The sequence below is a fragment of the Oncorhynchus keta genome, chromosome 5 (genome assembly GCF_023373465.1).
Source record: "Oncorhynchus keta strain PuntledgeMale-10-30-2019 chromosome 5, Oket_V2, whole genome shotgun sequence".
NCBI classification, from domain to species: Eukaryota; Metazoa; Chordata; class Actinopteri; order Salmoniformes; family Salmonidae; genus Oncorhynchus; species Oncorhynchus keta.
In genome coordinates, this window is record NC_068425.1 from 2655063 (window position 1) to 2727151 (window position 72089).

At 42.8% G+C, this 72089-nt stretch overlaps 5 protein-coding genes across 6 annotated transcripts in view; 2 read left to right on the top strand and 3 right to left on the bottom strand.

Annotated features, from left to right (window-relative positions):
* The window catches only part of LOC118384289 (protein yippee-like 3), an 11289-nt gene extending 5756 nt beyond the window's left edge, over positions 1–5533 (bottom strand). The window contains exon 1 of one of the 2 annotated variants that reach the window (XM_052518452.1): positions 5108–5533. The gene's annotated coding sequence lies outside the window, so the exon portion shown is untranslated. The remainder of the gene's footprint in view (positions 1–5107) is intronic. The other variant, XM_052518451.1, reaches the window with a different exon arrangement.
* Positions 5534–13381: 7848 nt separating this feature from the next.
* Positions 13382–31775, bottom strand: LOC118384278 (lysophospholipase D GDPD3-like). Its single transcript, XM_035770668.2, has 10 exons — positions 30888–31775; positions 30535–30577; positions 22656–22791; positions 22342–22387; positions 20633–20751; positions 18859–18948; positions 18525–18658; positions 18144–18203; positions 17977–18028; positions 13382–14105 (listed from the first exon to the last, which is right to left on the bottom strand). Exons 1-10 carry the CDS (start codon positions 31024–31026, stop codon positions 13977–13979), a joined length of 948 nt encoding a protein of 315 aa, XP_035626561.2. The 5' UTR covers positions 31027–31775; the 3' UTR covers positions 13382–13976.
* Positions 31776–32854: 1079 nt separating this feature from the next.
* On the bottom strand, positions 32855–48111 carry LOC118384271 (mitogen-activated protein kinase 1-like). The gene is made up of 9 exons (XM_035770658.2): positions 47740–48111; positions 46144–46326; positions 44603–44792; positions 43958–44074; positions 43744–43858; positions 42288–42419; positions 41359–41468; positions 36935–37063; positions 32855–36798 (listed from the first exon to the last, which is right to left on the bottom strand). The coding sequence occupies exons 1-8, from the start codon at positions 47940–47942 to the stop codon at positions 36944–36946; spliced, it is 1170 nt and encodes a 389-aa protein (XP_035626551.1). The 5' UTR covers positions 47943–48111; the 3' UTR covers positions 32855–36798; positions 36935–36943.
* A 12825-nt stretch (positions 48112–60936) lies between these two features.
* nudt9 (nudix (nucleoside diphosphate linked moiety X)-type motif 9) lies at positions 60937–67191 on the top strand. The gene is made up of 8 exons (XM_035770661.2): positions 60937–61500; positions 61699–61983; positions 62107–62196; positions 62623–62709; positions 64600–64711; positions 65501–65647; positions 65832–65916; positions 66161–67191. The coding sequence occupies exons 1-8, from the start codon at positions 61409–61411 to the stop codon at positions 66304–66306; spliced, it is 1044 nt and encodes a 347-aa protein (XP_035626554.1). The 5' UTR covers positions 60937–61408; the 3' UTR covers positions 66307–67191.
* Positions 67192–67401: 210 nt separating this feature from the next.
* The window catches only part of LOC118384269 (uncharacterized), a 12083-nt gene continuing 7395 nt past the window's right edge, over positions 67402–72089 (top strand). The window contains exon 1 of the mRNA XM_035770656.2: positions 67402–67720. Coding sequence (XP_035626549.2) covers positions 67603–67720 — 118 coding nt within the window. The 5' untranslated portion in view covers positions 67402–67602. The remainder of the gene's footprint in view (positions 67721–72089) is intronic.

The following is a 72089-nucleotide window of genomic DNA, read 5'->3' on the forward strand; positions in this document are numbered from 1 at the left end:
TTGTGATGGCCACTCCAATACCTTGACTTTGTTGTCCTTAAGCCATTTTGCCACAACTTTGGAAGTATGCTTGGGGTCATTGTCCATTTGGAAGACCCATTTGCAACCAAGCCTTAACTTCCTGACTGATGTCTGGAGATGTTGCTTCAATATAGCCACATCATTTTCTACCTCATGATGCCATCTATTTTGTGAAATGCACCAGTCCCTCTTGCAGCAAAGCATCCCCACAACATGATGCAGCCATCCCCGTGCTTCACGGTTGGGATGGTGTTATCCGGCTTGCAAGCCTCTCCCTTTTTCCTCCAAACATAACAATGGTCATTATGGCCAAACAGATCTATTTTGGTTTCATCAGGCCAGAGGACATTTCTCCAAAAAGTACAATATTTGTCCCCATGTGCAGTTGCAAACTGTAGTCTGGCATTTGTATGGTTGTTTTGGAGCTGTGGCTTCTTCCTTTCTGAGCAGCCGTTCAGGTTATGTCGATATAGGACTTGTTTTACTGTGGATATAGATACTTTTGTACCCGTTTCCTCCAGCATCATCATGAGGTCCTTTGCTGTTGTTCTGGGATTGATTTGCACTTTTCGGCTCCAAAGTACATTCATCTCTAGGAGACTGAAAGCATCTCCTTCCTGAGCGGTATGATGGCTGCGTGGTCCCATGGTGTTCATACTTGCGCACTATTGTTTGTACAGTTTTGTGGTACCTTCAGGTGTTTGGAAATTGCTCCCAATGAAGAACCAGACTTACAATTTTTTTTTCTGAAGTCTTGGCTGATTTCTTTTGATTTTCACATGACGTCAAGCAAAGAGGCACTGAGTTTGAAGGTAGGCCTTGAAATACATCCACAGGTAGACCTCCAATTGACTCAAATGATGTCAATTAGCCTATTAGAAGCTTCTAAAGCATGGCATAATTTTCTGGAATTTTCCAAGCTGTTTAAAAGGCACAGGCAACTTAGTGTATGTAAAGTTCTGACCCACTGGAATTGTGATACAGTGAATTATAAGTGAAATAATCTCTCTGTAAACAATTGTTGGAAAAATTACTGTCATGCACAAAGTAGATGTGAATACCAACTTTCCAAATCTATAGTTTGTTGACAAGAAATTTGTGAAGTGGTTAAAAACACGTTTTAATGACTCAAACCTAAGTGTTTGTAAACTTCCGACTTCAACTGTAAATCATATAGTAATAAAGGCATATATTTGAAAAAAAGTATGTGTCGATAAAAAAAAGGCATCCCACATCAATGTTATAATATCAAACATTACAATAAATGCAATATTTGAACATTTGAAATCAGTTTAATCGTCACTTGTGCCAGATACAATGTGTGTACCTATTACAGTGAATTGCTATCATAGTATGTATCTAGTATCTCTCATCGTAGAATAATAACATAAGAGTCATGATAATAGAACATTAGAGCAATAATACAAGGATAACCCCCGATAAAAAAAGTTTCAAGAAAGTTTCATACTTCTAAATGTCTTGAAAGATGAAACTACATGAGTTTTCTTCATAGCCTACTGTTGTATTACACCAAGACAAACCCAATTGGTCAGATCATCATTTTTCTCTGGATGATGCAAAGAACACATTGAACAGTCTTGCTTCGCATTGAAGACTGGAAGAAAAAGATTGCAGAGGGGTTCATTTACAGTTCAGAGGCAAATCATAATGTATACATGTAGCCCAAAAACCAAACATGTACCAAATTTCACAGTGGGTGTGAGACCTGGAGAGGCCTACAAGCCACAGTGTCTCGCACCCACTGTGAAATTTGGTGGAGGATCAGTGAAAATCTGGGGAGTGGCACAAAGTCACCCAAAATCATTGTGAAAGACCGGTGGAGAGCATGTCAAGACGCATGAAAGCTGTGATTGAAAGTCAGGGTTATTCCACCAAATATTGATTTTCTGTTAAAAAGTTTTTTTTTTAATTGTATTGTGTTGTTCAAAAATTAATATTAAGTTATTTTCTTAGTATTATTTGAGGTCTGACAACACTGCATGTTTTTTGTTATTTTGACCATTTTCTGCAAATAAACACTCTAAATTAGAATATTTTCATTTGGAATATGGGAGAAACGTTGTCAGTAGTTTATAGAATAAAACAAAAATGTTAATTTTACCCAAACACATTCCACTAAATATTAAAATCAGAGAAACTGATCATTTTGCAGTGGTCTCTTCACTTTTTCCAGAGCTGTATATATACACAGTATATATGTACACTACCGTTCAAAAGTTTGGGGTCACTTAGAAATGTCCATGTTTTCCTGGAAAACATACATGAAACTAGTTGCAAAATGAATAGGAAATATAGTCAAGACGTTGAAACGGTTATAAATAATTATTTTTAATCAAAATAATTAGTGTCCTTCAAACTTAGCTTTTGTCAAAGAATCCTCCATTTGCAGCCTGGCAGACCTTTGGCATTCTATTTGCCAATATGTTGAGGTAATCTGAAGAAATCTCACCCCAAGCTTCCTGAAGCACCTCCCACAAGTTGGATTGGCTTGATGGGCACTTCTTAAGTACCATACGGTCAAGCTGCTCCCACAACAGCTCAATAGGGTTGAGATCCAGTGACTGTGCTGGCCACTCAATTTTAGACAGAATACCAGCCGACTGCTTCTTCCCTAAATAGTTCTTACATAGTTTGGAGCTGTGCTTTGGGTCGTTGTCCTGTTGTAGGAGGAAATTGGCTCCAATTAAGTGCCGTCCACAGGGTAGGGCATGGCGTTGCAAAATGGAGTGATAGCCTTCCTTCTTGAAGATCCCATTTACCCTGTACAAATCTCCAACTTTACTACCACCAAAGCACCCCCAGACCATCACATTGCCTCCACCATGCTTGACAGATAGCATCAAGCACTCCTCCATTCATTTTTTCTGCATCTCACAAATGTTCTTCTTTGTAATCAGAACACCCCAAACTTCAATTAGTCTGTTAATAATACCCCCCCCAATCATCCTCTGTCCAGTGTCTGTGTTCTTTTGCCCATCTTAATCTTTTATTTTTATTAGCCAGTCTGAGATATGGCTTTTTCATTGCAACTCTACCTTGGCCAGCATCCCGGAGTCGCCTTTTCACTATTGACATTGAGAATGGTGTTTTGTGGGTACTATTTAATGAAGCTGCCAGTTGAGGACTTGTGAGGCATCTGTTTCTCAAACTAGACACTCTAATGCACTTGTTCTCTTGCTCAGTTGTGCACCAGGGCCTCCCACTCCTCTTTCTATTCTGGTTAGACCAGTTTGCACTGTTTTGTGAAGGGAGTAGTACACAGCGTTGTACGAGATCTTCAGTCTCTTGGCAATTTCTCACATGGAATAGCCGTCATTTCTCAGAACAAGAATAGACTGACGAGTTTCAGAAGAAAGGTCTATTTCTGGCCATTTTGAGCCTGTAATCGAACCCACAAATGCTGATGCACCAACTAGTCTAAAGGCCAGTTGTATTGCTTCTTTAAAATCAGAATAACAGGCGTCAGCTGTGCAAACATAATTGCAAAATGGTGTTGTAATGATCAATTAGTCTTTTAAAATGATAAACCTGGATTAGCTAACACAACGTGCCATTGGAACACAGGAGTGATTGGTTGCTGATAATGGGCCTGTGTACACCTATGTAGATATTCCATTCAAATCAGCCATTTCCAGTCCTTCTGTGGCTCAGTTGGTAGAGCATGGCGCTTGTAACGCCAGGGTAGTGGGTTCGATTCCCGGGACCACCCATACGTAGAATGTATGCACACATGACTGTAAGTCGCTTTGGATAAAAGCGTCAGCTAAATGGCATATATATATATATATATATATATTTAGAACATTAACAATGTCCTGCACTGTATTTCTGATGAATGTGATGCACATTTTCTGTCCTATAAAATAACAAGGACATTTCTAAGTGACCCCAAACTTTTGAACGGGAGTGTACGTTACGGTTCACTCTTCACTGTGGAATGTCCATGTTGATCCTCTTGGTTGTCTTGGTCCTCTTGGGCCTGACCCCTTCATCCAGTCAGGCCTGACCCCTTCATCCAGTACTTTCCTGTAATCTAATTTAATATGACTGAAGATGCAGAATTTTCTGCCAAGCCCCTTCTAATAGGGTATAACAGACTCTTTAGAACTTTGAACACATGCCCTCCTCGATGGACTACATGCCCTCTATCAAATCAAAACTGGAATTTTTCCTCAAAACAAAGGTTGTAAAAGTATGCTAGACATTTATAGAATAAGTCATACCTAAGTTTGATGATTTTGTGACAAACAGTGAATTAGTTATTGATTCATACAGTTTTTAATTACTTTAGGCGAATGTCCGAACGTGTGAATTTAAAACCAACTGTACATCGGTTGTCTAATTCGCAGCTCACTTTCTTGGTACAATACAGCAGGGTCCGTGCTATCCACGATCCTTGGAACGTCCCTACACCATTGAAGTTCACATTTAAAAAAAAGTTTTAAGTAAGGGTTAGGGGTTTTGGGTAAGGACGTCGCAAGGATAACGCTGACCATTGCACCAGACAGAACACAACATGCATTGACCTACTTTATTGTACCAGCTAAAACCGACTATGTATGGTCTGAGTCAGTAGCGCTCTATAGATGGATGGGGAAAATTTTACTTTTTAAAAAACTCAAGTCTTGGGTCATTTTAAAACGGTTAAATGACCATGTGAAAATGCATCATTGTAGCTAGAGCAATTTCAAAATAACGGGCAGTATGACTGTCACGGCATACACAACAACAAGCAAAATATCACTATGATCCTTGCTGGCCTGCTAACTTTAACCTTGCTGACTCGCTCCACATTCTGACAAAGCAACCAGCTAGCCAAGAATTCCCCAAAACGATTCACACAGTGAATTATTCACCGACAGTCTTCCTCTCTACCAAGCTATCAATTTTAGCCAGCTATCGTGAGAGATTAGCTAACATGCTGACATTAGTTTAGTAGCTATCAACTGAACCATATTCTGGGTTTTACAGGAGGCGTTTAATATGTTTACTGTAAACCCGCCATGTCAGGCTCAGCTAGCAACATGGAAGGAAATACAAGCGCAATAGAAAATAGCTCACTCACCTAACGTAGTTATCGGATGTTCAATGGAAGACCTAATTTTAAACGAATATGTGACCAGAAAACTACCGTTGGATAGGTCAACTGAGATGCATCGGTAAATTGCTCAATCGTCTAGGGGATAGCTTGTTTTGTCACTTCTTCAGCAAGAAACCATCGGACGGATCCAAACCAAACAAACAAAAATCGTCTTGCAGCTGTTCTCTCGGTCTCTCACACTTGACAACAGGAGCAAGTTTTTCTCTGAGATTAAACCGTTTCGTGTATTTTGTAGTTAAAATTTTAAAAGAACTGTAGCTACTCCGAGTAATTTTTTAAAGGATAGGATATTTTCGTGGTGCGAGGTTAAACTTCCAATATTATCCAGGGTTTGTTTACAACGCTGGTTAAGGAGGCGGTACCAACACGTCACCAGCTGCAAAACAAATCCCCGACGACCAATGAGAATCGTCAGATTGACTGGGGGAATGTAGGTCAGCCAATTAGGTTGAATTGTAAATTATTTTAGCCTTTATTTACCTAAGCAAGTCAGTTATGAACCAATTCTGATTTACAATGACGGCCTCTACCGGCCAAAACCCTCCATCTAACGCGGGGTCAATTGTACTGGACACCCGATCATGGCAGCCCGATTTTGAACCAGAGTCTGTAGTGACGCCTCGAGCGTCTGAGATGCAGTGCCTTAGACCGCTGAGCCACTCGGGAGTCCAAATAGACTCGTATCTACGAGGAGATTCGACTAATATCGCCCGGGCGCCAATGTAGCGTGTTCTGCACTCGCTGAACGTTTACTGCATTCGATTCCCGGGCATGTTTCTGAAGCCTGGATAATGTTGCCTTGTTGACAAAATATCCAAGCCGCGCAGATTTGTTTGATTTGAACAAGGCGCTCCTCCCTCACCGACTTCACCCAGTCACGTGACGAGCCACAGTGGACCGGTTTAACCTGGGCCAGTTTATTAGAACTCTGCCACAGTTATGGTTCTTTCAAGACAACTGGGAACACGAAAAAAAAGAACTGTTCAAATCATGACGTCAGTGATCTGAATGTCGGAAAGTCGGGGCTCTAGAAAGATGCCCGAATTTTCGAATTGGAATTCCGAGTTGGATGACCTTTCAAAATATTTTTTTTGAAACCTGGAGAAAAGCCCCCTAAGCAAGTTGGTCCTGGGGCTCTGTTTACAAACACAAACAGACCCCACAGAGCCTCAGGATAGCAACGTAATTAACCCCAACCAAATAATGAGAACATAAAAAGTTCATTTCTGGACACATAGGAAAGAATTTACCAAAAAACGGCACAAACTAGAGTGCTATTTGGCCCTAATGAGAGTGAACACAGTGGCAGAATAACTGACCACTGTGACTGAACCAAAATTAGGTCTTCCATTGAACATCCGATAACTACGTTAGGTGAGTGAGCTATTTTCTATTGCGCTTGTATTTTCCATCCATGTTGCTAGCTGAGCCTGACACTGTAAACATATTAAACGCCTCCTGTAAACCCAGAAACGCCTCCTGTAAACCCAGAATAAGAAAATCTTTAACTATGTACAGACTCAGAGAGCATAGCCTTGCTATTGAGAAAGGCTGTCGAAGGCAGACCTGACTCTCAAGAGAAGACAGGCTATGTGAAATGTATTGATAAAAAATAATCTTGTCCTAGAGAGATTGACACGGTTATCAAAACGTCACGGAGTATTTTTTAAATTTCCTATGTGAAAAATGTATAGTGGAAACCGATTGGAACCATTCCCTTGTTTCACTGCAAGGTTTTATGGGTATTATACCTCATATGGTGGTACTGTATATGCTGCGTTCATAAGCTATTTGGAACTAGGAAACTCTGAAATGTTCCATTTGCTGAATCGTTGAATGTGGCACGTGTATAATTACAACAAGCAGTTGTAGTTGTCCGAGTTTCATAGGTCCAACTAGCACATGAATGTGGCGTCATACCCTTTTTTTTTTTATAAGGGATTGCGTGGCGATTAGTTTAGCAACCGCGTGACAATGTGAATGTGATTGGTCAACAGTCTGCAAGTGGGGCATTAGACGTTTCACCATTCAAAGGCCACCGGGATTCCTGTCTCCTACTTTCTAAGTGTCTCTGCCGGATGTTCCGATTTTCAGTGGAAATGGAAAGAGAGCCTGTGACTCAACTTCCTCTTTTGGATATTAACAATGTAGAAGTCATCTGAATCCGTTTCATGTTGTTCTTGGTAACGCAAGAGAAAGATCATAGAGATCCTATTAAATTATTCTAATTCCTAATTCTATGATACTGTAGCTCAAGACGGTATACTAGCTAAAGTTTACTTGCTACATTACATAACATAATAACTAATAATTGTAGGACTATTAACTGTGGGCCTACTAATAAAGCCACTGTTAGATGGTCATACCATCATAAAGCCACCAACATAAATGAAAACAATAGAGCAAATGCAACTCAGGGGGAAATTATTGTTCTAAAAACAGAATCAAATCATTATACATGAACAACTAAATGAAACCTTGTTGGTATCAATATTTATTTATATAACTCATGTTGCCACTGCCATTATTTACTCTCCATAATAAAAATACATATTTATCCCACCATTTACACTACCGGTCAAAAGTTTTAGAACATCTACTCATTCAAGGGTTTTTCTTTATTTTTACTATTTTCTACACTGTAGAATAATAGTGAAGACAATACTATGAAATAACACATATGGAATCATGTAGTAATCAAAAAAAGTGTTTAAATAAATCCAAATATATTTTAAATGTGAGATTCTTCAAATAGCCACCCTTTGCCTTGACAGCTTTGCCTTGAAGAAGTTCACACATATGCTGAGCACTTGTAGGCTGTTTTTCCTTCCGACTCATCACAAAACATCTCAATTGGGTTGAGGTCAGGAGATTGTGGAGGCCAGGTCTTCTGATGCAGCACTCCATCACTCTCCTTCTTGGTAAAAAATAGCCCTTACACAGCCTGGAGGTGTGTTGGGTCATTGTCCTGTTGAAAAACAAACAATAGTCCCACTAAGACCAAACCAGATGGGATGGTGTACAGCTGCAGAATGCTGTGGTAGACATGCTGGTTAAGTATGCCTTGAATTCTAAATAAATCACAGACAGTGTCACCAGCAAAGCACCCCCACACCATAACACCTCCTCCTCCATGCTTTACAGTGGGAAATACACATGCGGAGATCATCCGTTCACCTACTCTGCATCTCACAAAGACACGGCTGTTGGAACCAAAAATCTCCAATTTGGACTCCAGACCAAAGGACAAATTTCCAATCTAATGTCCATTGCTTGTGTTTCTTGGCCCAAGCAAGTCTCTTCTTATTATTGGTGTCCTTCAGTAGTGGTTTCTTTGCAGCAATTCAACCACGAAGGCCTGATTCGCACAGTCTCCTCTGAACAGTTGATGTTGAAATGTGTCTGTTACCTCTCCTCTGCAGCAGAGATAATTCTGGGTCTTCCTTTCCTATAGCGGACCTCATGAGAGCCAGTTTCATCATAGCGCTTGATGGTTTTTGTGATTGCACTTGAAGAAACATTCAGAGCAAATGGTGGCTACTTTGAAGAATCACAAATATAAAATCATTTTTGATTTGTTTAACACTTTTTTGGTTACTACACAATGTGTTATTTTATAGTTTTGATGTCTTCACTATTATTCTACAATGGAGACATGAATTGACCATATAATATGTTAACTTGTCAACAAATGCACTTTAAATAAAGTTTTATTTGATTTAGTCCTTTTCTTTAACTTTATTTTTTGTTGAGATGGAGACGCGAATCCAACATATCAATGACTAATTTGTAGACAAACTGGAATTTAAGCCAGACTAAATCAGTGGCACAGATGGAATTATCCCAAGCAGAATATAAATCTTCCTCAAATGTTTATACTTGAAACACTATTCAATATCACAAAGTATTAGGAGGGTGGGGGGGGTAACGGTACATGAATGGTACGGCGACCTCGGTTTGGTCCGCACTGTGAACCTGAATGAATACATAACAAAAATGTTTTTAAATATAAAATCACTAGGCCTATAGGCTATGCCTACGATGCATATACCATTGCCTCTTGAGTAAATCTGAGGTGAAAAAACGTTGTAGGCTATTCCGTTAAAACAACTATAGCGTATGCACACGTTGTAATCGAAATTCTAATCTTAACTGGCGCATTTCAAACTATCATTTTGTGAGGCACAATCTGGAACTGGTTCTGTATGATGGCGAGTGGTGGAGTCGATAAACAAGAATTGGAGGATCCTCCATCATCATTTAAATCTCCAGTTTGGGAGCATTTTGGCTTCACTGGAGATGACAATGGTGATGGACAGAGAGCTGTGGATAAAACGTTAACAATATGTCGCCACTGCTCAATGAGAGTCAGCGGTAGAAAAAGTACCCAATAGTCATACTTGAGTAAAAGTAAAGATACCTTAAAATAATACAATTAAAATAATAAAATAAGATACCTTAAAGTAAAATACTACTTGAGTAAGAATCTAAAAGTATTTGGTTTGAAATATATTCAAGTATCAAGTCGACCGTGAATGCCTGATTCACTCAGTCTCCTCCGAACAGTTGATGTTGAGATGTGTCTGTTACTTGAACTCTGTGAGGCATTTATTTGAGCTGCAATTTCTGAGGCTGGAAACTCTAATGAACTTATCCTCTGCAGCAGAAGTAACTCTGGGTCTCCCATTCCTGTGGCGGTTCTCATGAGAGCCAGTTCCATAATAGCGCTTGATGGTTTTTGAGACTGCACTTGAAGAAACATTCAAAGTTCTTGAAATGTTCCATATTGACTGACCTTCAAACATTCAAACTTCAAATATATAAGAGGTTAAGGGTAGAGGAATGACGAGTTAAAAACAAACAAAATAAAACTATTGTAAAATAGTGTCCTTAAAATGTATATAGTATGTATAAGCAGCAAATACAGGCCGTTGTTGTTCACTTGTTTGCTCCAATTGGGGAAGGGGTGGTAGGGGTGGAGGGGAATAAACAGAATATATATTTATTTTTAAAGATGTGTGTATATATACATACACACACACACATATATATATATATATACATATAAATACACACACACACACACACACACACACACACACACACACACACACACACACATATATATATATATACATATACATATAAATACACACACACATATATATACATATAAATACACACACACACATATATATATATACATATAAATACACACACACACATATATATATATATATACATATAAATACACACACACACATATATATATATACATATAAATACACACACACACATATATATATACATACACACACACACACACATATATATACATATAAATACACACACACATATATATACATATAAATACACACACATATATATATACATATAAATACACACACACACACACATATATATACACACACACATATATAGATACATATAAATACACACACACACACACACATATATATATATATGTGTGTGTGTATTTATATGTATATACATATTTGCAAAAACAATATGTGGGGGATTGGAAGTGATGCAGACAATTACATTGATGGAAGCTACAATCTACAGTGCCTTGCGAAAGTATTCGGCCCTCTTGAACTTTGCGACCTTTTGCCACATTTCAGGCTTCAAACATAAAGATATAAAACTGTATTTTTTTGAAGAATCAACAACAAGTGGGACACAATCATGAAGTGGAACGACATTTATTGGATATTTCAAACTTTTTTAACAAATCAAAAACTGAAAAATTGGGCGTGCAAAATTATTCAGCCCCCTTAAGTTAATACTTTGTAGCGCCACCTTTTGCTGCGGTTACAGCTGTAAGTCGCTTGGGGTATGTCTCTATCAGTTTTGCACATCGAGAGACTGAAATTTCTTCCCATTCCTCCTTGCAAAACAGCTCGAGCTCAGTGAGGTTGGATGGAGAGCATTTGTGAACAGCAGTTTTCAGTTCTTTCCACAGATTCTCGATTGGATTCAGGTCTGGACTTTGACTTGACCATTCTAACACCTGGATATGTTTATTTTTGAACCATTCCATTGTAGATTTTGCTTTATGTTTTGGATCATTGTCTTGTTGGAAGACAAATCTCCGTCCCAGTCTCAGGTCTTTTGCAGACTCCATCAGGTTTTCTTCCAGATTGGTCCTGTATTTGGCTCCATCCATCTTCCCATCAATTCTAACCATCTTCCCTGTCCCTGCTGAAGAAAAGCAGGCCCAAACCATGATGCTGCCACCACCATGTTTGACAGTGGGGATGGTGTGTTCAGGGTGATGAGCTGTGTTGCTTTTACGCCAAACATAACGTTTTGCATTGTTGCCAAACAGTTCAATTTTGGTTTCATCTGACCAGAGCACCTTCTTCCACATGTTTGGTGTGTCTCCCAGGTGGATTGTGGCAAACTTTAAATTACACTTTTTATGGATATCTTTAAGAAATGGCTTTCTTCTTGCCACTCTTCCATAAAGGCCAGATTTGTGCAATATACGACTGATTGTTGTCCTATGGACAGAGTCTCCCACCTCAGCTGTAGATCTCTGCAGTTCATCCAGAGTGATCATGGGCCTCTTGGCTGCATCTCTGATCAGTCTTCTCCTTGTATGAGCTGAAAGTTTAGAGGGACGGCCAGGTCTTGGTAGATTTGCAGTGGTCTGATACTCCTTCCATTTTAATATTATCGCTTGCACAGTGCTCCTTGGGATGTTTAAAGCTTGGGAAATATTTTTGTATCCAAATCCAGCTTTAAACTTCTTCACAACAGTATCTCGGACCTGCCTGGTGTGTTCCTTGTTCTTCATGATGCTCTCTGCGCTTTTAACGGACCTCTGAGACTATCACAGTGCAGGTGCATTTATACGGAGACTTGATTACACACAGGTGGAATGTATTTATCATCATTAGTCATTTAGGTCAACATTGGATCATTCAGAGATCCTCACTGAACTTCTGGAGAGAGTTTGCTGCACTAAAAGTAAAGGGGCTGAATAATTTTGCACGCCCAATTTTTCAGTTTTTGATTTGTTAAAAAAGTTTGAAATATCCAATAAATGTCGTTCCACTTCATGATTGTGTCCCACTTGTTGTTGATTCTTCACAAAAAAATACAGTTTTATATCTTTATGTTTGAACCCTGAAATGTGGCAAAAGGTTGCAGAGTTCAAGGGGGCCGAATACTTTCGCAAGGCACTGTATCTGCAATATTAAAGCTGATCTACCCCCTAAAAAGACAAAAAAGATTATGGATTGTCATTTCTCTTTGCTTATTTGAGCTGTTCTTGCCATAATATGGACTTAGTATTTTACTAAATACTATCTTTTGTATACCCCATTACCTTATCACAACACAACTGATTGGCTCAAACTGATTGGCTCAAACGCATAAGGAAGGAAAGAAATTCCACAGATGAACTTTTAAGAAGGCACACCTGTTAATTGAAATGCATTCCAGGTGACTACCTCATGAAGCTGTTTGAGAGAATGCCAAGAGTGTGCAAAGCTGTCATCAAGGCAAAGGGTGGCTTTTTGAAGAATCTCATATATAAAAAAATATTTTGATTTGTTTAACACTTTTTTGGTTACTACATGATTCCATGTGTTATCTCATAGTTTTGATGTCTTCACTACTATTCTACAATGTAGAAAATGGTAAAAAAAAAATAAAGAAAAACCCTTGAATGATTAGGTGTTCTAAAACTTTGGACCGGTACTGTACAGCTTAAACTTTATTACATTATTAGAAAATTACATTAGCTAAAAGGTCTGACTTGTACTTAACATTCAAGTCTGATATTCTTATCTAGATTTAGATGAACCAGTCCAGTGCCCTGTGTTTCCAACTCTTACTCATTGTGGCCGCTGTGTGCGTCACAGAAGCCCTATTTCCCCCCGAATTCTAAAGGACAAGGTCTTCATAATCTTTTACCATGTCTCTAAAGAGTTGTGTTTGAATTGATCCACTTATTCCATTAATCCACTTATTCCATTAACCTATTTGTTATACTGCATGCAACCAGGTCAGGAAAGTGCAGCCTTTGTTTCCCACTGAGACCTGACTGGCTGGTCGATTATTGTTAAGAAATGTGAGCGGACTTTGATCATTTCCTGGTCCGAGAGAATGAGGAAGTGAAACAAGTAAATACATAAATACTGTGTGTGTGTATGTGTTTAGGAAGCCGTTATTTTCCAGTGGTATAAACAAATGGAGGCTGGTCTTGAGAACACTTAAAACTATACAAGTATTTATTTAAATCATCTTTTGTATTGATAAACATATCATTTGTATAGCCTGTCATAAAGACCCCCAAAATCAGTTCCATTATGTAAACGTCATAATACCATGGGAAACCGTCAAGGATATAGACTTAAAGAAATCCTTTTTCCCCCAACAACATCCAAACAGCCACTGATAGATCCATTAGGGTTTGGGAAGGTTGCAGAGAGAGGTGAACAGTGTCAATATATGACCACAATCCATTAACCAAAAGGCACTAAGTGTAAGTGACATCTTTTTGTGTAGATTGAATGAAGTTGCCTAAAGACATTGATCAGAGATTGGTTTTGTGTTTTTCCCTCTATTGGTCAAGGTTGGGATTTGGGAAAGGTACGCTGGTCTTGCTTTTCAGGCAACTTCCTTACAGAGCTTTCCTTTTGCTCATTGATGGAGACCAGAGTTGTGAAGGAAAATTGCGATTTAAGTGTGATTTTTTTTCAGTGATAAACAACGCACGAGTGGTGGTCTCTTGATAGGTAGCTCGAGCTATCAGTTAAGAACCCTGTTTGTGAATCAGTAGTGTGATTGGAGGTTTGGGCTGTCAGTCATGACTCCTGTGTCTGTGTAGGTAGTCAGTCAGGAGGGTGGGGTAGTCTGTCATGACGCCTGTGGCTCCTGCTTCGAACGCCGCCTCGATGTCCGGATCCTCATTGCAGACGAACAGGTGCACCTGAGGACAGAGAGGGCCAGACGTCAGTTATCCCACATACTACAGATTACTATAAAATACTACAGTACTTACTATAGAATTGTATAGTAAACTTGTGTTTACTGTAGAATACTGTACTACGCACTGTAGTATCCCTCGATCATGTGTAGTACCTTTACTTTATAATGTTGTAGTATAGTATAGAATACTATAGCGAATACTACAGTATTATCCGTAAAAATAAGCACTGTAGTAAATACCACAGTAATGTCCGCAAAAACACGACACTTTTTTAAAACTATAGTAAATACAATGTTTGTATTTAACCTTATTATTTTTAAAAGGAGTCAATGCTGAGACCAAAGTCCCTTTTCCAGATGAGCCCTGTATAAGCAACACAATACACAACTAAACACATTAAACTACACGTTCATATACAGGTTATTATACACAACAATACGCAAAAAGCTAAACAAAAAAACAGACGCATTCTTCAGTAAAAATGTTCCCTAACAAACAACCGCTTGAAATACCATAGCGGCACCAATTCCTCAACATTTTAAATGTATTGTAGATCATTCCACAAGTAAGGTGCAAGGTAATTAAAGGCTGATTTACCTAACTCTCTGGATACCAAAGGAGTCTCCTGGGTTTGATAACTTGTCATTTGAAATCTTAACAGTGATGTTAGGTAAGTCGGAAGTTTCTGGAGCAGGGCTTTGTAAACAAAAAGATCGTAATGACTACTGATGTATTCACATCAAAGCGAAATCTGGACCCCCACAAATCAGCCGGGCTAGACAATCTGGACCCTTCCTTTCTAAAATGATCTGCCGAAATTGTTGCAACCCCTATTTACTAGCCTGTTCAACCTCTCTTTCATGTCATCTGAGATTCCCAAAGATTGGAAAGCAGCTGCGGTCATCCCCCTCTTCAAAGGGGGGGGGACACTCTTGACCCAAACTGCGACAGCCCTATATCTATCCTACCCTGCCTTTCTAAGGTCTTCGAAAGCCAAGTTAACAAACAGATCACTGAACATTTCGAATCCCACCGTACCTTCTACGCTATGCAATCTGGTTTCAGAGCTGGTCATGGGTGCACTCAGCCACACTCAAGGTTCTAAACGATATCTTAACCGCCATCAATAAGAAACAATACTGTGCAGCCGTATTCATTGACCTGGCCAAGGTTTTCGACTCTGCCAATCACCACATCCTCATGGGTAGACTCAACAGCTTTGGTTTCTCAAATGATTGCCTCGCCTGGTTCACCAACTACTTCTCCGAGTTCAGTGTGTCAAATCTGAGGGCCTGTTGTCCGGGCCTCTGGCAGTCTCTATGGGGGTGCCACAGGGTTAAATTCTTGGGCCGACTCTCTTCTCTGTTATATATCAATGATGTCGCTCTTGCTGCTGGTTAGTCTCTGATCCATCTCTACGCAGACGACACCATTCTGTATACTTCTGGTGTTAACAACCCTCCAGACGAGCTTCAATGCCATACAACTCTCCTTCTGTGGCCTCCAACTGCTCTTAAATACAAGTAAAACTAAATGCATGCTCTTCGACCGATCGCTGCCTGAAACTGGAAACACTTATCTCCCTCACTAGCTTAAAGCACCAGCTGTCAGAGCAGCTCACAGATCACTGCACCTGTACATAGCCCATCTATAAATAGCCCAAACAACTACCTCTTCCCCTACTGTATTTATTTAGCTAATTTGCAACCCATTATTTCTACTTTGCACACTCATCTACTGTCAAATCTACCATTCCAGTGTTTTAATTGCTATATGGTATTTACTTTGCCACCATGGCCTATTTATTGCCTTTACCTCCCTTATCTCACCTCATTTGCTCACGTTGTATATAGACTTATTTTTCTACTGTATTATTGACTGTATGTTTTTTTATTCCATGTGTAACTCTGTGTTGTTGTATGTGTCGAACTGCTTTGCTTTATCTTGGCCAGGTCGCAGTTGTAAATGAGAACTTGTTCTCAACTAGCATACCTGGTTTAATAAAGGTGAAATAAAAATACATTTAATAAAAATACATTTAATTTAATGCATGTTTCAATATATTTTTATGTGCTAATCCAGTGAATATCATGAATGGGTTTGGGTTAAAAATGACACTATTGTTGCTATATTTTTGAGACTCCAGAATTTACGGATTTATTTTTGTTCAATAGAGAGGAATTACATACATATTTATGTACAGTAACTAATATCCTAGGCTAATTAATGTGGGGGGCAACACTTGTAGAAGTGGAAACTAATGAAAAAGCACATTAACTACATTTCTAACTCTAAATTTATTACGCAATGCTAGTAGCTAAGTATTCATCCAACATTAAATGTTATGTGCTAAAAAAAAACGTATATCTCCATATCTCAAAGCCATATCAAATATATTGGATGTAAAATAGTTGCGTTTGAGCTGAATATTGAGAGTTGAGAAATAAATAATTATACCTACAGTAAGCTGAGACCCTCCTCTCTTCGACAGGGACAAGGGGATGAAGCTAGTTGTACGTTTAGAAATAATTTCTCTCCAGCGCATGGGGAGTGAGGTGAGTGGCTCGGCTCATTGCAGCAGCAGGCCCCAGGGAGGTAACAGGCACATTGGGAGGACAGACACTTTCATTACAGGAATTATGAGGATAATGCACTTTACTGTTTGACCAAATACTGGTTTCACATGCTGACCAGACCGGACACGTCGCGTGCGCGAGCTTTGCAAAATAAATTTAGAACTCCATGCTATTCAATTATTGAACCCACACTGCTCGCGCGCACCAACGAACATCTGTGATGCCAAGGGCTAAAATAGAACCCCTTTATATTTCTGATTCAGATCGCGCTGAGAATCCTCCCTCTCCCATCTCCTCATTGGTTTATAGAAGCAGGTACCCACGTGCCATCTCCTCATTGGTTATACCCACGTGGGTGATTGAAAGATGAACTGTTTTGCCGGTTGTCGTGGTAATACTATGAAAGTTTAGATGCCAATCACCATATAAGTTCAAAGATGAAAAAGCCTGGAAGGAGGAGAGATGATTAGAAACGATTCGGTTGGCCGTTTTATGTGTGGATTAATTGTGGAGAGTAGAGGACATTGTGCATTTCAGGTAACATAAAAACTCAATGTTTATATCCCAGGACAAATTAGCAAGCTAGCTAAATAGGACAAATTAGCTAGCAAGTGCAAGCTAACTAGCTAAAAATTGCCATAGATGTTTAATGCTTTTCGACCTGTCCCCAAATTAATGTCATTGGTTCAGAGTTTGTTTTGATATTTTAACCTGCGTGTCTTGATTGCGTTTGGTGTAGGGGGGAAAAATACATTTATGCACGATGGCGCACGTGCGCAGCCGGTTTGGGTTCCGTGTCAGCCACCCCAAAAAATATGAAGTGTTGAGTGAGGTGACAAATTTCCATTTTTTACATCCCATGATCTTGGCTGTCTAACTGATGACAGAGTCGGAGCAGGTCTCTTTGCTGATGTCGCGTTTGACTTTGAATGTGAGTTTGTTTGCCTCAGTCTATCAGAAAACCGGGCCGGCCCATCTTGGTAGTGGGGGGCCGGCCATTGCCCACTGATCATCCAAAAGCCCATCATATATCAGTATAACAGAGAAATTCCACTAAAATCGAGCTGGATTGAACCCCCTCCTATGTTTGCCCCTTTCCCTACACACTCACAGTGTCTACAGTGTCTACAGTTCGTAAAGGGCTGGATAAGGGAAAGGAGCTCTGCTGAGACTACTGAAGGCCATGACATACTGAAGAGGTTGAAGTTAGCAGAAGGGGCTAGGAAGTGATGGAAGTAACAAATATGATGATAAAGATGCTAACAGTAATGATGATTATGATGCTTGCTCTGTACCTGAATTCCTCTGTTGGCCAGATGTTTGAATAGACTCTTCTTCATCGTTAATCTGGAACAACATGAAACATTTTCAGGTGGTTTAATCTTTTATCAAAGCTTGTATATGGTCCGTTGCTTTTAGTAGGGAAACGGAACTGCGTTGTTACTGTAGTAAATGTACCCACTTCTCTATCAGATAGATGACCATTCTGTTCTTCAGAAGACGCTCCTCAGGAATATATGTCCTGCACCAAACAGAAGGAGATTAGATACAGTTACAATTTACGACACGCGCGCACACACACACAGGGTTGCCAGACAGAAAGAACAATAGAAAGCTCTCTGTCACCACACATCCGTGTGCACCTATACTCAAAGATAAACATATGACCACACACATCCATGCACAGACATAACAGATGATGCTGAAGTTAGATGATGGTGAAGGCAGATAGGTACTGTATCAGCACACCAATACGCAAAAACACACACACACACACACACACACACACACACACACACACACACACACACACACACACACACACACACACACACACACACACCTGTTGATAATGCGGGGGAGGTAGAACTGCAAGAAGCTCTCTCCCAGCGGTACAAAGGGCAGCAGGCCGCTGTAGTAAAGAAGGAGCAGCTGTAGCCCTCGTCTCATGCTGAAACTATAGGGCATGGTGGAGTTCTACAGGGAGAGAGGGAGAGCAGAGCGAGAGGAGGAGAGAGGTGAGTGAGAGATGGAGGAATGGGGATAGAAGAGAGCAGGATGGACAGGGAAGAGAGAGAGGGTGGGTTGAGCGAGTGCAAGAAAAAATCTCTCTCCCTAGGACAGGAGTTAGAGACCCCTGGTTCAGTTTATTGCATCTCCCCCTAGATGACACTTACAGTTCTGCGGCACTTTTTCATAATGGTAGAGTCTACAGTCGCCCACACTGTGAGGTCCTCTCTATCATACTGTTTCACCATGTTGGACACCTGAGAGAGACAGAAGAAGGTATGGAGAGAGAGATGGAAGAGAGAGACGGAAGAGAGATGTTCGGAGACCGGTGAGGAGAGTTATTTGAGTTATTCGTTGCCTGTGACTTAGCCATTCAGCGAATCTGTGAAACCTATTGTTATTCGTACATAATTGTTTCCCTGGCATGGTCAAATAAGTTACCAATCTATGCTTGAGTTTTCTTCTAATTTGGCACACGGAAACTGATTGGCCTATAGGTGGCACTGTTATAAGCAGTCTCACTTAAACCCTCATATCCACTGCCCTGTTTGACCTAAGTGTCTTTCCTCATGCTGAACAAATTTGCCACAAGGACCCACAAGGCCTGTCAGGATATTTTTGTTCATCCATCTTGGGAATTTTGGAAAACCTTCAAAAAAAAATGCATTGTCTTGAACAACAAGTCCAAATAACGCCGAGCGAGAGGATTGGTTAATGACCAATCAAAAATCAGATTTTACGTGTCCATTTAAATCCTTTGTAAACCCACTTCACAATGGCCTATCAACTTGAAACTGCTATCATGGACATCTCTAAGATGAACCACAATGAAATTGGCATTGATTACTCAAAAAACAAGGTAACTATTAACAACGCATTCTTTGCACACGTAACACTTACGCTCAAAATCATCTGCAATCATCTTCTCCTCATGAAAACCAGTAGCATCCCCCTGCTGGCTTGCTATTCGTATAACAGAGAACTATTCTGATGCTTGTTCCTGGTTGGTCCCTGGATGGGAGACCAGATGCTGTTGGAAGTGGTGTTGAAGGGCCAGTAGGAGGCACCCTTTCCTCTGATCTAGGGCAGTGATTGGGGACATTCCCGTGTAGGGTGCTGTCTTTCGGATGGGACATTAAACGGGTGTCCTGACTCGGTGGTCACTAAAGATCCCATGGCACTTAGGGGTGTTAACCCCAGTGTCCTGGCTAAATTCAAAATATGGCCACCTAATCATCCCCCCAGCTCACAATTGGCTAATTCATCTCCTCTCCCCTGTAACTATTCCCCAGGTTGTTGATGAGAATGTTCTCAGTCAACTTACCTGGTAAAATAAGCGTTAAAAGAATGAACCTTAAGTCAGATTCAGTCCAGATTTTGTATTTAGACTCATTACATCTGTCTTTAATGGTTTTAGTTGTTGTACTCAAATATGGCTGCACTGTACCTATAAATGCATCTTATGCTAATGATAAAAATACTTTAAAAATATTATTCTCACTAACCATGGTAATGCTTTCACTGATTGCACATTTTACTTTGAGCAATTATTTAACTAGGCAAGTCAGTTAAGAACAAATGTTTTATTTACAATGATGGCCTACCCCGGCCAAACCCGGACGCTGGGCCAATTGTGCGCTACCCTATGGGACTCCCAGTCGTGGTCGGATGTGATGCAGCCTGGTTTCGAACCAGGGACTGCTGCGCCACTCAGGAGCTTGCACATAAATATAGTTCCTACATGATATAGTGCTTGCTTTGTTATCCAACTATCTTGTCTCCTTTCTGTCATCCTGTGAACCCCTTTACATTGTTGCTCGCAGACATATTTATAAAGTATATTCTGTAAATAAAGCAGGGTCACTTTAAAACAATGTAAAGTGTAAAGTTGAAATTTGACTTAAAAAGTTGGATTTGATTAAATTCAGCTTAGTCCTGTACTTTCTCCATCAGCAAGCTGTTGTCCTCTTTGATCTCGATGTTGACTGGCATCTTAGGAAACTTCCTGAATACTTCCTCCAACAGGGTGAACTTCCTGTCTATACCGGTGCTGTAGTGGCCTGATGTGGGAACGGAAGGAAGAAAGGGAGAAGATGGGAGGGAGAAGGGTGAGCTGGTGAGTGTCATCATAATCCACACATACACACATAGACGCATATACACACACATTGGTGCGAAAACCTCACAAGGAGCTTTTGTCTATGCCATCGACCCGCTTCTGTCAGAGAAGTAAGGTGGATGAATGTGTGTATCTGTGTGTGTGTGTATTACCTCGATTAGATCGACAGCGTTATTGCATTTTGGTACACCAGAAGTACAATAATTTCCAATGGAATTGTCTTGCAGAGGCAGTTGCAGTGTGTTCTGTATGGTGCAAGGTATGCATACAATGGTATGCTTAGGCTTGAAAGAAATAGTATCAAAAGATGAATGTTGAACTTTCAGTTGCACACATAGCCACAAAAAAACATTGGATTACATAATGAGAAAAAAAGACTATTGAAATTATTACCCGGCATTGATGCAATGACGAGGTTGGTCTGATCGAGACATACACTGCATCACCAAAAGTATGTGGACACCCTTCAAATAAGTGGATTGGGCTATTTCTGCCACACCCGTTGCTGACAGGTGTATAAAATCAAGCACACAGCCATGCAATCTCCTTTGACAAACAGTGGCAGTAAAATGGCCCGTACTGAAGTGACTTTCAATGTGGCACCGCCATAGGATGCCACCTTTCCAACAAGTCAGTTTGTCACATTTCTGCCCTTTTAGAGCTGCTTTGGTCAACTGTAAGTGTCTATATTGGGAAGTGGAAACGTCTAAGAGCAAGAATGGCACAGCCACCAAGTGGTAGGCCACACAAGCTCACAGAACGGGATCGCCGAGGGCTGAAGCACGTAGCGCGTAATAATCATTTGTCCTCGGTTGCAACACTCACTACCAAGTTTCAAACTGCTTCTGGAAGCAACATCGGTACAATAACTGTTCGTCGAATCACAATTCACCATATGGCATTCAGACAGACAAATCTGGGTTTGGCGGATGCCAGGAGAACGCTACCTGCCCCAATGCATAGTGCCAACTGTAACGTTTGATGGAGGAGGAATAATGGCCTGTGGCTGTTTCATGGTTCAACCTAAGCCCTTTAGTTCCAGTGAAGGGAAATTTTAACGCTTCCGCAAACAATGACATTCTAGATGATTCTGTGCTTCCAACATCGTGGCAACAGTTTGGGGAAGGCACTTTCATGTTTCAGCATAACAATGCCCCCGTGCTCAAAGCGAGGTCCATAGAGAAATGTATTTTTTGAGATCGGTGTGGAAGAACTTGACTGGCCTGCATTAAGCCCTGACCTCAACCCTATTGAACACCTTTGGGATTTATTGGAATCGCCCAACTTCAGTGCCCAATCTCACTAACGCTTTTGTGGCTGATTGGAAGCAAGTCCCAGCTGCAATGTTCCAACATCTAGTGGAAAGCCTTCCCAGAGGAGTGGAGGCTGTTATAGCAGCAAAGGGGGGACTAACCCCATATTAATGCCTATGATTTTGGAATGAGATGTTTGATGACCAGGTGTCCACATAATTTTGGCCATGTAGTGTGTGTGTGTGTGTGTGTATGTGTTACAGTGGATACCTGGATACCTGCATAAAACGTGACCTCCAGTCTGTCCTTTTGCAGGGGTAACTCCTGAAAAGAAAACACAATTAGTATTGTATAATACAAAATGAATGAACTCTCTCATTACTGACCTAAGTTGTATGGAACCGCTTATAAAAGCTCATAAACACTTAAATTGTATGGAACAGATTATAAAGGGGGGCCTACATGTACACATATTATAATATATACACATTCAGGTCAGAGTAGCTAAGGTAACACAAATAGCGTTCAAGCAACAATCAAGGGGAGTTTAACATTGTATTTATATGGTTTTAATATACATTTGACCTCTGACCTCTAGGTTTAGGGAGGAGATGGTGACATCATGGCCGGTCTGCCTCAGGAGGTTTTCATCATGTGACACGACCACATGACCATCCCGGGTCAGGTGACAGTCCAGTTCCAGCATTCCTGTACCCTGTTCCACTGCACTGAGGGTGGGAAGGGGGGGATTAAATGCTGACACCCGCATAGCTGTTGATTTGATGGTGTCTTAGGTGGAACTGCGTTAGAGCTGGCTCCCGGCATCATTATATTGCGGACACTGGCACATTAGTACAGTTCCAATACTAGAATGTGTGAGACAATCTACATTTCGATTAGGTTGAAATATTTTGTTTAATGATTTTCAATATGAGTTTCATTATTTCTATACAGCCTACACTTTCTAGTTCTGAACTTCTAACATGAGTGGGACGGGTGTGGCTTTGTGACAATGTCCACACGAGCAGCTGCTCACCGATTTGAAACACCGCCAAAACATTTACATAAGTACTGTAGGGTTAGGGTTTGAGGTTGTGGACAGGTATCTTTTATACTGATAACAAGTTCAAACAGGTGCCATTAATACAGGTAACAAATGGAGGACAGAGGAGCCTCTTAAAGAAGAAGTTACAGGTCTGTGAGAGCCAGAAATCTTGCTTGTTTGTAGGTGACCAAATACTTATTTTCCACCATAATTTGCAAATAAATTCATAAAAAATCCTACAATGTGATTTTCTGGATTTTTTTCCCTCATTTTGTCTGTCATAGTTGAAGTGTACCTATGATGAAAATTACAGGCCTCTCATCTTTTTAAGTGGGAGAACTTGCACAATTGGTGGCCGACTAAATACTTTTTTGCCCCACTGTAGGTAGGGGTAAAGTGACTATGCATAGATAATAAACAGCGAGTAGCATCAGTGTAGAAAGAAAAGTTGGGTGACTGGAGTCTGACAATTTTTTGGGCCTTTCTCTGACACCACTAGTAAATAGGTCCTGGATGGCAGGAAGCTTGGCCCCAGGGATTTACTGGGCCGTACGCACTACCCTCTGTAGCATCTTTTCAGTCTCCTGAGGGGGAAAAGGTGTTGTCGTGCCCTTTTCATGATTGTCTTGGTGTGTTTGGACGATGATAGTGTGTTGGTGATGTGGACACCAAGGCACTTTAAACTCTCGACCCACTCCACTACAGCCCGTTGATGTTAATGGGGGCCTGTTCGGCCCTCCTTTCCCTGTAGTCCACGATCAGCACACATTGAGGGAGAGGTTGTTGTCCTGGCTCCACACTGCCAGGTATCTGACCTCCTCCCTATAGGCTGTCTCATCGTTGTTGGTGATCTGGCCTACCACTGTTGTGTCGTCAGCAACTTAACAGTGGTGTTGGAGTTGTGCTTGGCCACACAGTCGTGGGTGAACATGGAGTACAGGAGGGGACTCATCATGACAGATGTGTTGTTGCTTACCCGTAGTCCAGGATCCAGTTGCAGAGGCAGGTGTTTAGTCCCAGCTTTGTGGGCACTATGGTGTTGAACTCTGAGCTGTAGTCGATGAACAGCATTCTCACATAGGTGTTCCTTTTGTCCAGGTGGTAAAGAGCAGTGTGGAGTGCGATTGAGATTGCGTCATCAGTGGATCTGTTGGGGGTGGTATGCGAATTGAAGTGGGTCTAGGTTTTCCGGGATGATGGTGTTGTGAGCCATGATCAGCCTTTTAAAGCACTTAATGGCCATCAACGTGAGTGCTACGGGGCAGTAGTATTTTAGGCAGGTTATCTTCGCTTTCTTGGGCACAGGGACTATGGTGGTCTGCTTGAAACATGTAGGTATTACAGACTTGATCAGGGTGAGTTTGAAAATGTCAGTGAAGACACTTTCCAGTTGTTCCGCGCATGCTCTGAGTACATGTCCAGGTAATCCGTCAGGCCCTGCAACTTTGTGAATGTTGACCTGTTTAAAAGGTCTCGCTCACATCGACTACGGAGAGCGTGATCACATAGTTGTCCGGAACAGCTAGTGCTCTCATGCATGCTCCGGGGTTGCTTGCCTCGAAGCGAGCATAAAAGGCATTTAGCTTGTCTGGTAGGCTCGCGTCAATGGGCAGCTAGCGGCTGGGTTTACATTTGTAGTCTGTGCAAGTTGTTAAGCCCTGCCAAATCCAAGGAGCTTCAGAGCCGGTGTAGTAGGACTCAATCTCAGTCTTGTATTGATGCTTTGGCTGTTTGATGGTTCGTCTGAGTGCATAGTGGGATTTCTTATAAGAGTCCAGATTAGTGTCCTGCTCCTTGAAAGCGGAAGCTCTAGCCTTTAGCTCAGTGCGGATGTTGCCTGTAATCCATGGCTTCTGGTGGGGATATGTACGAACGATCAGAGTGGGGGACGATGTCATTGATGCACTTATTGATGAAGCCGGTGACTGAGGTGGTATGCTCCTTAATGCCATTGGATGAATCCCAGAACATATTCCACTCTGTGCTAACAAAACAGTCCTGTGGCGTATCATCCGTGTCATCTGACCACTTCCGTATTAAGTGAGTCAATGGTATTTCCTGCTTTAGTTTTTGCTTGTAAGTAGGAATCAGAAGGATAGTTGTATGGTCAGATTTGCCAAATGGAGGGCGAGGGAGAGCTTTGTATGAATCTCTGTGTGTGGAGTAAAGGTGCTCTAGATTTATTTTCCCTCTGGTTGCACATGTGACATGCTGGTAGAAATTAGCGCAGTTTATAGATGAGCATTTTCTTGTTTGCTTATGGCCTTATACAGCTCATTGAGAGTGGTCTTAATGCCAGCATAAGTTTGTGGTGGTAAATAGACAGCTATGAATAATAGAGATGCAAACTCTCTTTGTAGAAAGTGTGGTCTACAGCTTATCATGAGGTACTCTACCTCAGGCAAGCAATACCTCGAGACATCTTCAATATTAGACATAGCGTACCAGCTATTATTGCCAAATAGACACACCTCTCAAAGTTTTGTCCTGCAGATGCACGGAAAACCCAGCCATCTCTATATTATCGGTGTCGTCGTTCAGCCATGACTCAGTGAAACATAAGATATTAGACCCACCTGTTGTATAATACACTGTAGAAGAACCTTTGGCATCGATTACAGCTGTGAGTCTTTCTGGGTAAGTCTCTAAGAGCTTTCCACATCTGGATTGTGCAACATTTGCTCATTATTCTTTTCAAAATTCTTCAAACGGTCAAATTTGTTTTAGATTTTCAAGTAGAGTTAAGTCAAAACTGTAACTCAGCCACTCAGGAACATTCACTGTCTCTTGGTAAGCAACTCAAGTGTAGATTTGGCATTGTGTTTTAGGTTATTGTCCTGCTGAAAGATGAATTCATCTCCCAGTGTCTGGTGGAAAGTAGACTGAAACAGGTTTTGCCTTTGCTTAGTTCCGTTCTGTATATATTTTTATCCTGAAAATCTCCCCTGTCCTTAACGATTACAAGCATATCCATGACATAATGCAGCCACCGCTATACTTGAAAATATGGAGAGTGGTTCTCAATAATGTGTTGTATTGGATTTGCCACAAACATAACAGTTAGTATTCAGGACAAAAAGTTCATTGCTTTGCCACATTTTTTGCAGTATTACTTTATTGCCTTTGTTGCAAACAGAACGCATGTTTTGGAATATTTTTTATTATGTAAAGGCTTCCTTCTTTTCACTCTGTCAATTAGGTTAGTATTGTGGAGTAATTACAATGTTGTTGATCCATCCTCAGTTTTCTCCTATTACAGAGATTAAACTCTGTAACTATTTTAAAGTCACTCATGGTGAAATCCCTGAGCGGTTTCCTTCCTCTCTGGCAACTGGGTTAGGAAGGGCACCTGCATCTTTGTAGTGACTGGGTGTATTGATAGACGGGGCTCTATTTTAACAAATCTAACGCAATGGTCCATCTAAGCGTTGGCCGTAGCGTTGTAGGTTCGGGGCTGTGTCAGAAATATTTTTGATATTTCCACAACCATAATTATCGGTGCAGTTGCTGCCGTTGGCACGAAAGGGCTGGGTTTTGATGAATAAACAAGTTGTTTGTGTTTCGAGGCTTGGCCCTTCAATGGCCAATCATATCGCGCTCCATGGCTAAACATGTGGTTGCTTCAAATTGTGTATTTGCACCCTGGTCTCAGAGCATTTCATATTATTCTGTACGTATGACACGTTACATTTCATATGGTATGTATTCATTTGTGGTTGTCCATCATCCATTTCGTATGATATGTTAAGAATTGCAATTGGTATAATATGTTACGAATTTTCTAAACGTATGATATGTTTTGAATTTCAATTTGTTGTGGCTAGCATTAGCTTGGTGGCTAATGCAAACTTTACCTAGGGGTTAAATTAAAGGATTATGGTTAGGAGAAGAGCGAGCTAAAAGGGTTAAGGTTAGGGTTATGGGAAGGGTTAGCTAACATGCTAAGTTGTTTCAAAGTAGCTGAAACAAAAATTAAGTAGTTACAAAGTTGCTAATTAGCTAAAATGATCAAGTTGTCCGTGATGAGATTCGAGCTCGCAACCTTTGAGTTGAAAGACGTTTGCGTTTTACTTGCCCCTTTCAATAATCTAAAAGTACAACCAAATTCCAAAGGACATTTTTTCACATTTTTGGTTTCAATTCAGTTTTGCTCTTCACTGAGCCCAGAACCAATAGCACAGGGCCAAACAGGTGTTGTACCTCGCTTCCCTCTTTCAGAGGACAGTAGATATCAGTTATAACGTTAAATTCCCTTTCAGTCAGTACTCTCCGTACTACACAAGTATGGGGAACTAGAATCCAAACCCAAACCGGGCCCAATGGATACCAAATCAAATGTCCCATGGCAGACCGCCGAGTGATCTGGGTATTGCACACACTGCGTGCTGCCTAATGATCCTCTCCTCTCCGAGCTGTAAGCACGCTGTGGGCAAAACTGGGAGCAGTGACATCCAAGAGATACAACTTCATAAAAGTGTGTGGTGATGCCCAACTCACCGCAGCACAAATATCCCAAACCTTCTTTAAATAACTCCCCTGCGCAGCGGAAGTTGCCACAGGACCACACCCAACAGGCGATTAATCTCCACAAACCAATGTTGCTTGGGTCAACGGGGAGCCACAATAATCAACGACAAGCCTCCCCAGGCGCAAAATCGCCAATGTGGGCTGAATAAGCTCCACTGGGGGAAATGTGTAAAGGAGCGTCCAAGGCCACTGGTGCGCCATTGTGTCTGTTTCCAATGGAGAGCTCGGGTCCCTCGTTGAGAAAAACAGTCGTCAATGCATATTTTCTTGAGATGCATAAAGATCTACGTCGGCCCTGCCAAACATTTGCCCTTATCTGGGAGACTACCCAGATGTGTAGCCTCCACTGCTGAGAAATAGGGTCCCACCTGAATAAAAGATCTGCACCCAAAATGAGGATAGTGGGGAAATATGTGCACTCTGCACCACTGTCCATACCCTTCGAATCGAGTTGCCTTCGTATAGAGCCCATGGGAGCCCCCTGACAATAGCAGAGGGTCCCACCACCGGGCCTGAACCCATTGGCCTAACAGGGACACTCGAAGCAACAGCTTAGGCTGTGAGATGCATCAAGGGGAGTGGCTAGCACTTAGCACTGGAAGCGCCGCATCAACAGTAGCCGAAGGGGAACGACTTCCATTACAGAAGCCAAAATTTGGCTAAGCAGAGCTGGAACCCAGACACCCACCATGGGGATATAAAAGTGTGATCCGGAAGTGAGTCTAGCTCGTGACCCAGAAACGGAATGCCCTGAGATGGAGTCAGATGGCTCTTTTCTGGTTTCTTATGAATCCTAGAGACTGAATATGGGACAGTAGCATGAAAGTGTGTAATACCAACCAATCTGCTGTAATAGCCGGTGGCTCGTGAACATTCAGAATATACTGTATAGACTGAGGTGCTTGCTGAGGGCACGTAGGTCTCGAATGGGATGTACAGTCCCGTCCCTTTTCGGAACAAGGTAATACTATATCTTCAAGATAGGAACCACTCAGATTACCTGCTTCTGGAGACAGGAGGTTATTTCCTCGCTCAAAACCGGCGCTGAGGACTTGGGAACAGTCGAAGTGAAGATGCTGCAGAAGTGTGGGGAAGCCACAACAAATTGTAGCTTGTACCCCGACATCCCTATTGGTATGATCCAGGGTGACACTACGTATGCACGCCATTGGTCGGTGCAGACAGCGAGCCTCCCGTGAAATGCAATCTGAATGCCATCTATTTTTCCATTTCCACCACTTTTGACAGCCAACGAGACTTTGTGTGGGATAATAGCATGGTTGTGTCCAACCCTGCTAATTCCCCTGACTCTGCTACCAACAACTACTTAAAGGGCAAAGGGGGCTCCTGCAAGGGCTGAGGTAGTACCTCGTCTGGACTGTAAACCAAACGTTGGGGCACTGTTGTCAAAGTAATGTTTTTGTGGAGGGGCGCACTGGTCTCTCACACCCGTGCCAAGGACCATCGATCTGGGTGTTACCTGAGCCAAGTGCTCAGGGGCTGTTTCCTCACCGGAGGTGCTTGGGGAAATCTACTACATTTCACACGCCAGAAGTTATGCATCCTAGCTGACATAAGGCAAGACGTTTTTTAGTCTAAGCTAGCTAGCCTCTTTGACTGCAGCATGATCCGATTAGAATAGCCAAGTGACTTAACTCTACATATACCAAACAAGAGAACAACCCAAGCAACTCCACCATGGGACGTCAGGAATAACTAGTAATAGCTAGCTCGCGACAGCGAGTTAGCCAATGTGGCTAGCACGCTATGCAGCGCATGTTTAGCTAGCTCGGTCTCGAAAGTCTACTTAGGACCGGATCACCAGGGTGGGACCAGACCCTTCATCCAAAAAGATTCTGGGAAGAGGGGCAAGCAGTGTTTGACCAAGGCAGGGGGGGGGTACCCACCGAACTTGGCGACAAGAGCTCATAGGAGCCGGGTTGGGTGCTGGCAGCTACCACATACACCACATCCAAGCAGACAAGACATTTGCTCCAACCAAAGACCATCTCCGCGTCCCGCAACTCAGACTCAGCGGAGGTACAGGCAACCGGGAGAGGAAGTCACTATCGGAAACACCAAGGCCCCTCAAGAACGCTACACGATTGTCAAGAGAACCCGCGGTTTGGACTAGCAGAACAGTGCCAACTGGGGGCAAGACACAGTTAGTGAAACCGGCCCCTAGGCCCACACACAAACTGATTTGAGCGATGGCAGCCAGAGAATGTACAGAGCTGAGACATACAAGACAACAAACGTGAATTTATTTTTATTAATTTGGGCATGGTTCCGACTCAGTTTGTTAGCCTTCGTCGTGTTAGCCATCATGGAGTTAGCCATCTCGCTCATTGCTACAGCCAGGCCAATCAATCCATTGAATAATGTCGAATGGAATGGTATCAAACACATTAAAAATGTGGTTTCCATGTGGTTGATACCACTCCATTCAAGCCATTATTATGAGCCATCCTCCCCTCAGCAGCTTCCAATGAGTGGTCTACTTACGGTTTTGACTTAAATCTGCTTGAAAATATATGGCGAGACATGAAAATGGCTGTCTGTCTAGCAATGATCAACAACCAAATTGACAGCGCTTGAAGTATTTTTTAAAAGAATAATGGGCAAATATTTCACAATCCAGGTGTGCAGAGCTCTTAGAGACTTACCCCAAAATAATCACATCTTTAATTGCTGTCAAAGGTGTTTAACATGCATTGACTTGTTTAATAAAAAATACAAATAAATGCATTTTGTGTATATCGTTGAAAAACAACATTAAATCCATTTTAATACCACTTTGTAAAACAATCCATGTGAAGAAATCAAATGGGGGGGTGAATACTTATGATAAGCACTGTAACTGATCTGAAGTCAAGTTTGGTTAGGGTTGGTCACTTACTGTGTGAAGGCCTCCATGGTGCTCTCTATCCTCTCGCCACTTCCTGTCAACACAGATCGGAAGAAAATCAGAGAATATCAGTGTCCTATCCAGCTCCAAGACTCTCACTCTATAAGCTTGCTTTTCTATGATCCCCACAGACTTGAAATGTGGATTGCTCAAATCAGAAAAACATATTCATCAAGATACAGTGTGACTCTGGGTCATATCAATAAAGTCACTCAGCCCTCCAGCTTGCCGCTACACCACATGCTCCAAACATTTCACTAGTCCAGCCCATTCACATCAACGGTTACAGAGGAAAGGTGAAGAAGCAAGGTGACTACTACATCCGTCCACTGTTCCTTCCTTACCTCCTCTGTGTGAGATGTGGGTGCAGTGGAAGGCAGCCCGTTTCTTCTTGTGGAGGATCTGAGGGTTCTTCAACAGGTAGAGTGACGTCAGGGTGTAGCCCCCTAGGGCCGGAAGGATAAAGTACAGGGAACTGGCCATAATCAATTCTCCTCCAAAAACAGTCCTCAAAAGTGTCCGAAGGCAATTAGGCACAGTATCAAAAGGCAGAGGTCCTTGGATCCTCCTAGACACTCTAACAATAAATTGTGTCAGGAGTGCTGATGGGAAAAGAAAACCTGCCAAGAGTTGAGTCCCCTTGTTCTGCAAGTTGTAATAAAATACTTTGAATAGTTTTCAGCTATCCCCCACCGAGCTGCCACATAACACTGGTATCTAACAACCGATGAAGGAACCACTCAAAAAAACCTCTCCGAGTGCATCCAAAGACACTCAAAATGACCCGCTCATATTCTAAACTTCACTCGACTGTCTCTTTCACACAAATCTCTTCGCTCTTTCTGTCCTCCGCTTTTATTGTGCCTCTTATTCGGATCATTCGGTTTCTCTCTCCGTCAGTCCATTGGTCACCTGTCAGCCTAGAACAGAATGTTGTGACGTGGGAAAAAAAACAGGACTTGAAAAACTGGTACAGCCAACGGAGGCAGTTGAAGGAATTCTCAAGGTCCCGCTCCCATTAGATTCACTCGAATGCCTAGAAAAACTATTACTCATAACCTCACCTGACGCTACTCTCCTTCCCTCCATGGGTTCCGTTTGTAGTCAACCTAACCTCCTTCGCACTCTCCCTCTTTTACCGCTCGCTCCTTCTCCCTCTCACCGTGTAACTGGGGCCCACACAAAACTGTAAAATCAGTTAATGAAATACTAGTGGCAGTAGGAGCTGGCCTCTATCTCACCTCTCTCTCGCTTTCCCTTCCCTGTGGCCTATATTGTTCTTCTCTCAGGCTTTACTGCCTTTTGTTACACAAACTCCCTCTTTCACCATGTGTGTGATCATGTAAATGATGGAACTATCCGGCATGAAGTGCGGCTATAAAATGCACTAAAAGCAAACCTCAAATAACATGCATTTATGGGTGGGAATATGAACGTAATGATAACAGAATGGGTGCTACCTCAAGCAACCGATGAGAGAGCTAACAGTATAGGCTGGTAAAGGGTGCGAGAGCAAGCGTTGCTACATGGCAGGTTTCGAAGCCGTCAGGCACCTTTTATTTAACAAAGGATGTGTATGTAAACTCATTATCAGACACAGGCGCACAACACACAGACGGTGTACTTAACAAAGGAGAGGTGTCAAAAGCTATGTAAATGCACTTTCACAAGCAGGCATGCAACTTCAGCAGAACACTGTATACCACAGCGTTGTTTACATCAATAGAAAATGCTGAAAGGTAGCAAACAAGTGACTGAACTAGATACATCAGAGAGAAGCAACAGCAAGCCTGTATGCCAGAGAAAGAATCTTTTCACTCCCAGGTATAGCATTCCTCCCTCAACTGACATGGCCACACACAATCCAAGGTCCAGTTGAAGCAGGTGCTATAAAAAAAAAAATAGATATAAGTCAGTCTGGTACCCTTTGCAACCAACCAGTAGATCAAAATACAGGTCTGTCACTCAATCCTGCATTAGCTATTAAACTCAAGTCTAGTCTTGCTTTACTTATTCCCAAACCCTTGAAGTAAAGAGGCTGAGCCCTGTGGGAGAACATTGAACCCGTGCAGAGACACGCCAAGGAGGAAAACGAGTAGGAATTGTTGTCCAACAGGACATACAACTTGGCTTGGAACAGGAGAACTGGAGGGAGATGACGCTTATAAGCATGTCGTGACACATTAAACAGCTAATATTACTGGAAAATTCACTATCATCCTAAGATGTTTCTAGAACGCTGTCCCACACTGCCATTCAGTACCACGAAGAAGGACAGACCACAAGACATCAAGAAAATCAACAAACACAGTTAACCAGTATCAGGAATTTTATTTATTATATGTATATAATTTTGTTTATTTGTTAATTGTTTAATTCATAATACCCATAGAATATACATAGACGATAACCCTCAATAGCTCATCTCTCTGACAACCTACTCATATGGCATATCATCTTCATTCAAAAATAATAATGGGGGGGGGGGGAAAAATAGGTTCCATTAAGAGTGAAAACACTGCCAGTTATAGCACACCCATAAGAGAAACAAAAAGAGAAATAAAAACATTTACACCAACAACAAAAAAAAGAAGAAGATACAACTCCCTTATGTGAAAAAAAAAGACCACCACTAACAACGATAGCAATAATAAGAACAGCCATTTAAAAAGGACATTATTTAGAAACTGGCCTGACTATGCATTTTTTTCCTGCATGTATTGTGTGCATATGTGGTGTGTTTTGTGTGCAAGGATGTGTGTATGCGTGCGTCTGTGAAAAAGTGAGTGATTGCGTATGGCAAAACATGGTCCCGTTGGTTCATTCGCATTGTTCTCCGTTGAGACTGGCGGTCAGTTGGGTCTGTCGCTGGTGTGTGTGTGTGTGTGTGTGTGTGTGGGGGGGAAATAGTAACGCAGCTTTTGGTCAGAGAACCACAGACAGTCACAAGTATCCAAACATGCAGATAGAAATAACGGGAAAGCCTCTGGAGTGCGTTTCAAAAAGGTAAAACACACAGACGCAGAGGAACACATACATACTGCCGATTGGAGTAGTGTCTGCTGTCAACCACAGACACACACACAATGAAACAGCGCGGACCAGGGTGGTCCACTGCAAATGTGTGTTAAGACACTTGACACGCACACACTCAATAAAAAGTGTGACGGGCTCCAGTGAGCTTCCATGAAAAATATGCCCAGAAAAGCAAGCAGATTAAAGAGGGAGAAAAGAGAACAAATTTAAGTAAGAGCAAAAGAGTAGGCTGATGTCTTGACTTAAGACTAAAACAGCTGAAAAAAAATAAAATAAAAAACAGAAGGGTTAGCGTGGCAAAGTGCAGGTGCGCTGATTGAGAAACATGATTGACTCAAGTAACCCCTCTTCCCCCAACATAACTGACAGATGTCACTCAAGCAATGCTCCTCCACTTTAAAATCAGATCTGCTTTAATTTCTATCCATGATTGGGGATGGAACAGTAATCATTGAGGGGGGTGAGGAGGAAACAAACAAAAAATTACAGCAGGAAATAAGAGTCAAAGAAATGAGTAAGCAAATGGCAGCCGACCTGGGATGTGGTTTGGTAGGTCTCAGGCCAATCAGAAGCGAGATAAAAGGGTGGTGGGTGGGACCTGAGGGAGAAAGCCCTTTGAGTAAAGCATGGCTGGTAATTGGGATGAGTGGAATGGATGATTACTGCCCATATCCACTGATCGATCAGAGGTGCGTTCAGTTCGCTTTAACATTTGCTACGTTGCGCAACGGTTTGTACTGACTGACACGTTTCCCAAAAAATATTATTGAACAGACAGGCACGTTTGCTCATAACTGACAGCGTTTTTAAAGGGCAGTAGCCATGCTGATCACGTTCCCCAACAGCATTGTGTCAGTTCAACTGAACTGACCAGGATGTAAAGACTTCCTGAACACAGCCGTGGACTCATACTTACTCTCCGCCTCCTCTAATGGCCAAACATAAGGATTAGGAGAGGCTAAAAATGATCCCAGATCTTTATGTAGGGCCACTTCTACCATGAATAGAGGCTTATAGCTTCTGAGGGGCTAAGGATGTGCTACGGTAAAACGAAGCGTTCCACTGTTAGATGCGAGTGGAAAATGTGACAGCAATGCGTTAAGCTCTGAGCGAAGCCCACCATGAAACACGGCACATTAGAAGGAAACAAAGAGAGAGAAAAAAAAGAGAAAAAAAAGCCACTAATTACCTAGACACCGTAACCGTGGCAACCACTATCAGTTTAACAAGCGTAAAGTAAATATCAGTCGTATATCTGCTGATTCTGCCTGCCACCCTCCACAACTAAATAGAGTATTTACAAATCACTGTCCTCCCTGAAACAATACCAGACACATGAAGGGAGGAGAAGGGAGGAGAAGGAAATGGCAAATTGGCAGACAGGAGAAATTTGAATTTTCTAATATGGTGGCAGATTTGTTTTGGGAGAAGAGAAACATACTATAGGCACCCCACTTCAAAAAAAGATGGCCGTTTTTCCTTAACCTCCCATTTAAGGACCGGTGAGGGTCTGTGGCATGTCGCTGATCCTTGCTAGTGAGTCAGAGACTAGCACAGAGAATAGGGAATCACGTCAGAATTTCTAAGATGTGGGGTAATCATGCCTGTTCTAGGCCATGTATTTCTATCTGAAAACGCTGACGTCCTCTTTGAATAAGTGAGGGTGGAGATAAACCAGCTGTGGGTTACAGTACAAAGACGATTCAAGCCATTCCTCATCTCTCCATGCCTCCATCCCACTCTACCTTCGCCACTTTGGTACATTTCAAGAATTAATGCTTGTTCATTTAGATTAACAACACACATTTCTAAACAAAAGAAAAAAATATAAAACCACCAACATGCCGTTAAAACATAGAATGCTTGTTTATCAAGTAAAGAATGTCTAGAAATCAATGTTCCAAAAAACAAAACAATTCTCTCAAATATAAACTTCAAAACATACAAATACGACTCCTGACTGTTCAGAAAACATTCAAATAACGGCGTACAAACCAAACCTCCACGAGATCACTCAAACAAAACCATTTATATGTACACATCTGTCACCTGTCTATCTTTTCTTTCTCTTTTTTTTTTCTTTCCATCAAACAATCATTCCATGGAGCAAGACAGACAGTTAAGGTGTAGGTTAATACAGTAACACATACTGTGACTTGTGAGAAAGAGATGGGAAAGAACACCGATTTACAGAGAGGGGGAAAAAAGAGAAAGGGCTCACAGGGACGAGAGTGGTAAAATTGAGTTGGTCAGATTAAGTTCTTGCTTTTTAAACAGTACACACTCCGCGCAGAAAGCAGTAAAAGAGATAGAGGGAAGAGTCTCCTTGATGGTGGTTAAAATGAGCGCAGAAGTACTTAAAGGAAATATCCACCCAAAACCATTCATTCCTACAATTTACAGTGTTAAATAACACTCAAATGTGAGAACAATATTTTTTTGTGAACACATTTGAAATTCTGTTATAATAAGGCTGGTAGCAACATGTGAAAATCTTGTGGGAAATCTGTTGCAGCTCAAATCGACAACTAAACCCACAATGCAATGCTCTCTCTATGGACCGGCTGGCAAGCTAGCTATACAATAATGCCAGAGTCAATATCAGCATGTGAAATAGTTAGTTGTAAAATTGCACTCTCACCATGTTTATCCTAGTATGACATAAGCAATAGCACCATGAAATGCACCATGGACTAAAGAGGCAGACAAATAGGAGAAATGTGGTGGACCCTCTGTTTAATTACACATTTCTCAAGGTAGGAATATCGCAAAAAAATATGATCAATGGCTCATTCGAGAGAAATATGACATGTATGATAAGACGTTTTTGCGATCAAAAAGTCGAATTCCTATTAACTTCCAGTGTAGTGAGAGCGACTTCATTGCAATGCTGCCACACACCATCCAAATTTCTGCCTGTTTGAATGGCAATAGCTCAGATACACATGAAAAAAAAAAAAAATAAACTCCGGAATCAATAGAACATTGCTGAGATGCACAAAAACAATAACATTCAGAATGGGTGAATCTTTCCTTTAAGTAGACAACAGTCCCCCCCCCCACCAAAAAAACAGCTTCCCCGCGAAAGAAATGAAAAGAAAAAAAACTTTAAAATGTACATGTTTCTGGTCCTTTTTTTTTTTGTATGCCGTATATGTTTTTTTTTTTTGTATCTTGTCGTTTGGAGTCTCCGTGTGGCTTTGTCACTCGTCTTCAAAGCTGAAACAGATATGAACAGGAGATGAAAATGACAAGACAAAAATCACATCTAAAAGCGTTGCAGAATGCCCACCTATCTTTTTCAAAGCTCTAGTAATCGTTATGGAGTGATGTGAGTGTATGTATGCGTGTGTACCTCTATGTCTCAGGAGCCCTGGTAGGTGGCCTGGAAGCGGAACGTCTCCTCAAAGATGAGCTCCTTCAGCTTCTCCTTAGGCAGGTCATCCAGCTCCATGGTGAAGGTGAACGGCTCCTCTGCTACAGGCTACACACACACACACAATGAAAATACTACGCTGAACAAAAATATAAAAAAACGCAACATCTAAAGTTGGTCCCGTGTTTCATGACCTGAAATGAAAGATCCCAGATTTTTTCATACTCACAAAAAACGTATTTCTTTCAAATGTTGACATCCCTATTAGTGAGCATTTCTCCTTTGCCGAGATAAACTACCCACCTGACAGGTGTGGCATATTAAGAAGCTGATTACACAGCATGATCATTACACAGGAGCACCTTGTGATGGGGACAATAAAAGGCCCCTATAAAATGTGCAGTTGTCACAACACAATGCCACAGATGTCTCAAGTTGAGGGAGCGTGCAATTGGCGTGCTGACTGCAGGATTGTCCATCAGAGCTGTTGCCAGAGAATTGAATGTTAATTTCTCTACCACAAGCCACCTCCGTCATTTTAGAGAATTTGGCAGAATGTCCAACCGTCCTCAACTGCAGACCACGTGTAACCATGCCAGCCCAGTGCCTTCCCAGCCGGTTTCTTCAACAGCGGAATCATCTGAAACCAGCCAACCGGGCAGCTGATGAAACTGGGTCTCAAGGAAGCTCCTCTGTGTGCTCATTGTCCTCAACCGCGTCTTGACCTGACTGCAGTTCGGCGTTGTAACCGAGTTCAGTGGGCAACTGCTCACCTTCGATGGCCACTGGCACAGTGGAGAAGTGTGCTCTTCACTGATGAATCCTGGTTTCAACTGTACCGGGCAGATGGCAGACAGTATGGTGTTGTATGGGCAAGCGGTTTGCTGATTTTAACGTTGTGAACTGAGAGCCCCATGTTGGCAGTGGGGTTTTGGTATGGGCAAGCAAAAGCTACGAACACAAATGCATTTTATCGATGGCAATTTGAATGCAAAGAGATACTGTGTCAAGATCCTGAGGCCCATTGTCGTGCCATTCGTCCGCCGCCATCACCTCATGTTTCAGCATGATAATGCACAGCCCCAAGTCGCAAGGATCGGTACACAATTCCTGGAAGCTGAAAATATCCCAGCTCTTCCATGGCCTGCACACTCACCAGACATGTCACCCACTGAGCATGTTTGGGATGCTCACAGCGTGTTCCAGGTCCTGCCAATGTCCAGCAACTTCTCACAGCCATTGAAGAGCAGTGGGACAATATTCCACAGGCCACAATCAACAGCCTCATCAACTTTATGCAAAGGAGATGTCACACTGCATGAGTCAAACAGTGATCACACCAGATACTGACTGGTTTTCTGATCCATGCCCTTACTTTTCTTTTTCTTTAGTGTGTCAGATGCATATCTGTATTCCCAGTCATGCGAAATCCATAGATTAGGGCCTAATTATCTTCTTTCAATCGACTGATTTCCTTAAATGAACTGTAACTCAGTAAAATCTTTGAAATTGTTGCATGTTGCGTTCATACACTGAACAAAACTATCAACGCAACATGTAAAGTGTTGGTCGCATGTTTCATGAGCTGAAATAAAAGATCACAGAAATGTTCCATATGCACAAAAAAACGTATTTCTCTATAATTTTGTTCACAAATTTGTTTGCACCCGGTGTGGCATATCAGGAAGCATGATCATTACACAGGTGCACCTTGTGCTGTGGACAATAAAAGGCCACTAAAATATGCAGTTGTGTCACACAATGCCACAGATGTCTCAAGTTGAGGGAGCACGCAATTGGCATGCTGACTGCAGGAATGTCCGCCAGAGCTGTTGACAGAGAATTTATTGTTCATTTCTCTACCATAAGACACCTCTGTCGTTTTAGAGAATTTGGCAGTACGTCCAACCGGCCTCAGCTGCAGACCACACCAGCCCAGGACCTCTTACATCCGGCTTCGTCACCTGCAGGATCGTCAGAGCAGCCACCCGGACAGCTGATGAAACTGAGGAGTATTTCTGTCTGTAATAACGCACTATTGCGGGAAAAAAATAAAAAATAATTGATAGGCCCGCCCACTGGGGAACCAGTCCCAGCCAATGTCCTGCCCAGTCATGTGAAATCCATAGATTAGGGCCTAATACATTAATCATTTGGCTGATTTCCTTATACGAATTGTAACTCGTTGAAGTCATTGAAATTGTTGCATGTTGTATTTATATTTTTTGTTCAGTATATTTTGTTAAGTGTAAAAACAGTATACAACAACTCCTAACAACTTAGGGCGCGTTTGGCACCCTGATCCGTAGGGATGCAACGATTCACCGATACGCATCAGTCCTCCGATTCAAATGTTTAAGATACAACTGCATCGGTCCACGGACCCCAAACGGATCCAAAAATGCAGCATGCACCGGTCAGAAAATCGTTTCAAACGTGAAGACTTGCCCGATTCACATTTGTTTGGTGCTCATATTACTTTACACCTTCTGAAAATCTAAATTGTGTGACAACTGATGCGTCCTCTTCTTCTGTGTCAAACTAACAACCCTAGGGAATATCAGTAGCTACCGGTGTAACGGTACACATATTCGTACCGAACCATTCATTACAGGGACCTCGGTTCGGTTCGCACTGTGAACACGAATAAAGAAATTAAAGAAAATAAACACTAGGCCTATAGGCTATGCCTACGTTACGTTGTATGCCTCCAGTAAATCTGAGCTGAAAAAAAAAAAAAACATTTCAAGCTATTCCGTTGAAACAACATAGGATCGATCCTATGTGAACATTGTAATCAAAAATAAAATCTCAACTGGTGCATTTCAAACGGTCCTTTTTGTGATGCGCAGCTGGGACCTAATTTTGTACAATGGCGAGTGGTGGGGGTCGATAAACCAGGAGGATTCTACATCGTTTAAAATCTCCAGTTGGGGAAAATGTTGGCTTCCCAGTAGATTATAACGGCAATGGACTGAGTATGTTGCCACTGCTCAAATACAATAGCCTATGCAGCTGCCAACACCTCAAACAGTGTGGTGAAGAAGGCGCAACAGCGCCTCCTCAACATCAGGAGGCTGAAGAAATTTGGCCTGGCCCCTAAAGACCTTAACAAAACTTTTACAGATGCAGCATTGAGAGCATCCTGTCGGACTGGATCCACGCCTGGTACTAAGCCACTGTAACTAGCCGGTTACCACGGTTACTCAACCCTGCACCTTGGAGGCTGCTGCCCTATGTACAGACATGGAATCACTGGTCACTTTAATAATGTTTGGATACTGTTTTACTCATTTCATATGTATATACTGTATTCTAGGTAATGCCATCCTACTTAACTATTGCTGTCATACACACACACACATACACATACATACATACATACGTATTCTACAAATATACTAAATATTCTACCCACACTGCCCATAAAGTCTATAATATATACATACCATCACATACATACACACTCTGGACTCAGACATTGCTCGTCCTAATATTTCTAAATTCCATAATTTTACTTTTAGACGTGTGTATCGTTGTGAATCGTTAGATATTACTGCACTGTTGGAGCTAAAAACACAAGCATTTCACTACACCTGCAATAACATCTGCTAAATGTGTATGACAACAATAAAATTGGATTTGATTTTGACAGGCCGATATCACCCCAGTATTCCTACCACCGGAGCAAGACGGAAACGGAAAAAAAAGAAGAAAATGAATTAAATAAACACCTTGGTCTCCCCTCTGCATTCAAACAGCCCTTAGCAGCTGATTCTGACCGGGCCAAAGACATGACAAGAGCGACCGGTATGTTAACAACCACGGATATGAGTCCATTCTCAATGGTTGAGAAGAATAGGGTGTGTTCAGCACCACAAGAAACTTCACCCTCTTGCACCCATTTCAGCAAACAAGTAATACCCACTCTATATAACCCACTCTATATAACCCACTCTATATAACCCACTCTATATAACCCACTCTATATAACCCACTCTATATAAGCAAGCTGAAGTCGAAGTTGTCAATGAATTACCCAATGCACCTTGTGTTGCACTTCCTACATACTATATGGACGGACTGCCAGGGCTAGAGAGCTCCCTAAGCAGTGACAGTCCATCACATTAGCCCAGAGTGTGATATGAGAAGTACCGTGCTAGTGTGGGTTTTGTGAACTGTCACACGCCTATCAGTAGCCTGGTCAAACTGCACACTGTGCCCAGTCATGTCAAATGTGGTCTATTTTTTTTAGGTGTTGTGAAAGCAAAAAAACATATTTTGTTGTATTCTCAAATGCTTCAGGAAACCGAACCAGGGTAAAGAATTTCATGTGAAAAGGGACTTAGATGGTTTCTGGACAGGGCACCTGAGTATGTGAGGGCGGGCTGCTGCAGTCATACCTCGTCAGTGGGGTCGTAGTATTGCTCCAGATAGGGATGAGCCAGGGCCTCCTCTACCGTGATGCGCTTGATAGGGTTAAAGGTCAACATGCGGCCCAGCAGGTCCAGAGCTGGAGGGAGGAGAGGAGGGAGAGACGGGGTGTTGTTTAAAATGTCTCAAAACAGTCATTCTGATTCCCATGTAAAAAGCCTTTTGAGTTACTAAAATAACACCTATATTTGTTTTGGATAGAAATACTCTACACTTGAGAAAAATGAAACTTCCCACTCTCATGGCTAACTACCAGGAAGTTTGAAAAGACAGGCTGAGTGAGTGGGGAGCTTACATTCATGAATTCACCTTGACTGACAGCTATTTGAAACACTTACGTCAATCAACTTGGATGCAGTGAGCAGTGTCGCAGTAAAATAACCTCGAGCTAATTTTGTGATATACACAAAGCAACTCATGAAAAGCATGATTTTTACTGTTCATGACCTAGTTCTTTCAATGGATTACCCATAAATACCACAATCCCACATGAAAGGGAAGGAGACACCTAATGTGACCATTTTAACTAGGTTGAAGTCTACTTGGTGAACCAAAGCTCACACCTGAGTTGGAGAACAGGGACCGCTAGTGAAGCTGGGAAAAGGGAAAGGTGTGTATGCAATGGTAATGCTTGAAAATGTATTTGAAATTTGAATGTCTGCAATTTGTGTGTGTTAACATATAAATGTGTGTGTACATGCATGTGTGAAAAACATTAACAATGCTGTTTTACGTGCCTTTCTTGCACGAAACATTGCACCGACTTTGCTGATTGTTGCATTATTGAGGAACAGTTTTACTTACTATGACAGTCTTACCTAGTGACCCTAAGAGGAATGCACTCAGTCACTCTGGGTAAGATAAATTACTATAATGTAATAATGTGTGTGTGTTCTACCCTTGCTGTCCGCCTTGGGGAACAGCTTGTTCCAAGGGATCTTGGGTTTCTCCGGCAGAGACTGCAGGTAGTTCCTGGCCTTCATGTTGATGATGCAGTTCAGGTCATCCGGAGTGGGAGAGCCAAGGATGCCTGCACAACCAATCACACACTTTACACCTGGGTCCTGTTCAGTAGGACACAATGTAGCAAACAGTTGAAATGATTTGAAAATGGAAACTAAAAATGTGACGTTTGGTCACACAACACAATGTCACAGATGTCTCATGTTGAGGGAACGTGCAATTGGCATGCTGACTGCAGGAATGTCCACCAGAGCTGTTGCTGGAGAATGTAATGTTAATTTCTCTACCGTGTCGTTTTAGAGAATTTGACAGTACGTCCAACCGGCCTCACAACCACAGACCATGTGGAACCACGCCAGCCAAGGATATTCAAATTCGACTTCCTCACCTGCAGGATCGTCTGAAACCAACCACCCGATGAAACTATGGGTTTGCACAACCAAAGACTTTCTGCACAAACTGTCAGAAACCTTCTCAGGGAAGGTCATCAAGCGTCCTCACTAGGGTCTTGACCTGACTGCAGTTCAGCGTCGTAACCGAGTTCAGTGGGCAAATGCTCACCTTTGATGGCCACTGGCACAGTGGAGAAGTGTGCTTTTCACCGATGAATCACGGTTTCAACTGTACCGGGCTGACAGAGTCTATGGCGTCGTGTGGGCCAGCGGTTTGCGGATGTCAGAGTGCTCCATGGTGGCGGTGGGGTTATGGTATGGTCAGGCATAAGCTACACACAACGAACACAAGCTGAAAATATCCCAGCTCTTCCATGGCCTGCACACTCACCAGACCCACTGAGCATGTTAGGGATACTCACAGCGTGTTCCAGTTCCTGCCGATATCCAGCAACTTCGCACAGCCATTGAAGAGCAGTGGGACAATATTCCACAGGCCACAATCAACAGCCTCATCAACTTTATGCAAAGGAGATGTCACACTGCATGAGTCAAACAGTGATCACACCAGATACTGACTGGTTTTCTGATCCATGCCCCTAATGTTTTTGTAAGGTATCAACAGATGCATATCTGTATTTCCAGTCATGTGAAATCCATAGATTAGGGCCTAATGAATGTATTTCAAATGACTGATTTCAATATATGAAAGTTAACTCAGAATCTTTGAAATTGTTGCATGTGGAGTTTATATTTTTGTTCAGTGTTTATAGCCAGTTCAGGTAAGTCCACCCTTCTCATAGACAGAAGCCAAAGTCAAGGATATTTCCAAAAGGTATTTCAGAAAAGAGCATACTCATGCAAAAAGTTTGAGCGAGGGTCACACCCTACTCCCTTTATAGTGCACTACTTTTGACTAGGGCCCATAAGGCTCTGGTCAAAAGAAATGCACTAGCTAGGGATTATGCTGCCATTTGGGGCACAACATGTCTCTCTCACCCAGTATGTGGTTGAGCTGGTCCAGGTAATGCTTCCCAGGGAAGATGGGCCTGTTGGACAGCATCTCAGCCAGGATGCAGCCCACTGACCAGATATCAATGGACTTGGAGTAGCCCTGAACAACACACACAGAGATAGTGTGAATGTGAATTCATGCGTTTGTACTATCAAAGAACTAGGAGTAGGCCTGACAGAAAACATGGTCCACACACACCTTGGAGTTGAGCATGATCTCAGGGGCCCTGTACCAGCGCGTAGCCACGTACTCTGTCAGGAAGCCTGTGTGGTCATGCTCTGGGTCAGCTATCCGTGCCAGCCCAAAGTCACAGATCTGACAGAGGAGGGTCGTTAAAATACAGAGAAGCGTGCAGAAACATACAAAATGCTTCCACTTAAGAAACGTTCTGCAATAGAATCAGCTGAATAAATACAGCCCTGTTCACACCAGCAAATCCCCACTAAGCCCTCTTCTGGTTATTGAGTAGATCATTATCTTCACACAATGGATCCTACCCATTGGTCCACGGTTAGATTTCCCCACTCCCTAATGGTTATGATTGGGTGATAGCTAGTGTAACCATGGGCGTATTCATAAGTGTCTCAGAGGAAAAAGTGCTGATCTAGGATCAGGTGCCTCCTGTCCATTCATTGACAAGGCAAAACTGACCATAGAACAGCACTTGTACTCTGAAACCCTTTATAAATATTGGCCCTGATCTTAGATTGATGGATAGGGGGTATCTAACTGTGCCTTGAGGTCACAGTTGGAGTAAGTAGTAGTAGTACTAGAGTTATTGTGTTGGGGTTAGCAGTATTATAGATATAGCGTTAGTAGTAGTAGTATTCTGGTTATTATTACCTTGAGGTCACAGGTGGTGTTGATGAGCAGGTTAGAGGGCTTGAGGTCACGGTGCAGCACATTGGCAGAGTGGATGTACTTCAGGCCTCTCAGGATCTGGTACAGGAAGTAGCAGGTATGGTCGTTGCTCAACATCTGGGTCTTCAGGAGCTTGTACAAGTCTGTCTCCATCAGGTCCTGCACTATGTAGCTGGGAAACAAGAGGCTAAGGAGCCTAACAAACAGAGGGACCAAATCTTAATCCTAACCCATGTAATTCTGTTAGATCTAAGCTTGTAAAGGTCTGTCTCCATGAGGTTCAGCACTATACGGCTGGGAACCAGCAGGGGGTGCCATTCAAAGGGACAAAAAAGGACGAGGAGGCATGACAGTTACGGGCACTACGGGCCAACAACCACATATCTATTTGAACATGACCGTAACCAATTCCATGTATTAAGTGTGAATTTCTTTTTAGTTTTAGAAAGCATAAAGGCCTTCACACCCATTGTAATATCGCGTATCCCACCCCGGTATTGCTAACATTTACTTCGGCGCAGTTCCAACAAATTTGTTTATTTTCCATAGCATGGAATTATAATGTTGTATCAACCTTTGTTTTCATCAACCTAGGAACAAGGAAATACTGCACTCATGCAAAACATTTTGGGGCTGTACGTTATTTATAATGAGGGATACTTGGAGAAAATCAGACCTCTGAAATTAAAATGGATGGCCCTCCCTTCAGTAAATATACTTGCACCAGACCCTCCCTGAACACTTACAAAAAGTGGCCCTCCCCTATACACAAAATAATAATTAAACAAAGTGGATAGCAGAGGATATGCATAACGTTTACCCTCACTCCTAAGACCGACCAGAGCCTTAGATATGCTGTTTTTGAAAGTTTTTTGTTTTGTAAGCATTACATAGGAACATAGCAAATTTGATATTGTTCAGGGCTGCTGACCAGAAGGTTGTGGGTTCACAGACCACCGCAGGACAAGGGCAGGGGTGAAAATACCCACTTTCTAATCAAACGCATTGCATAAATCTATAATGGTATTTGCGGGTCTGAGAAAAAAATAGCCTTTGATAAACCCATTTCATGCAAGTCATTTTACATGACTGGAGACTAGCAGAATATATTTGTAATACCACACCAGAGCATGAGCTGAGTGGAGCCATGCTTGCATAATTTTGCAGTGAGTGGAAAGGATGTACATTTTTTTTTTTTTTTAAATCAATAAATGAGCGTTGGCCTTCTCTCCCAGTCCAATTTCGATCAGGGCATGTTGAGATCTGGGCATGCTCTACCCAACATATTTGGGTTCCTAGATCACTATTATTTTAATTAGGTCTATTCTGTTGTATTTATTTAGCCGACCACTAATAATGCGCAGAGATCACGCACAGTGAGCCAGCCAGTTTCACCATTTGCCTCTGTCTCTGATTCAGATGGTTTGGGTTAAATGCAGAAGACACATTTCAGTTGAATGCATTCAGATGTACAACTGACTAGGTATCCCCCCTTTCCCTTCCCTTTCTGGGTGAAAGAATACACATCCCTCATGCACTCGATGCGGCGGGCCCTCAGGATGTCGTTGATGCCGATGATGTTCTCATGGCGGAACCGCAGCAGGATCTTGATCTCCCTCAGGGTGCGCTGACAGTACGTCTGGTGCTCAAACGGACTGATCTTCTTAATGGCCACGCGAGAATCCGTCATGCCGTCATGGGCCGAGCTGGGTGGGGTAGAGTGATGGGCAAGAGAGGGCTCCAGTTACAACCAGCACAATAAGCCCAGCACATTGCATGACATGGCAGTTCTTGATAATAGTGACACCTGAGCATGAGCACAATGAGACAACTAACTAAGAGGAACCATTGCAGAAGAGGGGCTCATATAGAATTATTGAAGTTTGGCTATATTTAACAACTATAGGAAGGAAATGTACAAGTTAAAATAAATATTCCGTCTATAGACCATTTTGATTACATTCAGAGTGTGGTGTGTATGCTATGGTGTGCCCTAGGTAGTTGCGCATTTGGTGACAAATGTCAAGTATGAAATAATGGTGTAACACTTTACCTTGCCATTGTTTAGATAACTTGGATAAGGCAAGAAGTGTTTGCCATGACACGCAAGGCAAAACTTGCTTCACTGACATGACATGCAGTATCGGTTAATCTACCTCTGGTAGGTGGTAGATAAACTGTTGATACTGCATATAGCTGGAGCTGTGAAGTGTGATTTCCTTTACCATAAAAGGATCAATGACAACATCTGCAATCGAGCTAAACGCAATCTTTGATTTTGCGTAAACAATTCTCACCCGCACCTTGTGCACGGTGCAACATTGCACAGAAAACCTCGCGAGACATGTTCTACAAGAAAACAAGTGGTATTGTCACTGATAAACTAACCAACGAACTATTTAGTTAGCTACCGGTAACTAACTAGCTAGTAACAGTTGGCCCATCAAAAAACGACTCACGCGGTGTGAACGATGAACTGTTTATACTGTATCAAGATTACAAAGACCTGCGCAATCACTTCCTCCCACTTCCTGTATTGAAAAAGATTTTGGCAGCCTCATAATAACCACGCCTATTAGCGACTTAGCTAGTTAGGTGGCTAATTGTAAGATAACGTTGTTAGCTAGCAAGTTCGCCTGAGCTGCGGTTATAATATAACTAGTTAGTTTGCAAACTAGCTAGATAGCTAGCGTTGATTGCTACAAAATGACGTATGAACTAGATTTTTCATTTTATGCTATTGTGAACATTACTGGGACACACTAGGTGGGCATCAATACATACTAAAACCACAATGCGTAGCTAGCTAGTAGCAAATTACCTACTAACCTAACTAATGTAGCTAGCGAAGTGAGCCAAACGCTGGCAATCTGTTGCTAACTAGCCAGTTAACTACGTAGAAATAGTGTATCACTACCAGTGGTAACGTTAAATGCAATTGAATACACAAGGGTATGCGCAGAATTGTGCGTTTACAGCCAGATGGTTGTTATTATGTCAATTAATAGGCGATATGGGGAGGCAGTGAGCTCGCCAACGCCTTCAGACGAAGCTTAGTTGGCTTGTTTTTTATACTGAAGTCAACGTTTTTACTGCGAACATCGTGTATTTTCTCTTACCAAACCATTCCATAGGCCCCTTCCCCGATGTACGAGAGGTTGACATAGCGGGGGCCAACGTCAAAGTTCTGCCCCTTTACCACCTCCAACACGGGCTTGATCCCCGCAGCTCCAGTCGCTCCCTCGGGCGCAACAGCCCCGGCGGCACCAGTATTCGAGCCTGTGGCTCCAGCCGCCGCAGCACTGTTGCTCGAATCCGCCATGACTCAATCTATAAATCTACTATTTTCAGTCAATATTTGGGAGGGGGCCTAGCGCAACTCAAAAATTGACTTGAGGTTGATAGAAAGGTTAAAAAATATTTCCTTGGTTCGTTTCGTTGACGGATGAAGACGAGTCGTTCAGGGCCCCCCTCCAGAGTGTGTAAATGGATTCGTTTCTAGTTCTTCTTCGTAGTCTTCTTTGCTTTGGACTTTCAGCAGCGTTTGACATCCCAACTGTGACGCGATACTGCCACCATCTGGATGGCAGGCTGAATAGAAAAATTAAAACTGAACCCAAATAAAAGTGATCCAATGTGATGTTGATTGTGATAACAAACTTTATTTTCCCCACACCCAGGACATGTAAATTGTGTGGTAAAAATCAATTAAACATTTACATTTGAGTAATTTAGCAGACACTCTTATCCGGAGCGACTTCCAATTATTGCATTATTGCATGGCACAGCAAATGTTTGGAGTAAAAAGTACATTATACATACCCAGTAATAAAACTTTGCAAAAGTGAAATTGTTTATTTTGTTTATGTTATGCAGGGATGCACACAAACACACCTAAAGAATCCTGCTGGGGAGAAGTGGAAGCAAATGGGTCTTCATCCTCATGCTCAGGCAACATTTGTGAAGACACCTGTGTGACTGAGGAAGTGGATGGCTCCTCATCCCGAGGCTCTGAGATCATTTCTGAAGAGGCCTGTGTGGCTGAGGAAGTGGATGGCTCCTCATCCCGAGGCTCTGAGATCATTTCTGAAGAGGCCTGTGTGGCTGAGGAAGTGGATGGCTCCTCATGCCGAGGCTCTGAGATCATTTCTGAAGAGGCCTGTGTGGCTGAGGAAGTGGATGGCTCCTCATCCCGAGGCTCTGAGATCATTTCTGAAGAGGCCTGTGTGGCTGAGGAAGTGGATGGCTCCTCATGCCGAGGCTCTGAGATCATTTCTGAAGAGGCCTGTGTGGCTGAGGAAGTGGATGGCTCCTCATCCCGGGGCTCTGAGATCATTTCTGAAGAGGCCTGTGTGGCTGAGGAAGTGGATGGCTCCTCATCCCGAGGCTCTGAGATCATTTCTGAAGAGGCCTGTGTGACTGAGGTAATGGCTCCTCATCCTGGCCAGTGCCAGAGGGTGCTCCAAAATATTTCAGAAGTGCCCCTAAATTTCCATTGAAATACAGTATATGAGTCTGACTACCTAAATACATGTGTTGCACAATTAAATATACATGTCATTATGCACAATTTATCAAACTTACAGAATAGGAACCAAATGAACCATTTAACCTCCTTGGCTAATTCTAGACATAAGACACCCCAAAAGACTCAATATATCACAAAAAATACAAAATGTCAGCATAATATAGACGTATTTTAAGTTAGCCTACAGCATTGGAAATTCCTCTTAATGAGCTCAGGACCTAGTCAATACAATCACAGAAAACCTTTATGATGTCACCTCAATGAAAATTAACCAAATCAATAATGTGCTAGTTAGGTTGTAATTGTTTTTGCTGCAGGCTACACACATTATCATGATGCAACTGTGTGTAATTATCTCCAATGTTATGTAAACTCGTTGGACAGAAAACTATATTGCTGCCCTATGTGTAATAGCATAGCAAGCAACATAGGCTAACAGACATAAGTGTTATACTAGCCTATTTCATTACATGCATAATATTATACTCATAAAGAGATGACATAGCTGCATATCTTTTATCGTTTGCGTGTTTCTCCTCTTCTTCTTTCCTCTTCTTCTTACCAGTGCAGACTGGTTTTTATATTATTCTTAACGATCTTGCACAAACCAGAACAGAAATGCAACAATATGTCTGTGAAACTATATATTCGCAGTATTATGAATTAATTGTGGTTTATTTGGTAGCATTTCATAGTGTGATTGATTTTACCAATTGCCTTAGTACTGTAGAAAGTTAGAGGTGCGCTATTTGATAGATTCCTGCGCTCCCCCTACCTCGGGCTTCCAGTAGGGAGACCTGAGATCAACCAACCCCCACCCCTCTCCCTATCTCAAACCTCTGAGTGGGAGACCTTCCCAGGCAGTAGCTTGCCTAGCTCACAAACTAGAATCAGGACGCCCACTCCGACTAGGTTAATTGACCCACAGTCCTACACAGTGACCTGATATCATTGTCGTGACAAGCAAATGAGCGATAGAGAACCGATCGAGCACCATTTGGGGGGGGCATTTGTCACCACCATTTTGGGGCAGCATGTAGCCTAGTGGTTAGAGCATTGGGCCAGTAACCAAAAGGTTGCTAGATCAAATTCCTGAGCTGTCAAGGTAAAACTCTGTCATTCTGACCCTGAACAAGGCAGTTAACCAACTGTTCCTTGGCTGTCATTGTAAATAAGAATTTGTTCTTAACTGGCTTTCCTAGTTAAATAAAATGCTTTTTTGTTGTGCCGCCGCCCCCAGCAAGATGCTGCCCCTGGGCGGCTGCCCGTGTCGCCCATTCCTACATTTGCCACTGGTGGGTAGGATAACAAACCGACGTTCCTTCAAAGTCTAAACTGCTGAGTGCCCGTGCACGCAGTTGTTCAGAGAATGCGGCGCAGCTCGCACGGGACTGCCACGCAGAAATATTAGCCCACCGAGAGAAGCAAGATATTTAATTTCACTCAACTGTCTAGAGCAGTGGTCCTTAACCGGTGACCGACTGGTCAATCTCCAAGGCATTCCTAGTCGATCGCCAAACATGTCTGTAAAAAAAAATTAACTATAATGACTCCACCACCTTCACCTCTCCTCAACCCGTCGGGGAGTTGCAGCGATGAGACCATTTCGATATTAAGGAGGGGAAAAAATCCGTGTGTTCCTTTTGTTTTTGTTGTCTTGGGCTGTTGGTGGTAGATGCACCCGATTCAGCTGCCCTGCGCGCCGGCTATGCGAACTGTTACCATTTTGAAACCATTTCATATGTCTAGAGTCTAGACTGAGGTACAAACTCTGCATTCCCGGCGGGCCCAGAAAGCAAATTAAGCGCACTGTGGGTCCGCGGGCTAATCAGCGGGCTCAGATGACCGTGTTTGCAGTGACGTAGCAGGCATAAAAGAAAGCTACATAAAAATTGATACATATATATAATTGACATTTCAAAACCATGATTAAGGGAGAGGCTGTCAACGAATACAGCAACGATATGCTGGTTTTATGAGTGAGTTCATGTGAGTTCATGTTTACGCAACACTTAGTATCACCCATATAATGCGAGTTTTTCCCATTTTCACTCAGCGCTTTAAATTAAGTCCTGCAGAAGTAATACATTAGTAGGGAAGGGTATCTATAGGCGTGCGTTGTTGTTGTTATTATGAGCGACTTGGATCCTTCTTTAATATCGAGGAATATTTCACTTTCTCTGTTCAATAGGAGTAACAGCACGAGACAGAAATACTGGGGTGCAACTCGAGTTTTGCCATCTGGAAGATGGTGTCCCTTTTTGGTAGTGAGAGCACAGGCCGCTGCTCTCTCCCTCCGCTGAGACTGAACATAAGATGCAGGCATCATCATCAGCCCAATAAAATAAAAAGCAAATTATTTAAATGTTTGCTCACTCAGCTGTGCTTCACCTTTTTTCGGCAAGACAGATCTACCAAAGGTGAGGGAGTGTCAATCTTTACCAAGGATCACTTTCAGTGCTCGGTTGTCTCCACCAAGTCTGTCCCCAAACCATTTCATTTCCTGGTTTTAAGCATTAAACTTTCAAATAGCTCTTTGCTGACTGTTGCTGGGTGCTATTGTCCTCCATCAGCACCGGCTTGTATCCTACCTGGCCTAAGCTCTCCCCTGGCCCCTTACACTAAGTCTGAATTTGTCATACTAGGTGACCTAAACTGGCTATCGTTCAGGCAAATGAGAAATAAGTGCACTCAGGCTATCTGGAAGGCCAGAGTTAGTAACTTTAAGGAGCAGTTCTCTCTCTGTGGGTCTAACCCCAAGAAGTTCTGGAAAAGACCTGGAGAATAAACCCTCCTCACAGCTGCCCATGTCCCTTAATGTTGAGGATGTGGTTGTTACTGACAAGAAGCACATGGCTGAGCTCTTTAATCACCACTTCATTAAGTCAGGATTCCTATTTGACTCAGCCATGCCTCCTTGCCCATCCAACATTTCCTCATCTCCCACCACTTCTAATGCGACTATCCCCGATGTTTCTCCCTCTTTTTCCCCTGCACCGCTACAAAGTTTCTCCCCGCAGGCAGTCACTGAGTCCGAGGTACTAAAGGAACTCTTTAAACTTGACCCCCAAAAAACATCTGGGTCAGATAGTTGAGACCCTTTCTTCTTTAAGGTTGCTGCCCCTATCATCGCCAAGCCTATCTCAAACCTTTTTAACCTGTCTCTCTTGTCTTGGGAGGTTCCCATTGCTTGGAAGGCAGCTACAGTTCGTCCTTTATTCGGGGGAGATCAAGCTGATCCTAACTGTTATAGGCCTATTTCTATTTTGCCCTGTTTATCAAAAGTGTTGGAAAAACTTGTCAATAATCAACTGACTGGCTTTCTTGATGTCTATAGTATTATCTCAGCTATGCAATCTGGTTTCCGCTCAGGTTATGGATGTGTCACTGCAACCTTAAAAAGGTCCTCAATGATGTCACCATTGCCCTTGATTCTAAGGAATTTTGTGCTGCTATTTCTATTGACTTGGTCAAAGCTTTTGATACAGTAGACCATTCCATTCTTCTGGGCCGGTTAGGATTATTGGTGTCTCTGAGGGGTCTTTGGCCTGGTTTGCTAACTACCTCTCTCAAAGAGTGCAGTGTATAAAGTCAGAAAATCTGCTGTCTCAGCCACTGCCTGTCACCAAAGGAGTACCCCAAGGCTCGATCCTAGGCCCCACGCTCTTCTCAATTTACATCGACAACATAGCTCAGGCAGTAGGAAGCTCTCTCACCCATTTATATGCAGATGATACAGTCTTTTAGTCTGCTGAACCCCCACCCGGATTTTCAACAAAGCTTTCTTAGTGTCCAACAAGCTTTCTATACGCTTAACCGTGTTCTGAACACCTCCAAAACAAACATCATGTGATTTGCCACAGGTGTTAATGCTACTTCTGAGGGTTTAGACCTTGAGGTAGTCACGTCATACAAGTTCTTCGGAGTATGGCTAGACATTACACTGTCATTCTCTCAGCACATATCCAAGCTGCAGGCTAAAGTTAAATCTAGACTCGGTTTCCTCTATCGTAATAACTCCTCTTTCACCCCAGCTGCCAAAATAACTCTGATTCAGATGACCATCCCCATCCTACCATGCTAGATTATGGAGACATCATTTATAGATTGGCAGGTAAGTGTGCTCTCAAGCGGCTAGACGTTCTTTACCATTCGGCCATCAGATTGCCACCAATGCTCCATGCTCCAAGTCCATTTATTTAAGTGGCCAGAGATTTGAGTCTATATGTTGGCAGTACCTTCTCTATGTTAGTGATGGCTGTTTAACAGTCTGATGGCCTTGAGATAGACTGAAAAACAGCTTCTATCGGTCCCAGCTTTGATACACCTGTACTGACCTCGACCTTCTGGATGATAGCGAGGTGAACAGGCACCAGCTCGGGTGGTTGTTGTCCTTGATGCTCTTTTTGACCTTCCTGTTACATCGTGTGCTGTAGGTGTCCTGGAGGGCAGGTAGTTTGCCCCCGGGTGATGCGTTGTGCAGACTGCACTAACCCCTGAATTGCCGTACCAGGTGGTGATACAGTTTGACAGGATGCTCTCGATTGTGCATCTGTAAAAGTTTCTGAGTGTTTTAGATGACAAGTCACATTTCTTCAGCCTCCTGAGGTTGAAGAGGCGCTGCTGTGTGGGTGTACCATTTCAGTATGTCTGTGATGTGTATGCAGAGGAACTTAAAACTTTCCACCTTCTCCACCACTGTTCCGTCGATGTGGATGAGGGGGTTCTCCCTCTGCTGTTTCCTGAAGTCCCGTCATTGTTGGTAATCAGGCCTACCACTGTAGTGTCGTCTGCAAACTTTATGATTGAGTTGGAAGCATGCATGACCATGCAGTCATGGGTGAAGAGGGAGTACAAGAGAGGGCTGAGAACGCACCCTTGTGGGGCCCCTGTGTTGAGGATCAGCGGGGTGGAGATGTTGTTTCCTACCTTCACCACCTGGGGGCGGTCCATCAGAAAGTCCAACATAGCTTCTGCGTGTAAATCAGCTAGAAAGATGTGTCGGCATCGAGTAATTGTCTCTGGCCCCCTCCCAGTTAGGGGGAGTGATGAGCTCTACAGCAGAGTCTCACAACTCAATCGCTGGTTGAAAACTGTTTTCTGCCCCTCCCAAAAGATAGAATTTGTAGATAATTGGCCCTCTTTCTGAGACTCACCCACAAACAGGACCAAGCCTGACCTGCTGAGGAGTGACGGACTCCATCCTAGCTGGAGGGGTGCTCTCATCTTATCTACCAACATAGACAGGGCTCTAACTCCTCTAGCTCCACAATGAAATAGGGTGCAGGCCAGGCAGCAGGCTGTTAGCCAGCCTGCCAGCATAGTGGAGTCTGCCACTAGCACAGTCAGTGTAGTCAGCTCAGCTATCACCATTGAGACTGTGTCTGTGCCTCGACCTAGGTTGGGCAAAACTAAACATGGCGGTGTTCGCCTTAGCAATCTCACTAGGATAAAGACCCCCTCCATTCCTGTCATTATTGAAAGAGATCATGATACCTCATCATGATACCTCATCATGATACTTTAAAGTACTAATTTTGGGGGGGTATCTGTAATTTACTTTACTATTTATATTTTTGACAACTTTTACTGATCATGATACCTCACATCTCAAAATAGGGCTCCTTAATGTTAGATCCCTTACTTCAAAGGCAATTATAGTCAATGAACTAATCACTGATCATAATCTTGATGTGATTGGCCTGACTGAAACATGGCTTAAGCCTGATGAATTTACTGTGTTAAATGAGGCCTCACCTCCTGGCTACACTAGTGACCATATCCCCCGTGCATCCCGCAAAGGCGGAGGTGTTGCTAACATTTATGATAGAAAATTTCAATTTACAAAAAAAAAATACGTTTTCATCTTTTGAGCTTCTAGTCATGAAATCTATGCAGCCTACTCAATCACTTTTTATAGCTACTGTTTACAGGCCTCCTGGGCCATATACAGCGTTCCTCATTGAGTTCCCTGAATTCCTATCGGACCTTGTAGTCATAGCAGATAATATTCTAATCTTTGGTGACTTTAATATTCACATGGAAAAGTCCACAGACCCACTCCAAAAGGCTTTCGGAGCCATCATCTACTCAGTGGGTTTTGTCCAACATGTCTCTGGACCCACTCACTGTCACAGTCATACTCTGGACCTAGTTTTGTCCCATGGAATAAATGTTGTGGATCTTAATGTTTTTCCTCATAATCCTGGACTATCGGACCACCATTTTATTACGTTTGCAATTGCAACAAATAAACTGCTCAGACCCTAACCAAGGAACATCAAAAGTCGTGCTATAAATTCACAGACAACACAAAGATTCCTTGATGTCCTTCCAGATTCCCTCTGTCTACCCAAGGACGCCAGAGGACAAAAATCAGTTACCCACCTAACTGAGGAACTCAATTTAACCTTGCGCAATACCCAAGATGCAGTTGCACCCCTAAAAACTAAAAACATTTCTCATAAGAAACTAGCTCCCTGGTACACAGAAAATACCCGAGCTCTGAAGCAAGCTTCCAGAAAATTGGAACGGAAATGGCGCCACACCAAACTGGAAGTCTTCCGACTAGCTTGGAAAGACAGTACCGTGCAGTACCGAAGAGCCCTTACTGCAGCTCGATCATCCTATTTTTCTAACTTAATTGAGGAAAATAAGAACAATCCGAAATTCCTTTTTGATACTTTCGCAAAGATAACTAAAAAGCAGCATTCCCCAAGAGAGGATGGCTTTCACTTTAGCAGTGATAAATTCATGAACTTCTTTGAGGAAAAGATCATGATTATTCGAAAGCAAATCTGCGTATTCCTTCAAAGCTCAGTTGTCCTGAGTCTGCACAACGCTGCCAGGACCTAGGATCAAGAGAGACGCTCAAGTGTTTTAGTACTATATCTCTTGACACAATGATGAAAATAATCATGGCCTCTAAACCTTCAAGCTGCAACCCTATTCCAACTAAACTACTGAAAGAGCTGCTTCCTGTGCTTGGCCCTCCTATGTTGAACATAATAAACGGCTCTCTATCCACCGGATGTGTACCAAACTCACTAAAAGTGGCAGTAATAAAGCCACTCTTGAAAAAGCCAAACCTTGACCCAGAAAATATTAAAAAACTATCGGCCTATATCGAATCTTCCATTCCTCTCAAACATTTTAGATAAGGCTGTTGCGCAGCAACTCACTGCCTTCCTGAAGACAAACAATGTATACGAAATGCTTCAGTCTGGTTTTAGACCCCATCATAACACTGAGACTGCACTTGTGAAGGTGGTAAATGACCTTTTAATGGCATCAGACCGAGGCTCTGCATCTGTCCTCGTGCTCCTAGACCTTAGTGCTGCTTTTGATACCATCGATCACCACATTCTTTTGGAGAGATTGGAAACCCAAATTGGTCTACACGGACAAGTTCTGGCCTGGTTTAGATCTTATCTGTCAGAAAGATATCAGTTTGTCTCTGTGAATGGTTTGTCCTCTGACAAATCAACTGTACATTTTGGTGTTCCTCAAGGTTCCGTTTTAGGACCACTATTGTTTTCACTATATATTTTACCTCTTGGGGATGTCATTCGAAAACATAATGTTAACTTTCACTGCTATGCGGATGACACACAGCTATACATTTCAATGAAACATGGTGAAGCCCCAAAATTGCCCTCGCTAGAAGCATGTGTTTCAGACATAAGGAAGTGGATGGCTGCAAACCTTCTACTTTTAAACTCGGACAAAACAGAGATGCTTGTTCTAGGTCCCAAGAAACAAAGAGATCTTCTGTTGAATCTGACAATTAATCTTAATGGTTGTACAGTCGTCTCAAATAAAACTGTGAAGGGGATCGGAGTTACTCTGGACCCTGATCTCTCTTTTGAAGAACATATCAAGACCATTTCAAGGACTGCTTTTTTCCATCTATGTAACATTGCAAAGATCAGAAACTTTCTGTCCAAAAATGATGCAGAAAAATTAATCCATGCTTTTGTCACTTCTAGGTTAGACTACTGCAATGCTCTACTTTCCGGCTACCTGGATAAAGCACTAAATAAACTTCAGTTAGTGCTAAATACGGCTGCTAGAATCCTAACTAGAACCAAAAAATGTGATCGTATTACTCCAGTGCTAGCCTCCCTACACTGGCTTCCTGTCAAAGCAAGGGCTGATTTCAAGGTTTTACTGCTTACCTACAAAGCATTACATGGGCTTGCTCCTACCTATCTCTCTGATTTGGTCCTGCCGTACATACCTACACGTACGCTACGGTCACAAGACGCAGGCCTCCTAATTGTCCCTAGAATTTCTAAGCAAACAGTTGGAGGCAGGGCTTTCTCCTATAGAGCTCAACTTTTATGGAACGGTCTGCCTACCCATGTCAGAGACGCAAACTCGGTCTCAACCTTTAAGTCCTTACTGAAGACTCATCTCTTCAGTGGGTCATATGATTGAGTGTAGTCTGGCCCAGGAGTGGGAAGGTGAACGGAAAGGCTCTGGAGCAACGAACCGCCCTTGCTGTCTCTGCCTGGCCGGTTCCCCTCTTTCCACTGGGGATTCTCTGCCTCTAACCCTATTACAGGGGCTGAGTCACTGGCTTACTGGGGCTCTCTCATACCATCCCTGGAGGCGGTGCGTCACCTGAGTGGGTTGATTCACTGATGTTGTCATCCTGTCTGGGTTGGCGCCCCCCTTGGGTTGTGCTGTGGCGGAGATCTTTGTGGGTTATACTCAGCCTTGTCTCAGGATGGTAAGTTGGTGGTTGAAGATATCCCTCTAGTGGTGTGGGGGCTGTGCTTTGGCAAAGTGGGTGGGGTTATATCCTTCCTGTTTGGCCCTGTCCGGGGGTGTCCTCGGATGGGGCCACAGTGTCTCCTGACCCCTCCTGTCTCAGCCTCCAGTATTTATGCTGCAGTAGTGTATGTGTCGGGGGGCTAGGGTCAGTTTGTTATATCTGGAGTACTTCTCCTGTCCTATTCGGTGTCCTGTGTGAATTTAAGCGTGCTCTCTCTAATTCTCGGAGGACCTGAGCCCTAGGACCATGCCTCAGGACTACCTGACATGATGACTCCTTGCTGTCCCCAGTCCACCTGGCCGTGCTGCTGCTCCAGTTTCAACTGTTCTGCCTTACTATTATTTGACCATGCTGGTCATTTATGAACATTTGAACATCTTGGCCATGTTCTGTTATAATCTCCACCCGGCACAGCCAGAAGAGGACTGGCCACCCCACATAGCCTGGTTCCTCTCTAGGTTTCTTCCTAGGTTTTGGCCTTTCTAGGGAGTTTTTCCTAGCCACCGTGCTTCTACACCTGCATTGCTTGCTGTTTGGGGTTTTAAGCTGGGTTTCTGTACAGCACTTTGAGATATCAGCTGATGTACGAAGGGCTATATAAATAAAATGTGATTGATTGAATGATTTGGGATCAAAATTAAGATTTTTATAACTAGCCAAAGATAGAAAACTGAGGTATAATATTAACCGTCGCTTCCACTGGGTTGTTTCAAATGGGAGCAAATGAATCATAGTGGGCAGAACAAGCAAAGAGGTGAGCAGAGCCAAGCACGAACTAGCTCCTGAGGTCCTATTGGCGCGTTCTAGCATGTGTTTGCATATTTCCGCTAAGGAACTCCTACTCTTTGAAGTATGCATGTGCAATAACTCAATTCACCCTTGCAACTCCTACAGAACACCATTTTTTAAATATTTTTTTTACTTTTGCAAAGGGTAAAATCTACAAAGCGTAGTCCACTCTGTTTGTAACAGATGATGGTTTTGGGAACAAAAAACTGTATTGAGATCAAATGTTTTATTGATGAGAAAATGAGCAGAATGTCGTACAAAATCCATCTCACTCCATCTTCTCCCACTGCCGATCACTGGGCATCCTCTCATCACCATATTCGGTGGTGAGTGGAAATGCCTTCTTCTTCTTGTGAATGTCTGGGAAAGACTAGAAGCTTTTTGGCATATTGCCGACCTTTTTCAGTTCAGAATGTGCATTCCACATTGTGACAAAAAAATACTAAATAAATACAGGGCTAAGGGGAATGGGAGGAACTTAATTGCCACACCATCTTACCCTGCACCTATACGCTTTCCCCCAAAAACCCACCACCCCATCCCACTACTTTGGCCCTAAACGATCCTACACCAGGCAGTCGGCCTGGGAGGATGGAACCCCTTCTCTCAAAACTTCCTGTAGATCTTCTGCACTAAAATGTCTCACACCATAATATTTCTCTGCTGCTGCAACTACCACATCTATCTTCTGTGATTTCCGCTCCATCAGTGCAGTGCAGTTGATCACAATGGCTATAAAAGCAAGAAATTTAACCTTACTATAATTCATCCTCTCTGGCTCTCTCTCTCTCTTCAGGCCTACTCACTGTGGGCCTCCCAGTCGACCCACTCACCCTTGGGCTATCCTCTACTCTCTTCACTGCCTCAGCTTAGGAAACGTTCTTCCCCAATCGGACTCTGGCAATCTCAACCTGTCTCTCTCTCACTTCAGATTCCCAGCTGCACGGGCACCCCCACAGTTGACACACTGTGCTTTCTCTATCCCAACTGTACACTCCCTCTGACTATACCCTCCTGCACATTTCTCACATTGTGGGATCTCCCTTCTACACACTGCTGCAACATGTCCGAATCCTTGGCACCTAAAGCCCCGAAGCGGGTTCGAAACATAGGCCCTCACAGAATAGCAAATATAACATTACCTGAGCTTATCAAGACTCTACAAGACAAACAAGGTATTCTCAGTCTTGCCATTGCCACCGGGTCTACGTCTCACCAAACGGCAAGCGTCACAAACACTATAAGTCATATTACTTTGTTTGAAAACAGGAGATGTAGGTATGTACACCTTGAACGAAGGTGTAAACTCAGGAGACGAATCTCTGATCTTAACAGCGCCATTCTTACGCTTTCACGTCATCGAACCTCCTCCGTCCGTCTCGTGTTCCTTTTTTCCCCTCAAATCCGTCTCGTGTTCCTTCTCTTTCCTCAAATCTGTATCCCACCGAAGATTATGGATAAACTGACAAGATACATGTTTCTCCACCCTAACAACAAGGCGGTGGGGCTGTCTAGCTGTCCTTTCATTGGATTGGTGGATACGTCTCATTATTGCAATCCTTTTTTAAATATTTGATGAGGGTTGTTGCCATGAACCGCCTGTATTCAATGGAGAGAGATTCTATGCTACTAGCCTCATGCCATGAATATGCATAGCCATCTTGAGACAACTCTAATATAAAGTGTTTTTTTCCCTCAAATTTGCCGGGATGTCACATGTCCTACTTATATTAGTACACTTGTAACAACTTAAGCATTACGAAACTTCTATTTGATCAGATAAACCTCATGTAGCAAATAAGACATACACTATTTGGGGACCAAATTTGACACTCATTGACCTCCATACTAAACCTGCTTGGTGTGCGAAACAATGAAAAACGCCACCTGCTGGAGGGAGACAGATTTTCCGCCGAGTTGGGCCTCTCTTCCTCTCTGATCCCTCTCGTGTCTACGCCACCAAGTGGAAATGCTAACCGGATGCTTCAGATTCATACATCCGGTGAAACATCTGGCTTAATTGTTTTATTTGTGATCAAAGTGCAGACTGGCCGATCACGTTATGACGACATGCGGAAGCAGAAACACGGTTTGAAACTAAAGACAGTACAGTCACATATAGAACAATGAGCAAGATATTTCACCAGACCTTTAGGTGTGAAGCATCCGGGTATCCACTCACTACCACATATGGTGATGATAGGCAGCCAAGTGTCCGGCAGTGGGAGAAGATGGAACGAGATGGATTTTGGCAGACGTTGTGCTAATTTTCTCATCGATAAAACGTTTGATTTTACACGCGCTCTTCACAGAGTAGGAGTTCCCTAAGCAGAAATATGCAAATACCTGCTAGAACGCGACAATAGGAACTCGCTAGCTTGTGCTTGGCTCTGCCCCCCGCCCCCTTGTTTGTTCTGCCCACTGTGACTCATCTGTCACATTGGAAACGAAAGGCTGTGGTGTATCTGTGGTACAGTGTGTTGAAACTGAATTAAACATCGAATCATATGAGCAAAGGCAGCTTCAAAATAATTTATGATTGCGCCGTCCGCAACAACATTGAAATATTCATATACGATTCAGTGCGCTCCTTTAAAAAAAAAAGAAGCATAGCAGCAGACTTTCTGTATTTCCTGGTTACTGCAGCATTATCAATGTGTATACAGGCCTGTACTGTGTTGACTGACTGGTTATGATACGAGTGGGACGGAACTGGGTTGGGCCGATTCGAATAGCACTTAGCCTTTTAGGATTTCCATTTTGCCTCTGCACCTCAGGAATCAGGTATGGAATCTTACTGGAGTCATTTTGGAGACCTATGATCATTCTATTCGTATCATTAGTTAGTTATCTGTTCTTTTCACCTTCTGCCTTTTTCTCTGCATTGTAGCTACTCCCTGTTTTATGTTTACTATCGTCATAGAATGCTAAGATTACTTAAAATGTTACTTTTAGATGTTAAATCTCTCTCTCCCTCCCCAGGCCTCTCACCTCGTTCTCTCCTGACCAGTTTATTGGCAAAGTTAGTAAAAGCCTCAGTACCAGTGGCTGTAGTCTGTGTGTGCTACCGCCCAGTGTCTTCACCATGCCCTGCTCGGCCCCTCACAACAAGGCCAGGTGCCCAAAGTACCCCGGCTCAGAGACACACCGGTTCCCAGTGCCTGATGACAAAGTTGACTGGAATACTGATTGGCCCCAGTACAAACCAGTGGGCTACACTGCCCCATCTGTGCTCATCAAGCCTGTATGGGCCGATCAGGACATCAGGTGAGTGAGAGAGAGAGGGTTTCAAATTAAATTTCTCATCTGTTTTACTGAAATGTGGCTATAACTGATTAGTTCATTATTGATGATTATTAAGTATTTTTACAATGTTGTATTACTTCACAGGTCTTTCTCCCCGCGGTTTAACGCTCTGGATGGCAATGTGGACAGGCGGAGTCACGAGGGAGACTACAGAGTGGAGCAAGGCATGCCACTGTGAGCCTTCATCCAACACAGTTCTACAATGGGGATCCTCAGCAAGATTACACCATAATACACAACTTCCTACTTTTACAGACAACGTCAACTGCATTCAAATATGCCAAGGATGCCATTTGTTGTCTCAAATTGTGGAAATCTCCAAGAAAATCATTCTTAGATTTGAATTCTGTTGAAGCTGATGTCATCTTGCCGAGTGTGTCTTTACAATCTCCAACATAATGCCTACTTGACATGAGCTGTCAGAAGCAACTGTGGCAAATGTGTGACCCTATTCAAGCATTGACTAGCCAATGCTAAGCTACCATTCTGCAGCATGTTACTAAGTAGTGTTTTGCTGCAGAGTTCTACATGTATATGACCTCATGTCAATTGAATGTGTAGCAATTCATCATACGTAAGCTAACTCTTGTCCTCCTGTAGAAATCCTCGCGGCCGCACTGGTTTGACTGGGAGAGGTTTGCTGGGACGATGGGGACCCAATCATGCAGCAGATCCCATTGTTACCAGGTAACTTTCCCACTTTATTCCATCATCTCTTAAGCTATGCATCTACTTTTCAGATAACCTAACCTTCCCACAAACTCTCTTTAAAGTCAAACCAACTCCTGTGCCCAATGTTGGCCACCCCTACCCCCTAGGGAAAGATATACAGTTGAAATCGGAAGTTTACATACACCTTAGCCAAATACATTTAAACTCAGTTTTTCACAATTCCTGAAATTTAACCCTAGTAATAATTCACTGTTTTAGGTCAGTTAGGATCACCACTTTATTTTAAGAATGTGAAATGTCAGAATAATAGTAGAGAGAATTTATTTCAGCTTTTATTTCTTTCATCACATTCCCAGTGGGTCAGAAGTTTATATACACTCAATTAGTATTTGGTAGCATTGCCTTTAAATTGTTTAACTTGGGTCAAACGTTTTGGCTAGCCTTCCACAAAGTTGTGTGAATTTTGGCCCATTCCTCCTGACAGAGCTGGTGTAACTGAGTCAGGTTTGTAGGCCTCCTTGCTCACAAACACTTTGTCAATGCTGCCCTCAAATTTTCTATGGGATTGAGGTCAGGGCTTTGTGATGGCCACTCCAATGAGATGTTGCTTCAATATATCCACATAATTTTCCTCCCTCATGATGTCATCTATTTTGTGAAGTGCACCAGTCCCTCCTGCATCAAAGCATCCCCACAACATGATGCTGCCACCCCCGTGCTTCACGGTTGGGATGGTGTGCTTCACGGTTGGGATGGTGTTCTTCGGCTTGCAAGCCTCTCCCTTTTTCCTCCAAACATAACAATGGTCATTATGGCCAAACAGATCTGTTTTTGTTTCATCAGACCAGATGACATTTCTCCAAAGTGTACGACTTTTGTCCCCATATGCAGTTGCAAAACGTAGTCTGCCTTTTTTTTGGAGGAGTGGCCTCTTCCTTGCTGAGCAGACTTTCAGGTTATGTCGATGTAGGACTCGTTTTACTGTGGATATAGATACTTTTGTACCTGTTTCCTCCAGCATCTTCACAAGGTCCTTTGCTGTTGTTCTGGGATTGATTTGTACTTTTCACACCAAAGTGCGTTCATCTCTAGGAGACAGAACGCATCTCCTTCCTGAGCGGTGTGATGGCTGCGTGGTCCCATGGTGTTTATACTTGCGTACTATTGTTCGTACAGATGAATGTGGTACCTTCAGGCGTTTGGAAATTGCTCCCAAGGATGAACCTGATTTGTGGAGGTCTACATTTTTTTTTCTGAGGTCTTGGCTGATTCCTTTTGATTTTCCCATGATGTCAAGCAAAGAGGCAGTGTGTTTGAAGATAGGCCTTGAAATTCATCCACAGGTACACCTCCAATAGACTCAAATGATGTCAATTAGCCTATCAGAGGCTTCTAAAGCCATGACATCATCTTCTGGAATTGTCCAAGTTGTTTAAAGGCACAGTCAACATAGTGTATGTAAACTTCTGACCCACTTGAATTGTGATACAGTGAATTGTAAGTTAAATAATCTGTCTGTAAACAATTTTTGGAAAAGTTACTTGTGTCATGCACAAAGTAGATGTCCTAGCCGAAACTATAGTTTGTTAACAAGAAATTTGTGGAGTGGTTGAAAAATGAGTTTTAATGACTCCAACCTAAGTGTATGTAAACTTCCGACCCTCAACTCTGGACCTCGAAGCCCGTGCCACTGCATTTTTTCATTGTTCCCCTCTAATCATGTTTGTGCAATTAATGATTTAGACCAGGGACACCGGATGTGTAATTAATTATCAGGTAGAACAAAAAAAACAAGACTCCGGACCTCGTAGGGTCAGAGTTGAATACCCCTGGCCTATGGAGTTAGGGGTAGATTTGGGTACTGTAGTTTAACCTGTCGTTACTGTATGTGTCACCGCCCTACAGGTGGAAGAGAGACTCAGCTGGACAGCAAGTGTCACACCCAGTGTCCAAACTGCCAGTTTTGCAGTTTGTGTCCATCAAGAGGAGAGACTGTGGGGAATGGGCCATCCCAGGGGTCAGTGGGATTCTTTAAACTCCTTCCTTCCTCCCTCATCTGTCTAACCCTCATCCTCCACATACAACACCCGTTCTGCCAGTCACATTCTGTTATAGGTCCCCAAAGCACACACATCCCTGGGTCACTCGTCTTTTCAGCTCGCTGCAGTTAGCGACTGGAACGAGCTGCAACAAACACTGAAACTGGAAGGTTTTATCTCCATCTCTTCATTCAAAGACTCAATCATGGACACTCTTACTTACAGTTGTGGCTGCTTCGTGTGATGTATTGTTGTCTCTACCTTATTGCCCTTTGCTGTTGTCTGTGCCATAATGTTTGTACTATGTTTTGTGCTGCTGCCATGTTGTGTTGCTACCATGTTGTTGTCATGTTGTGTTGCTACCATGCTGTGTTGTCATGTTTGCTGCCATGGTATGTTGTTGTCTTAGGTCTATCTTTATGTTGTGGTGTGTTTTGTCCTGTAGTATTTAATTGTAATTTTAATCCCACCCCTTCCCCGCAGGAGGCCTTTTGGTAGGCCATCATTGTAAATAAGAATTTGTTATTAACCGACTTGCCTAGTGAAATAAAGGTAAAAAATAATTATTCATAATAATACCAAAAAAAAAGCTATTTCCTTCTCTCTCACCTGCTACTCCCTCCTCTTGCTCACCTAGTCCTCCCTCCTCTTGCTCACCTGCTCTGAACATCTGTATCATCTTGGCCTTCATGAGAGCATAGGGCGTCAACCATGGCTCTACACCTCACTGTATTCTTATGGACGATGACGTGTGTTTGAGTGTGTAGGGTATGGTAGACCCGGGGGAGCTGGTGTCCCTCACCCTGCAGCGTGAGTTCTCTGAGGAGGCTCTGAACTCCCTGGCAGCTTCCCCCCAGGACAGAGAGCGGATCCACGAGCGCATCACTCAGCTGTTCAACTCGCCGGGTCTGGAGGTCAGCAGGCTAGAAAGAATTTACCCTCATATATTTATTTTCATTTTGTATTTGTTTGTGTAGTTGACATAAAACACTTGTTTCCTCTCTCTCTCTCTCTCTCTGTCTCTCTGTCTCTCTCTGTCTCTCTCTGTCTCTCTGTCTCTCTGTCTCTCTCTCTCTCTGTCCTTCATCTACTTCTCAGGTTTATAAGGGCTATGTAGATGACCCAAGAAATAATGACAACTCTTGGATGGAAACGGTTGCTGTCAACTTCCATGATGATACAGGTAAATCAATGATGAGTCTTATGATATTATAGACCCTGATCAACAACAAGTTAAGGCAGTCTTATCTATGCAGGAAAAATGTTGACTAAATTCAATGAAAACCATGAAGATTTGGCTATTCTCACAGCAGGATAACATGCAACATGTTTCCTTATCCTGTACATTTTTCCCCATTCGGCTCTTTATTTGTACACACGTTGCAGTTCTCTGAAATGTAGATTTTTTTTTTGCTCTGGTTACCTAGGTAACAGTGTGAGCGAGCTCCCGTTGCAAGCGGGCGATGATGCCGGGCAAGTCCACTGGATCGACCTTGACTCCGTCCTATCCCTCTATGCAAGCCACTCCCAGTTCTTGGAGGTGGTCGCCAAGGAGAGGCATGCTCACTGGTAACCAAGGAAACTGTCCTCACGTTCAAGAGGATTGGCCGGAGCAAAGCCCTGCAGCATTATCACTATGTTTTGGCATCGTGGCCTTGGTCAGGGAGTAACGAAACAATGAGAGCATGTCTTCTTTTGAACAAATCATGTTCCCATCAGCCCTGATTAGAGGGAGTGGTTACAGAGTAACCACATACGATATAGTAAACAGTGAAAAGCAATAGGTAATATACAGTGTAAATATATATATACACTATCAAAATGCATATTGAGGTTAGAAGCAGTAGAAAGGTCTTAAGAAGTTATGGCCTTTTTATTTCACCATTATTTAACCAGGTAGGCGAGTTGAGAACAAGTTCTCATTTACAACGGCGACCTGACCAAGATAAAGCAAAGCAGTGCGACAAAAACAACAACAGAGTTGTTATGGAAGGACGGAAACATATATAGTGAGAAGAGCCATACTACAAAGCTCATTAGATGGCAACAACTATGAACCACAAAACATAGAAAATGGTAATAGGGCTAAAAACACACCACAAAGTAGTTTTAGCAAACTATTGACCCTACATAAATGGTGAGAAATACATGTGTCCTTCCATATTCAAGGTAAGAACCACTTAGATCTCTAATGCTTCTAATCTTAATATGTGTTTTGATATATATATTTAGAATGTGTATTATCTATTGCTGTTTACTATGTGGTGTCCACCAATGACTCATGTGTAACCACTCTGTAATCAGGGCTGATGGGAACCTGGTTTGCTCAAAAGAAGAAGATGCTCTCATTGTTTCTTTGTTACTCCTTGACCAAGGCCATGATCCCGAAACGCGTCTGAGTTTAGCTTTTGCTTCAATTAAAAATGCCGTGATCAAAAAATAAAGGCATTTTAAACAATATCAGTCTATTTTGTTTGTGATGAAGCCAAGTGTTATGTAAACAAATATATTTTGGTATATGTGTGTAGGGTTAGTTGGTGGTGCAATTCTTTCATTTGATTTTGTATTACAAAACGTAACATGACTGACCACATACAACTGCACAGTAGATGCATGTGCAAACGACATGATACCAAAGAAAAAGGACAACCAGGAACTACAGTACCCGAAAGGCTTTGCGTATTCTAGTTGACTACGTGGCTCCTACGTTCCTTTACTACCGACCGGGGTGATTTAAACTTAGAATGAGTAAGAAGAGGGGTATTTTTTTTTAGATCAATCTGAAATTTCATGAGTAGCTAGTTAATACTTTTATAGTTTAAAGCAACATTTGTTATTTTCATTGATACGTTTGGATTAACGTTTTGCAATGTCTGGGAAAATCAAGAGCCGAATCGCGGCAAATGCCGACTCGTTGTCTGGAAGTGTGTCTTGCGATGAGCGCATTTTACGAGACTGTCATCAATTGTACATCGATGCCGACAGTGGTGAGTTAGCTAGCTAATGTCTCATCAAATGAAGATTTAATGAAGATATCAACCAATTTCAGCAGACATTTGCTGTCGGAATGTCATTCAGCCTGTATGTTTAGCTATATTTGGTATGACTCATTGATTCTGACTAACGCGTTAGCTAGTAGCTAGCTAGCATTACGTTGAAAGGGAAGAGGGATTCATAGTTGTACAACTGAAATGTGTCACCCATTTAACCCAACCCATCTGAATCAGAAAGGTGCGGGGCTGCCTTAATCGACATCCACGTCATCGGCGCCCGGGGAACAGTGGGCTAACTGCCTTGCTCAGGGGCAGAACGACAGATTTGTACATTGTCAGCTATATAGTGTTCAAATGTTTGTTATAAAATGCATTTTACGAAGACAAATCAGACGTTGGGACTTATAAGGGTCCATCTTCACAAAGCATAGTTCTGAGCAGGGCTGGCTCCAGGCATAAGCAACATAACCGGTGGCTATAGGCAGGGTTTCCCCAAAGCCAAACCCTGGTTTAGCTCTGGCCCCCAAATATGTTATTGTGTTCATTGTTTTTAATCTGGGTTCAGCCATAAGGTTCTATCTGGCACAGAATGTTAAAAGTACATGTGTTTAATGGATTAATTAAATCACATCAAATATATTAATTCGTGTTCATCACACATTTTTTTTAAAGCGATAGTTCTCTAAAATGACAAATACACTATATCCTATGGACAAGAGACAATTTATGCTTGATAAGAAAGCGGTGTGGATGGTGTGACGTAATTACATAGCCTCCAGAGGCCAAATTGAGCTCGCTGTGCACCTCTCAAATTGGTTTACTATGTGGAGGGCTCTGTATAGCTCTGCATTGACATGAACCAAAACGTGCGCTCATAGTGGCCGGGGACTTTAATGCAGGGAAACGTAAATCTGTTTTACCTCATTTCTACCAGCATGTTAAATGTGCAACCAGAGGGGAAAAAACTCTAGACCACCTTTACTCCACAGACACGTACAAAGTTCTCCCTCCATCTGACCATAACTCTATCCTCCTGCTTACAATCAAAAACAGGAAGTAACAGTGACTCTCTCAATAAGGAAGTGGTCAGATGACGAAGATGCTTAGCTACAAGACTGCATTTCAAGCGCAGACTGGAATATGTTCTGGGATTCTTCAGTTGGCATTGAGGAGTACACCACATCATTCACTGATTTCATCAGTGCATCAACGACGTCGTACTCCCTGTTCACCCATGACTGCATTGCCAAGCGTGACTCCAACACAATCATTAAGTTTGCTGACGACACAACAGTGGTCACCGACAACGATGAGACAGCCTATAGGGAGGAGGTCAGAGACCTGGCCGTGTGGTGCCAGGATAACCTCTCCTTCAACTTGATCAAGACAAGGGAGATGATTGTGGACTACAGGAAAAGGAGGGCCGAACACGCCCCCATTCTCATCGACGGGGCTGTAGTGGAGCAGGTTGAGCTTCAAGTTCCTTGGTGTCCACATCACCAACAAACTATCATGGTCGGAACACACCAAGACAGTTGTGAAGAGGGCACAACAACGCCTATTTTCCCTCGGGAGACTGAAAAGATTTGGCATGGGTCCTCAGATTCCTGAACAGCTAATCAAATGGCTATCCGGACTATTTCCCACCCACATTTTTACTCTGCTGCTACTCTGTTTTATTATCCATGCATACAAGGGATGCAACGGTACACAGTACGTTGTCAAATGGTTCGGTCCGCCCCCCTACGGTTCAATACGCACGTGAACTGTGGAATTCCGATATGCCTGTCATTTTCCTATCATTTCCAAAACATGCTTATTATTGTGCTGCAGACTACACGCACGTTGTACATTCAGATCCACAGAACCAGACGTGCAGCTTGTGAACAGGCCCGGCAGGCAACTGCTTGGCACCAGGCCCGTTAGGGTTCCCCTGAGGGCTGAACAACTTAACTCCATAGCAATGTCTCAATGTGGCAACCACAGTGAGCGCAATCCCCCCCCTTCCCTTAAACAACCCATGGACGATTTGCAATGACAGGGGAAACTAAAAACAAATATTCTCTCAGCTACAACATGACGATGTTGAGCGCTCGTGAGACAAATTTATTTTATTTTGCCACTTTTTTAAAAAATCATTCCCCCCCCCCCTCTGACCTCCATTGTTTGTCACCCTAATTCTGGCCATCCTACCGAGATAACTCCAGTAATGTTTGTAGTGGGCAGTAATATTTGAATATGCAGTATATTATAAACTCAGCAAAAAATGAAATGTCCCTTTTTCAGGACCCTGTCTTTCAAAGGTAATTCGTAAAAATCCAAATAACTTCACAGATCTTCATTGTAAAGGGTTTAAACATAGTTTCCCATGCTTGTTCAATGAACCATAAACAATCAATGAACATGCACCTGTGGAGCGGTCATTAAGACACTAATAGCTTACAGAGGGGTAGGCAATTAAGGTCACAGTTATGAAAACTTAGGACACTAAAGAGGCCTTTCTACTGACTACTGAAAAACACCAAAAGAAAGATGCCCAGAGTCCCTGCTCATCTGTGTGAATGTGCCTTAGGCATGCTGCAAGGAGGCATGAGGACAGCAGATGTGGCCAGGGCAATAAATTGCAATCTCTGTACTGTGAGACGCCTAAGACATCGCTACAGGGAGACAGGATGGACAGCTGATCATCCTCGCAGTGGCAGACCATGTGTAAAAACGCCTGCACAGAATCGGTACATCTGAACATCACACCTTTGGGACAGGTACAGGATGGCAACAACAACAGCCTGAGTTACACCAGGAACCCACAATCCCTCCATCAGTGCTCAGACTGTCCGCAATAGGCTGAGAGAGGTTGGACTGAGGGTTTGTAGGGCTGTTGTAAGGCAGGTCCTCACCAGACATCACCGGCAACAACGTCGCCTACGGGCACAAACCCACCGTCGCTGGATAAGACAGTGCTCTTCCCTGACGAGTCACGGTTTTGTCTCACCAGGGGGTGATGGTCGGATTTGCGTTTTTCGTCGAAAGAATGAGCATTACACTGAGGCCTGTACTCTGGAGCTGGATCGAGGTGGAGGGTCCGTCATGGTCTGGGGTGGTGTGTCACAGCATCATCGGACTGAGCTTGTTGTCATTGCAGGCAATCTCAACGCTGAGCATTACAGGGTAGACCTCCTCCTCCCTCATGTGGTACCCTTCCTGCAGGCTTTCCTGCAAGGCAGGAATGTCAGTGTTCTGCCATGGCCAGCGAAGAGCCCGGATCTCAATCCCATTGAGCAGGTCTGGGACCTGTTGGATCTGAGGGCTAGGGCCACTCCCCCCAGAAATGTCCGGGAACTTGCAGGGTAACATTCTCACAGCAAGAACGGGCAAATCTGGTGCAGTCCATGAGGAGGAGACTCACTGCAGTACTTAATGCAGCTGGTGGCCAGACCAGATACTGACTGTTACTTTTTATTTTGCCCCCCCTTTTGTTCAGGGACACATTATTCCATTTCTGTTAGTTATATGTCTGTGTAACTTGTTCAGTTTATGTCTGTTGTTTAATCTTATGTTCATACAAATATTTACACGTTAAGTTTTCTTGAAATAAACACAGATGACAGTGAGAGGACGTTTTATTTTTTGCTGAGTTTATATACCTCACAATGCGACACGTAATAAGACTAAGCAATTATCCCATTAAATTATCTTTATCTGGCCCCATAGTATTCATAGGAATATGCATGGAGACTTGAGTGACAGTAATGGGAAATAAAGAATAGAATTCTAAATACAAGTGTATTTAATTACTTTGTAAAATGAATGGATTCATGTACAAGGCCTAAAGCTTAAGTTACAAGGAATTAACAAGAATTACAAGGCATTCTTTGCTTGCTTCCATTCAGCCACGCGCATTCGTGAGGTCTGGCACTGATGTTGGGCGATGAGGCCTGACTTGCGGTTGACCTTCCTATTCAAGATTTAATATTTCCCTACACTGGAACTAAGGGGCCTGAACCATGAAAATCAGCCCCAGACCATTCATCCACCAAACTTTACAGTTGGTACTATGCATTCAGGCAGGTAGCATTCTCCTGGCATCCGCCAAACCCAGATTTGGCTGTCGGACTGCCAGATGGTGAACCGTTATTCATCACTCCAGAGAACGCTTTTCCACTGCTCCAATGACGGTGAGCTTTACACCACTCCAGCCGACTCTTGGCATTGCGTATGGGGATCTTAGGCTTGTGTACGGCTGCTCGGCCATGGAAACCCATTTCATGATGCTCCCGACTAACAATTATTGGGCTGAAGTTGCTTCCAGAGGCAGTTTAGAACTCTGTAGTGAGTGTTGCAACCGAGGACAGACGATTTTTAC

Bases quoted from the DNA above. Each gene is read 5' to 3' on its own strand.
- LOC118384278 (XM_035770668.2), bottom strand. From the start codon at position 31,026: ATGGCCAGTTCCCTGTACTTTATCCTTCCGGCCCTAGGGGGCTACACC. The intron at 22,388-22,655 runs GTCAGAGGTCAA...TTTTCTTTTCAG, and splicing joins TCTCCTCCCTAAACCTAGAG to GAGTTACCCCTGCAAAAGGA. The intron at 18,204-18,524 runs GTGTGTGTGTGT...TGTTTGGTGCAG, and splicing joins CTCCCCCGCATTATCAACAG to GACATATATTCCTGAGGAGC.
- LOC118384271 (XM_035770658.2), bottom strand. From the start codon at position 47,942: ATGGCGGATTCGAGCAACAGTGCTGCGGCGGCTGGAGCCACAGGCTCG. The intron at 44,793-46,143 runs GTATTCTTTCAC...CTTGTTTCCCAG, and splicing joins ATCGAGTGCATGAGGGATGT to CTACATAGTGCAGGACCTGA. The intron at 42,420-43,743 runs GTGAGAGAGACA...TTGGTTGTGCAG, and splicing joins CCAGCTCAACCACATACTGG to GCATCCTTGGCTCTCCCACT.
- nudt9 (XM_035770661.2), top strand. From the start codon at position 61,409: ATGATACGAGTGGGACGGAACTGGGTTGGGCCGATTCGAATAGCACTT. The intron at 61,984-62,106 runs GTGAGTGAGAGA...ATTACTTCACAG, and splicing joins TGGGCCGATCAGGACATCAG to GTCTTTCTCCCCGCGGTTTA. The intron at 65,917-66,160 runs GTAAATCAATGA...CTGGTTACCTAG, and splicing joins CAACTTCCATGATGATACAG to GTAACAGTGTGAGCGAGCTC.